General features: G+C 32.5%; 4 protein-coding genes, 1 non-coding gene and 1 pseudogene across 9 annotated transcripts in view; 3 read left to right on the forward strand and 3 right to left on the reverse strand.

Moving 5' to 3' along the window:
* The window catches only part of LOC129303427 (probable CCR4-associated factor 1 homolog 7), a 1,623-nt gene extending 548 nt beyond the window's left edge, over positions 1–1,075 (reverse strand). Inside the window, exons 1-3 of one of the 3 annotated variants that reach the window (XM_054942724.1) lie at positions 883–1,075; positions 706–766; positions 1–544 (exon numbers count right to left, since the gene is read on the reverse strand). The exon at positions 1–544 is cut by the window's left edge and continues 548 nt beyond it. In XM_054942724.1, coding sequence (XP_054798699.1) covers positions 1–492 — 492 coding nt within the window. In that variant the 5' untranslated portion in view covers positions 493–544; positions 706–766; positions 883–1,075. Of the gene's footprint in view, positions 545–705 lie in introns of all 3 variants that reach the window. The other 2 variants (XM_054942725.1, XM_054942723.1) reach the window with 2 other exon arrangements.
* An 11,776-nt stretch (positions 1,076–12,851) lies between these two features.
* Positions 12,852–12,954, reverse strand: LOC129304280 (U6 spliceosomal RNA). Its single transcript, XR_008591650.1, has one exon. It is a non-coding gene; the product is annotated as a U6 spliceosomal RNA (small nuclear RNA).
* Positions 12,955–21,380: 8,426 nt separating this feature from the next.
* On the forward strand, positions 21,381–24,680 carry LOC129301763 (U-box domain-containing protein 7-like). Its single transcript, XM_054940356.1, has 3 exons — positions 21,381–22,107; positions 22,590–23,573; positions 24,390–24,680. Exons 1-2 carry the CDS (start codon positions 21,512–21,514, stop codon positions 23,518–23,520), a joined length of 1,527 nt encoding a protein of 508 aa, XP_054796331.1. The 5' UTR covers positions 21,381–21,511; the 3' UTR covers positions 23,521–23,573; positions 24,390–24,680.
* Positions 24,681–30,429: 5,749 nt separating this feature from the next.
* Positions 30,430–34,920, reverse strand: LOC129303880 (stromal cell-derived factor 2-like protein). 3 transcript variants are annotated; one of them, XM_054943437.1, is made up of 7 exons: positions 34,737–34,920; positions 34,394–34,571; positions 33,867–34,013; positions 33,144–33,284; positions 31,476–31,525; positions 31,266–31,395; positions 30,430–30,758 (listed from the first exon to the last, which is right to left on the reverse strand). In XM_054943437.1, the coding sequence occupies exons 2-7, from the start codon at positions 34,496–34,498 to the stop codon at positions 30,675–30,677; spliced, it is 657 nt and encodes a 218-aa protein (XP_054799412.1). In that variant the 5' UTR covers positions 34,499–34,571; positions 34,737–34,920; the 3' UTR covers positions 30,430–30,674. The 3 variants fall into 3 exon arrangements, with proteins under 3 accessions (XP_054799412.1, XP_054799410.1, XP_054799409.1); XM_054943435.1 differs by having other exon boundaries at positions 34,394–34,668; positions 34,737–34,919; XM_054943434.1 differs by having other exon boundaries at positions 34,394–34,668; positions 34,763–34,913.
* A 1,962-nt stretch (positions 34,921–36,882) lies between these two features.
* LOC129303868 (NADP-dependent glyceraldehyde-3-phosphate dehydrogenase-like) lies at positions 36,883–39,792 on the forward strand (annotated as a pseudogene).
* Positions 39,793–61,281: 21,489 nt separating this feature from the next.
* LOC129302953 (sister chromatid cohesion protein PDS5 homolog C-like) lies at positions 61,282–69,703 on the forward strand. The gene is made up of 14 exons (XM_054941897.1): positions 61,282–61,669; positions 63,527–63,730; positions 63,824–64,005; positions 64,759–64,882; positions 64,972–65,145; positions 65,269–65,316; positions 65,398–66,309; positions 66,511–66,618; positions 66,986–67,059; positions 67,443–67,494; positions 67,752–67,838; positions 67,920–67,963; positions 68,665–68,739; positions 68,811–69,703. The coding sequence occupies exons 1-14, from the start codon at positions 61,568–61,570 to the stop codon at positions 69,370–69,372; spliced, it is 2,748 nt and encodes a 915-aa protein (XP_054797872.1). The 5' UTR covers positions 61,282–61,567; the 3' UTR covers positions 69,373–69,703.
* The last annotated feature ends 2,386 nt before the right edge of the window (positions 69,704–72,089 follow it).

Genomic DNA, 72,089 nt, shown 5'->3' on the forward strand with positions numbered 1-72,089 from the left:
CCCGCTGTGGAAAGTGACCCAATGAACAGAATCGTTCAACACTATCCCCGACGACATCAAAAGCTCGCCGAAACGGTTCACATCAATGCCCTTCTCGCTGTTCTTCTTAAAATCAATGCCACACTGACGCAATAACTCGATTGAGTCACTTGCGTAAATGTCCTCGCTGATGTTGAACTCGCGAAAGTTGAATTGCCAGATGCAAAATTTGTCAGTGCCGCAAGTGGGAAGATTGCCGTGCTCATCCGAGAAAGTAAGACCCAATTGGATCAACTTCAACATGTCAACGTTGTCCTTCAAGGTCTGGTAGTTATATTCATTGATGTTTTTAAAGTTACCCACAGGGCGAAGAACCACTCCTGGGAACTCCGTGTCCATGGCGACGTAATTATATTCGTCCACGATTTCACGGATTAACGCAAACTCCCCCTCGAGATTGTCATTCCAAACATCCCTGATTTGAATCGAATCGCTTTTCGATAAAATCGACATTTCCGATGCACAAATCCGAGCAACAGAATGAAAATTGCAATCAAACCCAGATCTGGAAGATAAAGATTAAGCGGTCAGACACCGAAACTCAACCACGTTCAAAACTCAAAAGTGATAGCTTGATTGCACTTCAAATAGTTTCAAGACAAATTTCCATCAAAAATAGAAAAAACTGAACAAAAAGAAAACTACAAGCATGGAAAAACTAAAAACCTGAAGTAGATTTGAGTAAGTAAAGCTCCAAATCAAAAGGGTTGTCAAGATTGGACTAGATCTGAAAGCCACCACAGTATAAGAGACAATCGATCAACGAGGACTAACAGTTTGGAGTGAACCAAGATTCAAGTAGGAACCCTAAAACGAGGAGTAGTGAAGAGTGAGAATTCTAACCCTTGAGGAGGGAAAGCGAGGCTTGCGATTTGCCGATCTCAAACCTAGAATCAGAAGTTTTGATTTTGGTGAAGAGCGATTTGAAGGTCAACGAATGGATAGAGGTGAATGTAAAAGGATGAGAACGCTGGTTTGAGTGGGCTTGATAAACAAGGGCGGCCTCTTAGACAATTCTACTTCTCAGTGCTCACAACGTTGCTCATGCGAATGCCAGACCCGAGTCCGACAACAAAATAAAACGAGTCGTTCCACCGACCTTCACTGTTCTGTTTCGGTCTTTACAAAAATAATAATTTTTTATTTTATCAACAAATATTATAAAGAAATAGAAACATCATCACCTCCCATCTAAATTAATACTAATTTTTTAGTTAAAAAAAACTAATACTAATTCAAACTCTCACTTTCTTGTATTATTATTGTCAGTAATGATCTCATAAGTGTTTCAAATATGTCTTTGATACATTTTTTAAAAAAAATATAAATATTTTTAAACAAGTCTCGTTTTAATAAAATGATTAATTATTTTTAAATTAATAATATTTTTATATTTATTTTTATTTAATAGAGTATTTTACTTTAAAATAAATATAAAATTATTTATTTATTATTAAAAATTTTGTAAAAAAATATAATAATTATATTTTAAAACACTAAAAAAATTTTATCTTTTTAATATCCATTCCCTTTAAAAAATATTTTTTTTAGTTAAAAAAAATTAAGCAAATTCAACTCTGACAATCCCATAAAGGCGTAAACCAATTGTCCCTGGATAATAATTTTAATAATTAATAATGTAGAGAACCTTAACTAAATTTCTAGTCGTGGGGAACTAAAATAATCTGAAAAAAGTTATTTATTTATTTTCTATAATTTTGGCTGAAATTTGTCTCATTGTAACTCATTTATTATAGTTTTAATTCAATTATAATTCAGTTTTTAATTTTTTATTTTACAATTTAATTCTTATAATTTCAACCACTTAAATATTAGTTCATATATTTTAAAAAATAAAATTATAAACATTAAAATTATTTTAAACCTTTAATATTTATAATATTTATAAAGATTGAAAGGGTTTAATAATTTAAAAGATTAGTAATAAATTTTAACATAATTTTAATCTTTATAATTTTATTACTAACATTATGAATATTAAAAATTTAAAACATTATAATTTTAATATTTAAATATTGTAAATATTAAATGTTTAAAATATTTTTAATCTGTGTAATTTTATTTTTAAATATAAGGTTTAATATTTAAATAGTTAAAATTATAAAGATTAAATTGCAAGAAGCAAAGTTTAAGAACTAAGTTACTGTCGAGTTAAAATTATAAAAATTGAGTTATAATAAGTTAAAATTTAAAAATTAAGTTATAATTAAATTAAAACTACAGGGATTAAATAATTAATTTTTATAATAATTTAATAACTAGTAAAGGTCTCCGCTCCAATTTTCGCATGGATATTCAAGTTTGCTTGTTTGTTCTTTAGCTCCAGAAACACACACACACACACACAATAACACATGCCTGCTTACTGGAAAATTAAATGAGGTCTCTGGATGAAAATAATCAATTATAAACAATTAAGCATTGAGCATCAATCAACATTAAGGCACAAGCAATAATGTAAACCATGTCGCGGTATAAAGTTCCGAGTCATTGTCACCAAACTATACATATGAGTATAATAATTGGAAATTCTTAATAATGGCTCTTGAATTAGGTTAGATAAATAAAAAGACCAAGTCACCATCCCTGGCTCAAAGCGAAGAGAATGTAACAATAATGTGAGGCGATAATGCAGTTGATCTTATCAATGAGATATAAAATTAAAATGAGAAACGTTGTTCTTTTACCATTCATTCATTCATGTGGGGCTACTAATAACTTATTTGATTTTTTAAATTAATCTTTTGTTTCTGAACATTTTTTATAAAATTCTGAATTTCTATTTAATTTGTTATGCAAGTGTGTGGAATCAACATTGTTTTTTGTCATGAATGATACTCCCTTCATTCAAAAATATAAGACATTTTTAACTAAATCTCATCCCAATAAAGTAGTTACCTACTTTTAAACTAATCTTATTTTTTTATATTTATCCCTATTAAATATCTCATAATAAATATAAAATTATTCATCAATAAGGGCATTTTTGAAAATAAAAGGGCAATGATTACATTTTAAAAGATTAAAAATGCCTTACATTTTTAATATTTAACTTTTTAAAAAATATTTTATATTTTTAATTGGAGGAAGTATACATTGCACATGTGATACGGAATAAATTATAGTTGTATTTGCGACATTTGAATAAAATTGCTTACTGAATTTTTATATTATATACTGATTGATGCTTTTAAAGGCACCCTCCTTACAAGAAATCATGAGAAAATTACTAATTTATCAGGATTCTAAAAAAAGAAACACTCAATAAGCTCGCAAGAGCTTTAAAAAGATACTCCCTCCATTAAAAAATATAAGGTATTTTTTAAAAAATTAGATATTTAAAAATGTAAGATATTTTTAGTCTTTTGAGATATAATTATTGCCTTTTTTTTCAAAAGTGTCCCTATTAATGGTGACTTTATAGTCATTATAGGGTGTTTAGTAGGGGTAAATATAAAAAGATATGGTTAGTTTGAAAGTAGGTAACTACTTTATTAGGTGGTAAGATTCGATTAAAAATGTCTTATATTTTTTAACGGATGGAGTAATTGATTAGAATTGACTGGTCTTTCTTGCAACTATCATCTCTCTTAAATTCCTTCTAGATTTTCATTTTCTTATAGCTTGGTTTGGTTTACTGTAATTTTAAAACTTGTGCCCTGTTTGATATAGTAGAAGAGTTCTTGAAAAAAAAAATGAAAGTAGAGCTAAAAGTGTGTTTAGAAGCATGTTTGTTACGTACACAAAATTGAAATTGGAATTTTAACTAATATTATGTTTATTTATATTATAGAGAGATGTAAATGCCCTTGCTTGGAAAATTCATACCCTACCACCCCATTATCTTTAACCACTGTAAGTTGATCCAATGTTTGAATAAAAAAAAAATCAAAACCATCAAATTCATGTCAAAAACAAAAGGGATAAAAAATAATAAAGGAAAAGAGGAGCAAATTGTTCATCCATGGCTAAATTTCAATCAATTATAGCAAAACAAATTAGCAATCATTATAAAGATTTGGAGATGTAATAGAGAAAGAAATCAAAGAAAATATGGATTTAATGTCTGGTCTGAAGACTAAAGAGGAAATCAAAGACAAAAATCATCATACAAGTTAAAGATTGAAGCCTTATCGTTGCCGTATCTCCCTAGATCAAGGCTATCATTGTTGTGTCTCCCTAAACTGCAGCCATCACCAGTGTGTTGCATCTTTCTAGTTGTCATTGCAAGAACTTACTGTCGTTATCTCCCTTAGTTGTCACTGTAGGTGATAGCAATCAAGAAAGGATGTACATTATCACATAAAAGGTAGGTCATAGAGGCTTGAAGGGCACTACCATTGTCTATCGTTGCCCTTACTATAGTCGCTACCAATGCTACCCTCACCATCCTCAATCGATGATAGGGAGATGTTAATGAGGCAAAATTGTCAAGCTTAAAGGTGGAATTGTGTTCCATTACTCCATAGGGTTGGGCTAGAAAGTGGATTCCATTGATTTTGATGGAAGTAAAGCGACTTCCACAAGGAAGCTGATTCAAGCATATCGGACATGATAAATTTGGATGTTCAATTTCACTTCCATTTTTCTAGCTTCATCTCAATTCTACTAAATAGGGCATTGATGTTTTACTACTTCGTTGAAGTCTGCTCTTGTTTTCAATTCTCTCAAATGTAGGTCTAATTGTAAAATTATATATTATAATCAGGTTATCTAACTTGTACCTATTTTGATTAACCCATTTTTTGTTCTGGTCATATTAAGACAGGTCTCACCTTGACCTGAAAACAATTGAGAAGGAATTTTATGAGATGAGACAAGAAATGGATTCGGGATGGGATGCAAGATTGTCTATTAGATGTCCCGTTCTGGATACTATATGTATATATTTTATTTTATTTCTTAAATATACATTAAACATATTAATTAGATTAATATAATTTATACTTATATTAATTATATCAATTATAATTTCAATATATGCAATTTTTATTTAAAATTAAAAGTTTTTTATATTAATAATGTTAATGATACAGACTTATAGAGAGAGAGTATATGGTAATATCTTTCTTTATAATATATTAATTATATTAGTATAATTTATTCTCATATCTATCTATTTAATAACTTTTATTTATATCATATTTGTTGCTTTATTTTCATATCTCAATTAAAAAAGAAGAACAATGATTTGATATTACACCTAGCTTGTCTGTTGTTGTTACTCTTATAACTTAAAGATCACTTATAATTGCTATCATAATGTGTCATGCACTTATAGTTGTGATTGATGTAATTCAATAATTGACTTTAAATTGTTATAATTTATGTACTCATGTTGTTTTAATTTTAAACTTAATAAATGATGTTATTTAAAATTTTAATGAATGTTATTGTCTAGACTTGTATTCCACATTGATAAATGATAATTTTATATATTTTTATCCTTTTAACTTAGACTTTTAAATATTTAATTGAGGCTAATTAATTTTAATTATATATTGTTTAATTTTATTAACTAATCTTTAACTTTTAAATTTTAACTATCTAAATCTTTGATTTTAAAATATAAATGATATCTTTGACATTTTTGCACAATTGTTATTTAATTTTATTTTATTTATGTAAATCTTCTCAATTCAATTTGAAATATATTAATAGAGATTATTTTGAATAAGAAGAATATGAACATACTTAAAGATCAAATCAAGAATCAAATTACAAAAATTTTGTTTAAGTTTATTTTGAATTTTTTAGTGTAGTTTTCAATTAAAATTATTTAGGATAATTTTGTCAATTTTGTTAAATTAGTATGTTTATTCAACAAAGTGGGTAGCACATGTGACATACAGTTTTTTAATTAAAAAAGAGTTGGTGGTGGAAGCTGACAAGCTGTGAAAGGAAGGAACAGAGCACAGAGGCATCACTTTTAGAATTGAGAGAAGGGTAGAAACAAAGTTGGCACAGGAATTAGAAAGGAGGGGCGATCACTATTCTTCATCTACTTTTTCTGCTCTCCAAATTTTTAGGGCGATGTGTCACAACCTTAGAACTCCCCAGTCGTTGAACCGTGTTGGCCTTAGTGTGATTAACCTTTTGATCATGACTAAGTCAGTTGAACCCACAAAGTAGGAAAAGAGACTTAGAAGAAAATTTACACAAGTAGAGAGAGTAGAGCTTGAATGAATGAATTTGAGAGCTTTATTACTTAATTTTCATTGTTACAAATAAGGGGTGAGGGGGTATTTATAGGCCTCTCCTTCTTTCTAAAAAATTCCCACCTCTTTAATGGATAGTTGGGATTGATTTGATCCAATGGTATACATTCTATCTCTAGAATATTCTATAAAAATATCTACAATAAATATCTAAATATTTACAAAAAAGTTTTTCGAGACTATCCCTCAAGATATGTGTGGAATATTATAGAACATCCTATAATATTTTAGACATCTTCACATTCCTCCATAAGTTTCTAGAATCTTCTAGAAACTTTTAGATTTCTCCAGATTATTATAGATTGTTCTAGATGCTTCTAGAACATTTTAGAACATACTAGATTCTTCTTGAAATCTTTGGAATTCTCTTCATTATCTTGGAGGTCTTTAAAAATTCCACAACCTTGCAGGTTCTCTTATATTTGAATATAGGTTGTGACATTCTCCCCCACCTAATCTAGTAACGCCCTTGTCACTGACTTAATTCTTGCACTTGGGATTCCTTTTGCAAGGATCCTTCTTCTTCTTAGCTTTCTTATGATTCATCTCCCCATAAGATGAGATCATCCTGGGCCTTCTTGGCATGCTATCCTCCTTTAATATTCGCATAGTTAATAATCGTGTAAATCTATCCACCCTTTGAAGTGGGTATTGTGTGAGCAACTCCTCCCTTAAAGATGTAAAATATATTATGATATGGCATGATAAAGGCTTTTACCTTTCACATGAACTCCAAACCAAGTACCACCTTGTTGTCGTCCATACGTGCGACTGATAAATCTACCTTTCCATGTCAATCCCCGAGACATAGCTCGACTCCTCAAGCAATGCTAACTAAGGGTTGAGAAGGAGAATTGGAGACTTTCAATAGACCTCCTTTTTTTTTAACTTTGAGACCTACCCTCTTGGCCTCTTGTGGAGAAATAAAGTTATGGTCGACCCCGATATCCACCATGATGTTGATAGGCTTCCTATTTAGCTTAACCTCTACATGCATTAATCCATTGCCTTGTGAAGGTTGGGCTTTAAAAGTGTTGAGGAGTTGAGTTGATCCTATCCTAGGATTTTCTTCTTCCTCTTGCGCTTCCTGTCTTTGCACTAAAGCAAATTATGAACCCAACTTCGGACAATCCTTCATCCTATGAGGGCCTTGACATACAAAGTAGCGAAGTTCCCTCTTCTCCTTCTACTTTATCTGGGATCCCTTCCCAGTGTCTCCCTTATTCATCACCTTCCCTTCAAGGTTTGTCCCTTTTTCGTTTCCTCTCCCGCCATTCTTAAGATTAGGGTTAGGATATCTATTCTTAGGAGACTCATCTCTTTCCCTCTAAAGCTCCGAGAGACTCTCGACGACCACAATGGCTTCATTGATGGTCTTGACACATCGCCGCTGCAACTCATGTTTGGCCCAATTTTAAAGACCATCAATGAAGTAGAAGACACCCTCTTCAATGCTTAGATTTGGAATCTAAAGAGTTAAAGAGGCGAATTCTTGTACATAGTCCGAGATAGTGGTCTTATGTTTGAGCTCCCTTAACTTCTTGTAGGCTACATAGACCACGTTTTCTGGATAAAATTACCTCTTCAATTCTTTCTTAAAGTCTTCCCAAGTGTTGATAGTGTAAAACCCCTTCTTTATGTCTGCATCGTTCCTACGCCACCATAACATTGCATTATCGGTAAGGAAGTAAGCAGTGGTACGTACCTTGGTTTGATCATCTGTTATCCCCAAGGTATCAGCATAGCGATCCATCTGCCATAAGAAGTTCTCAACTTCTTGGGCATCCCATACACCTTTAAATTTCTTGGGTTTGGGAAGGTCAAACTTGACTTTCCTTATTCCACTATTTCCATCCAATAATGGGTTTCTTCCTCTTTCTTCTAAGGAAGTCTTGAGAGTATTGAGTTGTTGTTGCATCATGGTGATGGCATCCATCACCTTTGTCTCTAAGGATTTCACGTCATCCTCACTTTGTCTCTTTAACTCATCAAGTTCTTTGAGAGTATGGTTCTCCAACATGCCCATATTACTCTCAACCTTCTTTATTCTACCTACCATTTCTTCCATAGTCTTCTCTAAAGCATCGATTTTTATGGAGAGTATAGTAAGGTCTTGTGAACGTACCTTACTAGTGCCTTGTGCTTTCTTGCCACCTTGGTGTGGAGGTTGGGACTCCTTTCCCCTCTCTTTCACGTGAGCAAGAGTCTCCTCAGTCACACCCAACATCCTTGCCTACGATTATCTATCGAAACCACGGCCCGCTTGAATCTTGGCTCTGATACCACGTTATCACGACCTTGGAACTCCCCAGTCCTTGAACCGTGCCAGCCTTAGCGTGATCAAATTCTTGATCGTGACTAAGTCAGCCGAGCCCATAAAGTAGGCAAAGAGACTTAGAAGACAATTTGCACAAGTAGAAAGAGTATAGCTTAAGTGAATGAACTTGAGAGCTTTATTACTTAGCTTCTGTTGTTGCAAATGAGGGGTGAGGGGGTATTTATAGGCCTCTCTCTTTCTCTAGAAAATTCCCACCTTCTTAATGGACAATTGGGATTGATTTGATCTAATGGTGTACATTCTATCTCTAGAATATTGTATAAAAATATCTACAATAAATATCTAAATATTTATAAAAAAGTTTCTAGAGACTGTCCCTCAAGATATGTGTGGAATATTCTAGATCATCCTATATCTCCACATTCCTCTATAAGTTTTTAGAACCTTCTAGAAACTTTTAAATTTCTCCAAATTATTCGAGATGCTTCTAGAATATTTTAGAACATACTAGATTCTTCTTGAAATCTCTAGAATTCTCTTCGTTATCTTGGAGGTCTCCAAAAATTCCACAACCTTGCAGGTTCTCTTATATTTGAATATAGGTTGTGACAAATGGATACTCTTTTTCTCATCTTATATTATTTAATTTTTAATTCTACAAAAACTTAATTTTTTAATGTGATCAATCACAAATTATAATTCTAAATTTTAATTAGAACCTTTGATATTAATTTAAAATTTTATTTTAACTATATTCTTATTTATTCTTCTCCTCTCTACCTCTAAATTTTATACTTTAATTGCTATTGCTAGTTAGAGTAATTTTATTATATGATTTTTAGGTTATATATTTTATTTGAGGTTTTTTTTGCTGTAATCTATTGATATAGTATCATAAGAGTAATTTGCCTTGGCTTGAGTGATTACTCACTCTTTGATTCTGGTGTGGTTAACATAGAACAGTTGTTAAGTCGTGAGTTAAGAGAGATTTTAATTAATCTATAACTTAATTTCTTGTTTAATTATTGAATGATAATTTGGAAACCATAATAATAAAGTTAAATAAAATTAATTTATTTTGTAGATAAGAAATATTAAGTTTAAGTAATTGTGTTGTGATTAATTGACTATTTGTGCTTAGTAATTTTCTCGATTGAACTTATTTTAATTATTTAATTTTAGATTTTTTAATATTAATTTCTTCATAAAAAATTATCCCATTATTTAACCTTTCATAAACATAATTTAAATAGTTAATCTATTGACTTTTAGAGGTACAACCTAGGTTGTATTATATTGTAAAATTTAATTTTTATTAATTTTGGTGCCATTCAACAGTAGTGTTACACATTGTTCAACTTATTGTGACGACAGGGCTTCTCGATCTCATTTCGATTATGACTTTTAGAACGAGAACAGGCTGCGAGATTAAAATTTAATCTCCATCTTTTTTTGAAACGAGACATGAGATAAAGGTGTCTAAATCCTGCCCGTCCTATGAACGCCCCTAATTATAACATTACATATTGAATATTGATGATATTGAATATAAAATAGGGAGAATGATTGATAAGTCCCAAAAGGACTAATTAATTCAACATAGTTTTAAAATGCTAGATTTTAAAAATTTATAAGCATGGTTTTTAATTTTGTAACTTTATTGTGACTAATCTATAACTTGTACTCTAAATTTTAATATAGAATATAGATTTATTTATTATATAATCATTTTATTATACAATCATATTAAGATTTTTAAAAAAATTATAAATTAATTATAATAAAATTATAAAATTGAGAGTTAAATTTTATAAATTTATAAAATTTAATACTTAAAACTTAAATTAAATTAATCGCCATTTTTGAGTCCTCTTCATCATTCTTCCTGTAAAATATAAGATAAGATGACAGTGGGAAAAACATGCGCGAAGGGGTGACTCTGATCCACATCATATAGGTCCACGCGGTCAAAAGTGGTTTGCTACGATGTATCCAAGTTTGAACGTTGACGCCAGTTCAAATAATTGTTGTCCCTTGCCAATCCACCCACCATTTGTACAAACCTCATGTCCTGACTTCAAATACGACCTAGCTTTAGGATATTTGTACGGTGTATTAAAAAATATTGTCGTCACTGTATCTCTTTCGTTCGGAAATCACAAGGGAAGGATAACAATAATCAGGTTCCCCTAAAATACTTTTTTAAATGTTATTTTCTTTCTAATTTATAAAATATTTTTTAAGGGTTTGATATCTTAAAATATAAAATATTTTAACAAGAATAAAATTTTATTAATGATATTTTTTTAATATCATCATTTCTGTTACATTCTTTTTTTTTAATATGTTTTCACAAATAAAGTAGAAAATGAACAGTATTTTTTGAAAATTGTATTTTTCCTTAAAAAATTATAAAATATATTTAATAAAATTTATTAATAGGAGATTTTATCTGAAAATGTCATATAAAGTGAGAAGAAAGAGTGGTTTATAAATATCAATTTAAACAGTGATAATTTAAAGAATCTGAATATAATTTAACAGTGGCACTTGAAGCTTGAATATATTATTTATATTGAGACTTCTGAATTTTGTTAATATTTACAACTTATTTTTTAAAAAATATATCTAGAACATAAATGTTATTAATTCAAAATTTTTGAATGTTCTCTCTTTGATCTAAAATATAAGCATTTTTTCAATTAATTTTGGTCTCAGTAAAAGGTAAAGCAGGAATTTTTTTATAAATACTGAATTGCTTATACTTTATATTAAGACTGATCCAAAAAAATATTTATATTTTGAACTAGATGAAATATTTATTAGACTATATTATTATATATGTAACTTTATGACTTCCTCACTTATCATAAATTAGAATTATGAATTAAAAGAAAAAATAATATATTTTTTCATAAAAATAAATATTTTTTTGACAAGCAGAGTATTATAAAAGTATTTATGTTTTGAACTAGATGAAATATTTATTAGACTATATTATTGTATATGTAACTTTATGACTTCCTCACTTATCATAAATTAGAATTATGAATTAAAAGAAAAAATAATATATTTTTTCATAAAAATAAATATTTTTTTTGACAAGCAGGGTATTATAAAAGTATTTATGTTTTGGACTAGGTTGAATAGCGTACTATCATTCTCCCAAAGATATATACTTTTCATCACTTTATCGAGATGTCTTTGCCAGCCATGCTGCGCTGGATACTGCTCTGTTTACGAAAATAAGACAATTATGTTTCTTTTTGTTTTTATTTACAAGTAAAATTATAAATTCCAAGAAATATTTATTATATTTTTCTTTAATTGTTCCCTCACTAAATTAATGTTTATTTTTATTGGATAAATTTGTTGCACTAATTACAAAGATAATTTAATCCATTTTTTATTTTTAGGCATAATTATTGTACTTAATTAATTTTCTTAAATTACATGAATTAATTATTTTTTCTTATATATTTTTTTAAAATTTCTTTCATTTTCTTTTACATTTAGAAGCAAAGGAAGTAGGACTAGAGTCTAGACCTGATTTTTTTATTCATAACAATCAACTTTAAGGCTATGCTTGGTTGGGAGGAGGGGAGGGAAAATTTTTAAGGAGGGGAAGGGAAATTTTTCCCCTCCTAAATCTCCCCCTTCCCCTCCCCTCCTCCCTCTCTCCTCCAACCAAACAAAACCTTAATTAATTGTAGAAATTTGCAACCCAATGAACTGCACCAATGTAACTTCAGAAATCAGGGTGGAGAGGACAATAGAGTTATCAATTTAGCGCCCCCGCCAGCACACAACATTGATTAATTAGTTTTTCATAATACTTTTATAAGTTATAATATTTAATTTAAATGTCATCAGCACGGGTAATCGACATATTATCCAAATTGGAACCAATCACAAACAGCCAGACAATGTATCCAGTAGCGAGCCAGGACCCATAATCAGGAATGCAAAATAATTTGATAAAAAATTAATATTTTTAAAAAATAATAATTATGTAAGGGCTAAAATTGCAATAATATAAATAGACTGCTCATCAGTTTTAATTTTAAAAAATTACATTGAACAAATTGATATAGTTTTTTTATTATAAATATATTCTTCATATCTTATCTAAATTATTAAAAATTATATATCTAATAAGTTTTAAACCTTAAATATTTTTATTTGGTTTAAAGGGTGTAAAGTGTCAAAAAATAGGGGGAGTAAAGTTACAAAGTTTGCATGCTGTATTTGTATTTTTTTTAAGTGAGGGGGCATGTTCTAATTTATTCCAAGGAAACGTTTTAGACCATCTCTCAATTTATGCATGCCATCCTTACGCAAGTGTCGTGCTAATTTTTTCTACATCGTTCCAATTTTATTAGATGTCGCTGAAGGGACATTCTAAGGTAATGTTTTAACTTCAATTGATAGTCTATACGTGCTCTTGAGACGTGGAAATTAATAATGTAAGAAACTTGTCATATCTATCCATCCGCGTGTTTTTTTTTTCCTGGGGCGTGTTTACAGTCATGTGGACGAAAAATGGATGGTTTGTGAAGAAATGTGAGGGAAAAACAAAGAATTCTATCAAGATCATGTTGTCTGATTTTGTCAGGAAACTGTTATATTTATAACAAGCCTGATGATGAATAATGCCTTTGCGTAATTTAATTTTATGCAACGAGTTATGAATCGTTGCAATGTTTTATATCCATGCAATTTAAAATGTGGTAATGGTACGAAGGGAATAGAACTGGAATAATGAAAGACTTACCCTTTTTCGACACGCGGGTGCTTTATCTTTTGTCCCCTGTTTCCTGATCGCAGTGGGCAAGGAATAATATTTATGGCACCCTTTTGTCTTTATCAAAGTAAGTGCTCAAATCCTGCTCCACGTAATAGTGTCTTCTTGTATCAGTATCATGTAAGTGGCTTGAATCATTCACTTCATTGGTACCCCGATAATATAATTTTCAGACATTGATAAAATTTAATAATTATAATTAAAATACTTATTCTTTTAATTTAGTATATAAGTCATTTTTTTAAAATATAATCTGAATCACTTTATAAATCATTTGTTAATGAAATTGTTTTGTTTTAAATTAAAAACCTTAAATTATATTTAAAAAGACATAAAAAATAATATTATATAATTAACTTATTTTTTACTTTTTACTTGAGGATTATATTTAAAATTTTACTTATTTTTATTTCTTATACTTTTATTGTATTGATATTGATAATGTTAATAAAAAATGACTAATAAATAGAACCGAAAAGAATATTGAATAATTAAATTTAAGCTACTCACTTGTCCAAATTCATGCCTTGTTAACTTGTTTTATTATTGTGGAGAAGACCAAATTCACGAGTCTTCTATTTCCAAGAGAACCCTAAAAACGTGGAATTATTATGAAGGATGGGTCGTCTTTGTAGAAAGAAATAATATACATGAAGGCTAGATTATTCTTGTGTCGGGTAAAAGGATTACTAGTAAAAGGAAATCCAATTTGGATACAAAGTTATGAACACACCTTGCATATATATTTTTTACGTGCTTGGTCTGCGCAAACATGTCTATATAATGTTCCTTTCGTTGGTTGGAAGGTTATTCTCCCAGCTTCCCTCATGGCATCATTCCACTCTTCCTTCGACTCGAGTTTTCCTTTGCTTCCATTAAACTCATTTATAAATTTGGCAAGTCCAGTGTTCTCCTTCTCTGCTAGACCCTTTGCCATGATCTCTTTATATATATATATATATATATATATAAAGATAATTATAGAAAGATTTAAATAATTTGCAGCTTCCAAATCTAATTTTTGATACTTAAACTACTAAAATTTACAAGTGCTAGTTCTCATATTTAGCACCGATTAAGACGAGTAACCTATATATTTAGCAGTTAAACGAGAAGGATTTACACTTGGATTGTAAAAAGTAATGTCAATTCAGTATTTTAACAATGACACAGTGAAATTTGAAGAGTGGGGACTGGGTAGTGAAGAAACGAGTGAGAAGCAAGGGATTTTAGCTTTAGCTCGTGCGGTGGCATTGTGCGATTCTAAAATCTTGACTGATAATAGAATACAATAGCATACAAATTGCATCAAGTAATTCATGTAACCTGCTTTACCCTGTAAAATAAGACCTATTGTTGTTATTTTTTAGTGACATAATTTTACATATCTAGGATACTTAAAAATGAAATATTAGTGAATTTAATTATTAGGCATAATTTTCCGTGTTATATGTGTGTAGCTGTTTGTTTTTGCTTTTATTTGAGAAAATTAATCTGCCGGTGCTTGTAGTTTTCTTTAATTTTGAATTAATAGTTTGATCAATTAAATATATTAGTTTTTGAAAGTTAAAATTATTAATGAAGCATAGAGTTTTTCTAAATAAAAAAACTGTTAAATTTTATTAAAAAATTTGGTTGAATACTTTTAGCCAAAAAAATTTTATTTAGTACAATATTAATATTTTTAATATTTTTATAAAAAATATATGTATACAAATTATTTATGTAACAAACCTAATTATTTAAATTTTTAGTTATAAAAATTATGTAATTAATTCTAAAATTATGTCAAAATTTTAATAAACATATAAAAGCCCTTAGTTTAACTTTTAAAAGGAAAAATCGAAGGATTTTAATAATCAAAGACTATCATATTTAATCGATTAAAATATAAAAATTTAATTAAAATAAAATAAATTATAAATACTTAAATTAAAATTGAGTAAAATTATAAGGATTTGGAGAGTAATTTTGTGCCTTTAAAGAAGAAGAAATAGAAGAATTATGTGAAATTAAGTCATTCACTGCTTTCATAGCTTAGCTGGTTAAAACACTCATTTAGTCAAGTTTTGAGTTCAACTCTCAATGAAAGCAACTGAGCCTTTTTCCTCTTATTTTTTATTGCCAGTATTTCTGTTCTTAAGAAAGGGTTATTTTTCACTCAAATCAATTAATTAATTTGGTTGCATCATTCAAAGCAATTTGACAATAAAATTGAACCAAACCATTCTCCGCTTCTTGGTTAGAGAGTACAGAGATGTCCTGAAGCATGACCAATTCTTGTTTGGTGAGTTCTCGCTACTGGCTTGCCAACAAGGGATATTTAAGTGGTGGGATATGCTTCTCAGACCTCATTAAAGTCAATGTTTTGAGCTAAACGGAACGAAGGGACTTGGAAAAGAAAGGACTTCCAATTTTCCACTGTGCATAGATAGTATCTTGGCTTAGAAAAGAGGTCAGCGATGTAGACGTTGGCATCGCTGAGATTGCAAGCAAGTGAACCGTTATCAGAACTTCAACGAACCAGAGAGCGCCGCAGAAACATGTTTCTGATTCTTTACAACAAGTGGTAGGTTTACTGGCCAGCGAACCGCACCATGGAATGAAATCTCTTTCATTGAGTGAGATGAGTAAAAGGAGAAAGGGGGATGAAAGAAAACGCAGGTTTACGTTTGGGTGGGGCCCACGTGGGTGAAGTTGAGTGGAAGATGTGGTCCGTAAAACTAATTGGACGCTACTTTTTCTGTAAAAAAGGAGTCACTTGAAAATGTCTTCCAAATCTTTCGTTAAAGTTGAAACTCCAGTACATGTACGTTCGATGCGATCTTCCTGGCTTAGCGTGTCAAAGATGTCGTTTTTTAAAATTATGATCTAAGAAAAGACAAGCTTGGTTGAGGTAATCGACTTTGCAAGTTGCAAATGACTCATTTTACCTTGTTTCTACCTCACACGAGAATCATTCAATTCTATTTTAAGCCCTGAAGGTGAAGAGCTGTCAAATTTGAAGTCTTCAGGACTCGACTGTTTAGCTTGAAGAAGCAGCTTGGCTTGGATTCGTAAACTGATATCACAGTTTTCCTGCGATTGAAGCTGATGGTTTTTTAAATTCTAAAATAAAAACGAGTGATCGAAATAAGCAGATCTGAAACGGAAATTTGTTTGTTTACGGTGGTAAGCCAACAACACACACACACTAATAATAATAAAAATGTTGGCATCACTTGCCCCAAGAATGAGAATCATCTCAAATTTTGTACGAACGACGAAGGAGGGGTCTCCCCACTTACTTTCTCTTCTTCTCCTACTTCCTTTGTTTTTTTAAAAAAAATTCCAATCATGACTATTCATTCTTTTTTCCCCTCCTTCTCCCTCCATTTCTCCAATTTTCCACCATTCGTTAATTTTATAATTAAAAAAATTATTTAATAAAATGATATGAATGATGAAGAATGGGGAAATGGAGGAAAAAAATGAAAAAAAACCCTCTCCGAATAATGACATCATAGAGATTGGGTTTTTTCATGAAGATTCAAGTCCAACTTGGCTTGTCAATTATTTTCTTAAAAAAATTTGTCCGTAAAATTAAAATTGCAAATTCTCTCATTGAATTGTATAAGCATCTTTGTAAATTTTAATGAAGAATACTTTACCTTTGAAAAAAATAAATTTTTATAAATTTTATAAACCGTTAACCGTATCATATTTAGGTCACCAAACAAGGCATTTAACATAAGACAAATTTGATGGATCTTGAAAAGAAAATGTATCAAATAAGTTCAAAAACACACGCAGGCTTGAAATTTCAAAGCACTTGGTGTAAAATTATGGAGTAAAGCATACTTGTTAGTGCACAAGATAATATCTCTATGTGGATGACTGAGTTACTCGAACTCTGCCTCTAATTCATAGCAAACACACCACTGAGAGGAAGAGGAGAGGAGAATAAAGTATTCACTAGGAGTGTTCATTTTGTACTCATCCCGAGTGGCCTAATATTATCCCGACTCAAAGACAATTAAAACTGGACTTTGTGGGACAGGAAATGAAAAGGGTTTGAAATGGAATGGAACACAGGATTACCATCAAAATGTTTTGTCTCGTCCCGAATATTATATGTACATATATTATTTTTATTTTAAAAATATAAATCAAATATATTAATTGTATCAATATAATTTATTCTTATATTTATCTATTTAATAACTTTTATTTATATTGTATTTCTTACTTTATTATTGGAAGAGTAATTAACATAGCATATCTCAACTAAAGTAGAATAACAATGATTTGATGTTATATTTGACTTGTTATTGCTGCTCTTATAACTTAGAGATTACTTATAATTGCTATCATAATGTAGCTGTGATTAGTGTAATCTAATAACTGACTTTAAATTATTGTGATTTATGTACTTATATTGTTTTAATGTTAAACTTAATAAATTAATATCTAGATTTTTCTTTGATATTATTTGATTTATCGAGATAGCAGGACGTCCCAATCCTATCCTAATTCCTAACGGGATGGAACGAGATATGAGATAAAAGTTCAGTCATGATCTTTTATTTTTTTATTTTTTGAATGGGACACAGGACAAGGGTGTCCCTATCTTGCCTTGTCCCATGAATACTCTTAGTATTCACTGAGTGTTTTTCTTTTAGAGTCAACCATTCAGTTTTAACAATAATCTTTAATACTATATATAACTTTCACCTACATACATGAGTAGTTTCTAAACGTACGTCTCTTAAAAATATTCTTACACACAAAAATGATAATATTACACGTAAAGATCTATAAATACTGTATTTTATCCGGATATTTTTTTAAATTTAATAAAAATAATAATAAATTCAACCAAAAATATAGATAAAATGAAAATAATTTATAATTTTGAACTATGTAGACTTTGATCCTCATCACAAGGTACGTAAGCCTCAAAGTCTAATTTTAAATCAAGTTCTCCATTATAAATAAATAAATATTTCTTACTTAACTATCATCATTTTTATATCAAACACATGAATACGAAAAGAATAATTAAAATAACTTTAAAATTATATTAATTTAACATAACAAACTTTAGATAATCATTCTTATGAACGAGTGTTGTGGGGTGCTTAATACTTTTCCCACACTTAACCGACTTTTAAACCTATTTTCGATTTCGCATATTATCCTTATCTCTTTTAAATAGTTTTTCAAGTTTTTCCTCAAAATTTTGGTGGTGACTCCCATTCCATCAATTATTGCTCCAAAGGTTGAAATCTCCTCTCTCCCGCGCTATTTGCGTTATATTTTCGGGTGCGACAAAACCTAAACATTTTATTAATATCCAAATGAGCCCCATTCAATAATGTGGGCTTGAGTTTGCGCTAAAACTTGATCCACCAAAAGTGAGCTTTCTAAACCCAACACTTAGGATGATGAATTTTTTCACTGAGTTCATCGTTTAATTCTATATTCAATATATATATATATATATATATATATATATTATAGACCATTGACATCTACCCATGCCTCCTCACCTTGCCTCCTCCTCATCGCTTGAGTTGGTTTGAAAAACTTATATTAAACTTATTTTTACTTGTGGGTCACATTTACATTTGACAGAAGACATGATAAAGTTCAAGACTAGTTCAATCGATCAAAGGGGTCCGGCCCAACACTTTTTCCGAACTTATTCTTTCTTGATTCTCTGCTTCTTTTTCTCCTCCTCCTCATCTTTCATCGTAAATCGATCACACATGCATTGTTACTTCTCTCAATAAATGATATATATCACAATGTCAACAAAATACTGACCACATTTTCTCTCTTCTTCTATTGACTCCATCATTGGAAACAATTCCCGTAGTACTACTCCTCTTGCCTTCCACCAATTAATCAAGTTTTAAGAGAAAGTTGCCCAAGTATTTATACCGACTCTGAGCTTGTAGAACACAAGATTTTGTTTTCCTTGCGGTTGGATCCATCAACAGAATGTCCTGTCTGCCTCTCGTACGTTCACGGGATAACCTTTGTTAGTCGACAAAAGTTGATCAATTATAACACAAAATGTTGCTCGCCACGCATTGATATGTATATATATATACATATACATATACATACATATATATATATATATATATATTTTGTATCAAGACGCGACAGTTCGAGATGTTGCTTTAATTTAATTTGAAGTTTACATATGTTGATTGTGTTGTAATTATATGAAACAATGCAAGCTTTTAAGTTGTGTGAGTGATAACAATCACGCAAAGAAGACAAGGAGATGGAACGAAAAAGCATGGCCACATTTTCCATAGTGTCGTGTATGTTTACCGATTTAAATGTGTGATGCTTGTGAAACTTCCCTTCCTTTAATTATTATGTACGGGGCATGATATGGTTGATAAAGATATCCATAAAAAGTGTAGAGCCCATGATTATATGGGAGTCACAGGGGAAAATGAGCCAGTTAATATCCGTTCAGTTATGATTAGCAGATGACAATTAGAACAATGCGACCTGGTAAAGCTAGCCAAAAAAGGGGACCAAATTGTCGTGATTATCATGTTAATCATGCTTTGGGAATATGATAATCCTTAACTAGTACGTAGTCCTTATTCAGGAAATAAAAAACCATTTAGTGCGTGTACAATTACCTTCTTGTTGTTAAAGACCATAATTCTTATGCTGTTTTGCAATTAACAACTTTAACGTCCTTACAATTTGTAAATAAAAAAAAATCAAGGTAAATTATCATTCCCACGAGGGATGAACATGTTAAGTCATGTGAAGTGAAAATTCAGCGACAAAGAGGAAATTGGAGTAGGAGAATTAGGATTTTCATAATAAAAAGAAACCCAGAGGTTCAAAATTTTCCCATTGCCCGGCCTGCTGGTCACTATATCATTCTAATTTGATGGAACAAAAAGTGAAAAAAAAAAAACATTTGCCTTGGATCAAACCGCATAAAAAAGTTTACCAAGTTGATTGACTAATGCAATTTGATTCTATACATTACTAAATAAAATTAGTAGATTTTAAAAATTAAAATGAAAAATTATAGAAACTTGGATACAATAACCAAAAGACATAAAAATTTGGCAGGAAGGACTGAAATTTTAGTCAAATATTTAACAGGACCAAGGTTCTATAGGGGGCATGACCACTCCGCCTTTTTTGCCTTCATTTTTTTTCCCTCTCTTTCATATTAACCGAGTATTAATGGAAGGGTAACATAGTTCTTTTATGTTAAAACATAATTTTTAAAAATCATGATCCCCTAAAATGTTTAATTTAAGATCTGGTCCATGTACCCAAATATTGTAATTTTTTGATCCTTTTTCCCAAAAAAAAAAACATTGGAGTCGGGGGGGCATGCTGCATGCACATATTTTGACACATTCTCTTTCACTTGGGAGTTCGCCCAACCACGAACCATCGGCTGTGTGCTGTGCTGTGTCCTCGCACCACTATGATCGCAATACAACCTCCAATCAAGTTCACTAGATTCCATAACATTCCGGGCCCCACACCGCACTCCTGTGGCCCCGAAACTTCCTCCTTCAGCGCTTCCGTTGGGGCGCACCGTCATCGTTTATGGTATCATACACACCGGAATTCTCTCCTCACACAAAAATCAAAGGCGTGCAACAGTGCAACGACGTGGCTTTCTTTCTAAGCTACACACTTCTCTCCCCCTCTCCAATTTACAGACTCCTGCACTTCTGCCTTGTTTGTTTGGCTATTTATTATTTCGAGGGAATATTCAATTAAAAAAACCACTGCAAACCTTAAAAAAGAAAACATATTGCTTTTTGACCAAGAAAGGCCTTTCCTTTTTTTCAAAAAAAAGAATTTAATAGTATTTCATAATAAAATTATATTCTACGCATGAAAATGAAATGTTTATTTTCTTTTAGAAGATGGCCATGCTGCATTAAAACATGTAACCAAACAGGGCTGTATACGGATTAGAGAGCAGTCAAGTTCTATCACGTTGAGTTTCAGATTTGTGTGCGACTATATAAAAGGCCAAAGTAGCCAAGGAACACAGAAACGTGGACTCAGCTGCCCTCTCCGTACTGAGCTCTATGGAAAGAAGTGATAATACTCATTAGAATAATAGGATGGCAATGTAGGTCACCGGTCCGCCGGAAAATGGCAAAGTATCACCGGAACAACGTCGGATCTCTAGTTCTCGACCATCACGATCCTGCCAGGAATACAACAGTCAGCGCTAACCACCGCATATGGAACGCCTTGTCCGCTTCAACAATACGTCGTATCATTTTTGACGCTGTCAGCTGCGGTGGTGGCTCTCGGCATCACCGCCACCACCGTAATGACTTTGCCTCCACTCCCTCGCCGATTTCATCAGACTCCGGGAACTTTAAGGACAAGTCGCAAGAACAGGGTGCTTCCAAGTCTCAGCGGAAACCAAATGCAAAGTCGGAGAAACTATCGGATCTTCTGAATATAGCGGAGCCTGAAATTGACGCCGAAACGGGGAAGAAAGAAGAGGCATTGCAGGAGCTGAAGAGAATTGTGAAGGAGTTACAGGTCGAGGATTTGACAAAGCGGCAAATGGCTGCGGCTAGTGTGAGATTGCTCGCAAAGGAAGACTTGGAAGTCAGAGGGACACTTGCAATGCTTGGAGCGATTCCTCCTCTGGTTAGAATGCTTGATTTGGAAGACGTCAATTCTCAGATCTCTTCGCTCTATGCGTTACTCAATCTTGGAATCGGCAACGACGCGTGAGTTTCCGCTTCTCCTTCTTTTTTCCCTTGTATTTGCATTTGGTTGTTTGGTTAGTGCCATTTTGTCGACTTTGTTTATTTCGGAATCATACTAGCATGTGCATTCTTTTTCATGACACATTCCTTTGATGATGGCTTTACTTCTTCTCGAATGAACTCAGTTTTCACATTTCAGCGTTGATAAAATTCTTCTGTTATGTCCGTTTCGCTCATTAGTTTTTCTCCCCATTCCTCCCTCATGACTTCATTGGTCACTCAGGTTTCCATCTTTGCATTTTATTTTTGTTCTGCTGCATTAGTTTTATACGAATGGCAAGTGTTTTTTTTTTTTTTTTTAAGTATGTCTTTATTTAACACTTTAATTTTCTGCTGTGTCTCCCTCACTGGCATGTTTGCATCAAATTTTGCCGTTTAATTTCAGGTTTTTTCTTTTGATAACAAACATATTTAAATTTGATCCCTTCTCTATCCTTTCGCAGAAATAAAGCAGCCATTGTAAAAGTCGGTGCTATTCATAAAATGCTAAAGCTCATTGAATCACCAGCTGATCCAGATTCATTCGTTTCTGAAGCGGTTGTTGCAAATTTCCTTGGCTTGAGTGCTTTGGATTCGAATAAACCAATAATTGGATCGTCGGGTGCGATTCCTTTCCTGCTTAGAACCCTGGAAAATTCACACAAAAAAAGTAGCCCCCAGGCTAAGCAAGATGCTCTCCGAGCACTTTACAATCTGTCAATCTTCCCTGCCAACATCTCATTCATATTGGAAACAGACTCGGTTCCGTTTCTGATAAACGCAATAGGAGACATGGAAGTAAGTGAAAGAATTCTCTCAATCCTAAGCAATTTGGTATCGACCCCTGAGGGTAGAAAAGCTATAAGTGCTGTGCGCGGTGCATTCCCCATTCTGGTTGATGTATTGAATTGGACAGATTCGCCTGGATGCCAGGAAAAAGCATCTTATATTTTGATGATTATGGCACACAAAGCCTATAGTGACAGGCAGGCCATGATTGAGGCTGGGGTTGTCTCATCATTGCTTGAGTTGATGCTTCTGGGCACTGCGTTGGCACAGAAAAGGGCCTCGAGAATACTGGAACGCTTGAGAATAGACAAAGGGAAGCAGGTATCTGGGAGTTCCGGCGGAAACTTTAGTTCAACTGTATCTGCTCCCATTTGTGGCTCTTCGTCGTCTTGTACTAAGCCAGGTGAAAGTGGAAAGGAGTGTTTGGAAGAGGAGGAAGATATGATGAGTGACGAGAAGAAGGCAGTGAAGCAATTAGTCCAGCAGAGTTTGCAAAACAACATGAGGAAAATTGTGAAGAGGGCCAATTTGCCCCAAGATTTTGTTCCATCGGAGCATTTTAAGGCCCTCACTTCAGGATCGACTTCAAAAAGCCTGCCATTTTGAAGAAATTGCTGCTGCTGAAGGCGAAGTTGAGATTGAAGAGAATGAATCACGAAGTTAGTCTTCCCATTATAATCTTATTGAGCTTTTGGTTTGTTGCTATTTGGTAGCGCTGATAATATAGCCATCGCTTGTCAAAATATTTCTATAGGTTTTATAATAGTATATATTTTTAGTATTAGGTTTCTTTGCTGGGTGCATCATCTCTGGTTGCTTGCTTTTTTGGCATGTTCCATTGGCAGATTTTTTATCTTAGGCCTGAGAAATCCTTCGAATCCACCTCCCAAACCATTGGCAGATTCTTTTTAGTATTAGTGGAATGACTTTGAAGGAGTGGTATGACATACAATATTAGAAATTCCGGGGGTTGCTTCGGTCATACTATCAACCCTACCTTCAAGGAGTCACTTTCAAACCAATAGTACACTTTTGTCTATTTGTTGGCTGTATTATGTGTTTAATATTCCTAACTAGACAGCAGGTCCGTGCATGTAATACATAGAGGCAAGGCGAGCCGCATCATGGCTTATGATAAAGCGCCTGATCATAAATTTAATTATATACATTGATGTTGATAATAATGTTGGAAAGGGTGCTAGTCTTTTTCATCTTCCATGATAAACATTGACTATTCACTGCATTTCTTGCATTTGAGAATCTATTCCTGGTGCTCTTGGTCAATTCCATGTGTTTATTTTTCAGACGGAATCTTTGCAGTAGCAAAGATAAATGTATTTTATTAAGCATTAGCCGCTAAGAGGGGGGTTGTAAGCTGTTAATTTTATTTGTTCAGCAACTTCTTAGTTTACCCTCTGTATTTGTTTATGTCATCACATGGTGTTTACTGAACTGAGCAATTTTCTTATAATCAGACACAGATCTGAATGAAGTGGTTGGATGAGAATCGATCTGGCTGTATGGAGAGATGAGCTGTTCCTCGCAAATAAAATTCAATGGCATTTTGTCCCCACTATGTAGATATTTACATATATCATGCTTGTTGTGGGGTACAGTCAGTTGTAATGTTATCTTCTTTGTGGTGCTTTTAATTTTGCCGACCTTTTTTAATGTATATATTCCCATGTTAATGTCATGTTAGATTCTTAAAGCTCTTGTTGCTCTTGGATCATATGCCATTCGTACTATTTACTTTCTCTGAAGAAGATGCATCTGCGGTGTACAGGACAAAGCTCCAAAAGCGGTCTCTTAATGGGGCATGATCATCAATTATTGGAGTTACAGTGTTTTTCCTGGTTGGATGAGGGGACGAAAGTTGAAAATTTTATGACAGACAATGATGCAACGATTATACTACGTTGCCTTTTGGTCAGAAAAATAATATAATGGTCCATGTTTAGATAAATTTGTCGCCTTAAATCTTCATAGAATAAAGAGAATACGACTTATACTTGGATTTATTTCAATCACGTCATCAGGACAAACTTCAAGTAGTTCATTTTGAAAGATTTTATTTTCAACAATTTTATTACAAGGTAAATCACTTTTCCTTACTCGAGAGGAGCCCCCCCTCCTTAAAATTATATCATTCTAATGTTCAAATTTGAAATTTGATCACCTTGAAATAAAACTATCATTTAGAATTATTTAATTCTAAAATAATTTTTAGAGTATGTTCTTTATCTAATCAAACATGTTTTTTGTCCGGCACAACGTTTATTGAAGCTAAGACAGCTTCTTTATGAACCCCAATTCCTCCTTGTGGTCCATTTCCAAAATTTCTTAGGGCGAGCAGAGCTCTAAAACACTTGAATAACTTCTATTCTATTTATGGTCCACAATGAAGTAAGTGTGAAATTTCTTTCACCAATGCGGAAACAGAAACAATGGTGGTTGATGCTATAACTTGACGATAATAAATACAAGAAAGTAGAGGTGCAAAGTTTAAAATGCACTTCTACAACCTCTTCATTCAGTTGAATCATTGAAGCTTGGCCTGCCTCTTGTCCTTCAAATTAAGCTCAGCCAACTCCTTGAGCTTCCTATACTGTCCAAACCTACTTGCCCACTCTGCTCACAACATGTGTTTATTCTCACAGACACAGTGCTTTCTGTCCTTCATATTTATGTTAGATGGTTCTTAGTTGTCGTCGTAGCAAACTGGGTAATCCGGAGCCGCTGGTACGTTTCAATTTCTCTGTCTGGGTTTGTTAAGTGGGGACTATACAATGTGAATATTAAGGCCTCAATTTCATCATGTAGTTATCTTATTTATGAGGAAAAATTTTGTTCAACCAACTCATTATTAATTTTTAAAGAAATTTGAGTCTTCCAACAACCACACTTGCCAAAATTAAAATTGACATGGACCCTTCACCACTAGCATAGCCATAGCTCCTTTTAGTTTTAGTTTAAGCGCACTCATTTCAGTGTTGGTTGCCTCAGTTACCACAATTATTTTAACTCAATGGTTAGCTCACTATGGCTCTGCAGATAATTCTGAATAGTGGAAAGCAATTAAAAAAAAAATGCAGACAATCTATGATTTTTTGTTCCTTCTCTTTTTATTGTCTGTCTTTATAAAACATGATTCTGAATTCCGAGTATCTTACGTTAGATTAGGCTAATAATGAAGATAATGCTCCTTTAAAAAAAATTCTGGAAAGGGGTAAAAGAAAAGGACGAGGAGCCCATACATCAATATTTTATGATCTAAGGTACAGACAGAGTAGAGACCCCACATCAGATGTTTACCAATACCATGTGTTGTCAATTCATCAACACTATCCGCGGAATTAGACAAGGACTGACCTACCCTTGAACTTTTTACGTAATTGCACAACCACACGATGCATCACGGTCATGGAATACGAGTTTCCTCTAGCCAGTCCAAGGCCGTGTTTGCAAAATAATGAGCGGGAGGTACAATAATTCTAGTTTGTTCTTCAAGGAGGGGTTTAGTTACTTGAATTATGGAGTCTTTGGTCCTATACTTACCCTTATTGCCAGATTCAGAGACAAGTTTTCAATTAGGACACCAACCATGAACCAAGGTGGCTGCATCAATGGGTGAAAGACTGACCCATTTGTACATTAATTAACAAGTTTCTTTTTTTCCCCCCTAAAAAAAATAACAAAGAAATGCATTCATTCCCGTTTGTTGATGAAAATAGTTAAAGCACCAGTCGCTGCCTATCCTTATAGGGGCAGTTTGATGTGTCTGTCATGAAAAAACAAAACACGTGTGGCGTGTGTGAATTCCTGAACTGAGAAGTTGTATTTGATCTTTGCGTTGATGATGGTGTGGACCACAGCACCAGAAGGGTGTGCTTTAATTATTTTCCCCTCTCTAAAGAGGGATTAGTAAGTTGAAGACATGTTCTGAATGTTAGGACTTAGGAGGATAACCATTCATGGATAAATTTATGCTAGACTGACATTCAATTGCTTTAAAACATTGAATAATCCGAGCTTGTTTGGTGAATGCAATAAATAAATAGGACCAGTTTTCTGTTTGCCCCACCAACATGGTCTAGAAACTGATGGTCCTCTGATTCATTCATAAAGCGTCTCGGAGGAAGACAGTCTAAACGTGGCAGGCTGTAAAAAGATATACAATTCAGAATTAAAAGTGAGGTTGAGAATTCACCAAAAAGAAGAAGAAAAAGAGAGTGAGAGTGAGGAAATCACCAGACTATAATAACACGAGTGTTATTTATTTACCTCTCTCGTGACAATGAAAATAAAGGGTGATAAAAAAGATGCTCCGTCAAACTCCAAGGCTGTGACAGTGTGCCACAAAAAGTCCAAAGGCTCTCTCTTTCGTGTTGTAAGAGAAGATTCATTGGTTCACTATGATTTTTCTTTTGGTCAAATATTGGTTCGCTATGATAATTGATAAATAACACGATTGGTAATCTCACAGTTTTGCACGTAACTCCAAAAAAAAAAAAAGTTGGTTATGCATGTTGACGAAAAAGTATGTTCCTTACCATTCCACCAGCACTCATACTTGCTTGGCCTTTTATAGGGAAGACTGGATCCAGTTAGTAAACTACCAAATCCAAAAAACGGAGGACTTGGCAATTGGCTCCGCTTTTGGCTAGAGCGGCTAATTTAAACCAAAACTGGCAAGTCAATCTAAACCTGTTTTAAAAAAATTAGAATTGAATTTAAAAAAATAATATTTTTTTCATATTTAGACTAGTTCGAATAGATTTAAAAAAATTCAGGTCAAGCCCTATTAAGTTCGAACTTCACCCAAATATCCAAATAAAAAATAATTTTTTAAAAAATATAAAATATAATAAATATTAATTAATTACTTAGGTTTTAGGTTATTTTATACTGCCATATATTTAAGTGTATTATTATAGATATTTTTAAAAAAACAAAAAAATTTATATTATCATATTTTTATTATTTTTAATCTATAAGATATCTCAAAATAATATTTTAAATTTTAAGATCCACATATTTTTTTTAAAAAAATTTTGGAGTCCTAAAAATCATTTAAGCATCTAAAAAATATATTTTTTATACTTTTACAAAATAAAATAATTAATTTTAAAGTGAAAATTTTAATAAAACTAAAAATAAAAATAATATATTTTATTCAAGTTTTTCAGAGAGTCAGATCTATTTGGGTTTGAGTTCAGCTCTATTGAGGCCAAGCCTGAATAAGCTTGCCCTACCCAAATTCTTGGTTTCACTTTTGGCAATCTTTTTTTTTTTTTGAATAAAAAGTAATTTATCCATGTCAAAAAGTCAAGATATCAAAATACATCAATAAGATCATTTCTTCCTACTTCCTCTCCTTCTCTAATGAAAGATGGAGGATGGTTGAAAAAGTGCCTACTTTCAGACAAAGTGTGAGCTCTCCTAACAAGCACATCAACGTTTCTAACATGGTCCTTGGGAACAAAATTTAAATTAACAAACCAATTTCTGTCTAAAATTAGTCTAACTTCCTGAATAGTATATTAAAAAGGATGATTCTATGAGGAATCTCTCATGATCATGTTGATAGCATTGACGCAATCAGAAATCACATTCACTTTCTCAATCCCAAGATTCCAACAGTAGTATAAACCAATGGTAATAGCTTTTACCCCAGTAATGGTAGGCAGAAGTGACTCAATTTTCAAACAATATTCCAGTATCCATCTTCCATTATGCTACCTGATAATATCTCTAGTAGCACTACCTCTCTCATGTACAACTAAATTGAGGCACTTTTGGCATTTGTTTGAAGCACCTTATAGAGTGCAGGACAATTAATCATACTTGAAAAGACTAGAGGAAGTAACACCAAGTCTTAAACCCAAAACTCATGGAACATCCGTAAAGAACATGCCACCAGGGATGAAAATAGGTTAGGTTGAGTTAGACTTTAGCTAAATAGATTTGAGCTTGTATGATAAATCAGAGACCTGAGCCTAACCTAAAGCCTGTATAAGACTTTTTTGACGGCTCAAACTACAAACTACCTAAAGTATGGTCTGGCCTAAAAGCTTATTTAAAAGTCTATTCAAAAGTAAGCCTTTTCAAATACGTTCGCATTTTAGTTTTAAATATTTCAAATATACTTTAAGACTATTACAATATATAATATATAATATATAACTTGATTTATCAAATATAATATATAATAATTGAAAAGACTTACCAACTATAATATAATATAATAATAAAGTAATAATATTAAGATTAATATATAAGTCTAATATAATTGAAAACATAACTAGAAATAAAAAAAGTATAATTGATTAAATATCAAATAGTAAAATTGATGTGTTTGTAATATATTACATAATATATATATACATATATATATAGGCTAGCCTCTTAGACTTGTAGGTTAGATCTTAAAAAAATAGACCTAACCTATTTAATTAAATAGACTTAATTAAAAGCATAAATTTGGCTTGAGCCTATATAGTAAGTAAGTTAAGTTAGTCCTAAAATAGGCTAAATTGTATGCTCCTATTAAGGATCTAACCTACTCCCACCCCTACGTGCTAGAAAGCCATGGGGAAGACTGGTCCTTCGGAAGGTCACTCTTGGTATATAAGTAAATATACTTTCAAAAGGGTGTCTTAATAATAACAAAACCAAGTTTAATGTAAGGAAGCAAAAGCAAACAAGCATAACAGATGTAGAACCATCTAAATTAGAATATATAAATTAATTAGGGATATAGGATATGATTAATGATTAATTTTCTATCATCAAACTTGGAAGCCTCGAGAGAGAGAGAGTATCCAACAAAACAGAGTCAAAACTAATTAAGAGAATGATAGAGAGATTCTAAAAAAATCAATTAATTTAAATTAAGTCTTCAGTGTCAAATTTTAAAAAAAAATTCATATCAATTTTTCAATTTTACAATTTCATTGTGATGAATTTATCACTTGTATTCTAAATTTTAATTAAAAAATAATTTTTTTATTTTTCAACTATATTGAAATTTAAAAAATAATTTACAAATTCATTACAATACAATTATAAAATTGAAAAATTAAATTATAAATTTATAAAATTTAATACTTAAAACCTAACTTAAATTAATTGATCATTTTTGAACCTCTTTGTAATTCTTCCTAAAACTAGTTTAGTACTTAAGCAATGCATTGAGCATACTTAAGCAGCACAAATCTAGAAAAGTTTTAATGGGTTACATATTTAAAGACCATTCTTATGAAAAGGGCAAGTGAACTCATTTAATAGTTACTTTTTTTTTTTTTTTACCCACATGTATTTTTTCATTAGAGACAATCATGCTTGAGACAATATCTGACACTAAATGTGAACAGTCAACATAAATTTGAATCTTAATTCATCACTAAGTATCAACCTTTTTTTGGTTAAACCCAACACCTTTTTTTGGTTAAACCCAACCCCCATTGTTATTAATATTAATGAGCACAACTTTATAACAAAACTGATGCAAAATCAGAGCTAATGAGGAGTTTTTAACCCCATTTCACAAGGCAAGGCCCAATTTATAAAATTGTAAAACTGATGATGGTAATTGTATTCTTCACTCAAAAGGCAAAAGCCCATCTACATCTGTCGTCGGCCAGAGACTACACTAGACCCCTAAAACCATAAAAATGTCATACTCATTTCTACAAGCTACAAAGTATTGAAACTAACGCATAACTGCAAGAATATGGTGGCGGGGATGGAGATCAACTTCATTTGGTTTCAGCAACTGGAAGGTACACGCCTTCTGCCGCCAACCACACATTATCAGCACGCTTTTCCCGGACACCACAGACCTGTATGATTCAGTAACAGTTAATGCACAAAATTATTGACCCACCTCAACAATTTAAAAGTTAAAACAAAGTATCACCCAAAAAATGAGTAGAAATAAAACTGAAGCTCAGTACAAAGCCTACGAGATTGCTTTACCTAAATCTGCAGATTAAAAATAAAAGTAGGATCGCTACAAAAATACATCAAGCCAGTACTATACACGTCTAAATCAAAAATTTATCTAACTCGTGTGGAGACCATCTTAACTACTTTTTATGAATTGTTAATACGTTTTATTCCCAAGCAACTAACATTTATGTCCCAAATCCTTGCGAAGTCTGGGTAGGAATGGCCATGAGATTCAGTGGTATAAAAATAGGAAGCATCCAAAGTTTTCCAGAGAATACAAAAATGATTTGCCTAACCGTGTTTAATTCTACAATCTATTACTCAATAAAAGAGATTTCCAGTTCTTGACCAAAAAAAAAAAAAAAAAAGTGCTTCCCAGTTTATAATTCCTTTCCTACCTCCTGCTGTCCCCCAGCAGTCCGAGAGTATTTCTTATCGTGACTGTGCAAATAACCTCCGGTGTCCACATGCTGAAGCCGAATCCTCTGGTCTTGCTTCCAAGTCTTTCCACTTCCTTCTATTAACAGCCTGATGAAAAATGAAAATGAAATGAAGCCCCTTAAAGAATTTGAAAACAAATAACTTCAGAATATTTTCCCGTGGCTTACCTCCAGAAGTCCCCTGTGTCAGAGTCAGAATCTCCTCCAAAGCAACTCACCTATTTTCCATTTAAATGAATAAATTCCGGTGTCTAAAATTGCCATTGTGAATGTAAAAACTCATTATCTTAGAATGAGACCTTCAATAGCAACCTTGTATGTATGAAAATAACGGAGAAAAAACAAAAAGAAAATTAAGATTTACAACTCTTCCGCTTTAGGTTCTCCAGTTCAAGAACGTAAGTGGTGTCAATATTTTCTTGCTAATCCTTAGGAAGGCTATTGAAAAATACCTAACACCTGGTGGCAAGTAACAATAGTATTGATTTCCCCCCGGGGGGATGCAACACATCAAAGTTGCATGAATAAATACATCTAAAAGTTTTCTTGACCACATTTTAGGCCTGTCATCTAGCATGTCTAGCAATACAGATGTTGGACGGTTATGGAAACTGTCTATGAAATGAATGTAGAGCATATGTGATGTAATATGAGATAAAAATATAATTATGATTTAATTTAAGAAATTAAGGTTATCCAGTAGAGATATTTAAATAAGGATATTTATCTGTTAGAATTAGCTTTGATTATTTATCTTATTGTTAAATCATATATCAGTATCTTTAAGATTTGATTTAGATTTAGAATTTAACATTTGAATTTAAATTATTATTATTTCGAGACTCTATAAATAAAGCTAGGAGTTTTCATATATATCTAATTGAGTGTTGAATGATAAGAATTCTTGTTCCCAACCTCATCTCTTTCTCTCTCCCTCCTCCTTTCTCTTTCCCTTTCTCGTTTTACATCAACATGATAATGATTGACAGTGACATGTAACACGATCATTGGGAGAACTGGAAAATGCAATACACAATGCTTAAAAATAGAGAATAGTACCATTAAATGAAAATGAGAAGGATTCCTCGTGGATAAATTGGTTTGCTTGCAACAATTCCAAGCATTAAAAATGCAGATACATTAGAAAGCCAATTCAAAGATTTCAGTCATTAAAGTCAACCGCACAAATCGTCAAATGCTATGGATGTTTACTTGTTTTGAAACCTCTTTTAAAATAGAGTTTCCATTAGAAACACTGCATGAAAGAAGATTGTGTTTCATAAAATCATGTGATATGATTAGAAAACCTTCCAAATAGAGTTTCCATAAAGAAGTGCTTTTATTGTCAAATTACTAAAAGAAGCACATGTTCAAAAGGGTATGTGAATGAGCTCATTTGCTAGCCAGGCAATCTCATGAGGGTGTTGAAAGTTTTTTGCACTTTTGATCATCCCCACAAAAGGCAGTGGATAATGAAAAAGAGGTACACCGAACATAACTCCAGAAAGGAATCTTGTTGATTGATGAACTGTTATTTTACACCCCAAAAAAAAAGGGAAAAAACAGAGAGAGAGAGAGAGGCCACATGAAAAAAGGTATAAGAGACAGTTAATAGTCATCTGAATGGAGGTAAATATTTAAGAAAGGAAATGGCACATTTAGCTCTGTACCAGCCAGAACAGATAATGAAATCAGTGTCCTCATCTCATGATCATATACAAAGCAAGTCTCTCGTATAACTTCTCTAGCCCATGAAAGTCCACCGGTAAGCATTAAAATAAATCATCATCAAATCCTAAAGCTCATGATACTGAATAATAAAGAACCTCGACCTACCTCAAGATTGCCACTTATTGGGGATGCATGCAGATGGCTGTGCAACCATTTCCTTGTCCTCATATGCTGCAATCTAATGATTGCTCCACTTCTAATTGTGTCACCTTGTTTGGCAGAAGTTCCAGGCTGAGGTCTAACAATCTGCAAAAGTATGCACGTTCCATATCGTCAAAAGTCATAACTAGAACAATAAACATAATTCTGTCAACATCAAGTACTTCAACACAGAAAGATAGCTGCTTGCCCATATGTTATGATTGAACACATCAAAAATTAAAATTTCAGTACAAACGTGTTTAAGCCTTTAAGGAAAAAACGAATCTGCATACATAAAGGTGAAAGTTTGAAGAAGCGATGATAGTGGAAATAACATTTTTGAAAGTTTCATTACTTATTCAAAACCCACGCACAGGGCCCAGACCAAAAGGTTGTAGCATCGTATTTGGAGCTTCCTAAAACGATGCTGCTACACTTTTGGTACGAAGAATGCTTTTTCTTTCACATCATACAAAAATAAAGACACGACAGAGATAAGCTCAGAACTCAAAATCGATGACAATAACAACCACAAATATTGTATAATTCAGGTATCGGATAATGAGTATTTCCATTTTAAAATCTTCATAGAAGATAATACTAAGAAGACAGGAAGGATGGAACACCCCCCCCCCAGACCCACACACAAAACACGGAAGTAATGGAAATTTGAGAAAAACAGCTTACCCAGTAACTATTAGCATCGTCAACACCGGGAAAACCAGTAACTGATTGTTGTCCACTGCCAGAACCATATGGCACATCATGAGAATGCAACCGAAATTTGGTCCTCTCATGCATCAGCTTCAGAACTGACCCATAAGTAATTTGAACCTAAATGTGACCCAGCAGCAAAAGTATTGTGAATTAAACTGAAGTTAGGTAGATGGACTCGACAACAATGAAAACTATGATTCACATGTGCTCAGAATTCGCATTTTAAAATGAAAGACAATAAACTAGAAAAGCCATATCAATGCAGAAATGTAAAACAGTTCTTCCTGCTGCGTTAAAATTCAAAATTTCACATCGCATTTCAGTCAGCAGATGCACAAGCTGAATAATATATACTCGCACTAGGATGCATGCCACCATTCTCAAACTCTATTTTCAATTTGTTAGCAAACAAATGCTTGAAGTAGTTCGACTCAAACAATAAGAGAAAGAACAGTTTGAAGGCAAAAGATGGAAAACAAAGTTCGAAGATTATATACCTCAACGCCTTCAGAGGAAGCCGCCGATGCCGTCGAAGAAGGGCCATTATCTGAATCAAGGCTGAGGAAAAGGAAGAGGGCCAGGGCAAAAAATCCGAGAGCCATGACGAAGAGCAATACGATGAACCAATTCTGCTGCCAGAAGGGAAATTCAGATTCAGAAGGCCTCCTCGTTTCCCTGTAAACAATCCGGGTTGGACCAGTGCTTGGCGTGGCAGATGAAGAAGAAGAAGAAGAAGAAGAAGAAGGCTTTCTTCGAGATAGATTCTGTGCCCCTGTGGAAGCCACGGTTCGACCCGACTTACTATCCAGATCGGAACCAAGAGAGAGAAAGAAAGCTTACCACTCAAAAGAAGAAGAACGCTCAACTCATAATAAAATGGATGCAAGGGATTGTGAGGTTTGGCCTCCGATGAATTTCAGGGCAGAAAAAATCCGTAGTTGCAAAGGCTTCCAATTCCAACTTCAACTTCAATTCGCAGGAGAAAATACGGAGTGAAGGAGACGCTGGAAAACGGGAGACACGTTCGGTGACATGTTTTTAGCCAATAGGAGAGGAACACCTGGCCATACTAAAGACGTGGAAGTTTTTAACTGGAAAGGCCGCATTGAAGTAAACGTGTCCTTCGGAGTCAATTCCCATTTTTATTCACAAACAGATGCCTGAGATGGGCCAAATTTGAAGGCCTGGACCAAAATTGTCTGGCCTTCGCAGCCTTTTTTTTTCCTTTTTTTTTCTGGGCCACATTTTCTTTTTGGTAGAAGGGCCACAATTTTTTCTGGAATGGAGATGATGGATATGTAAAGAATATTAAGTATATCTGATTGACGTGCATGTGAATAAAAACAGAGTATTTTCGGTGAAAAAATAATAAAAACAAAATATTTTACCTAATCTATATTTGTGAAAATAGAAAGAGAAAATAATTGATAATAAATTAAAAAAAATAAAGTGTCCCTCTTTCTGAAAGCAAAAAATAACTGGACTGGGGTCATGTTATGTTTTTTAATATGCACAGTACTTTCCTTCTTGAAATCAATTATGCACAGAAAATTATGCGAGTCTTACGTGCTTTGTTTAAAGGGCAGGTACTCCCTCCTAATCATGATATAGATCTTCTATAATCTTCATTTAGTTTAAAATATAAAACATTATATAATTTTTATAATTATATCTTTATTTTATTTATTAAAATATTTTTAAAAAATAATATATTCCCTTCATTTAAAAATGTAAGGCATTTTTGAAAAGTTATATGTTTGAAAATGTAAGTCATTTTTAATCTTGTAAGATGTAATCATTACTTTTTTTAAAAATGCCCCTATTAATAATGATTTTATATTTATTATAGGGTATTTAATAAGAATAAATATGAAAAGATAGGGTTAGTTTAAAAATTGATGACTTCTTTATTGAAAGGATGAGATTTAATTTAAAATACATTATATTTTTAAATAGAGTATTACAATTTTAATTATCATTATGAAGATATTTTTATAAGGTATTTAAAGATCGTATAATAGAAAAGATGTAAAAAAATTTAAAAAAAAAATTAAGGCTTTTAACATCTTTTGAGAAACATGAATTAATTACAATACCATACATTTTAGTCTAAAACGAGTATATCGCTAACGGGTTAAGTTTAACTGAATGCATTAATTTCTCATAAATTAAAGTTTACATTTTTTCCATCTTATATTCAAATTTTTTATTTATTTAAAAATTTTAAATTTTTATTGGGAGTGGTGCCTATATATGTTGATTCTCGCTTAAACAGGATAAAACTCAGCGCACAATTAAAAATACAGAGGCAAGTAGGTCGTATTCCTGCTTTATGTGGATGCTAAATCATGGAACCCTCGCATGCACCAGTCTACGATGAACCAGTGTGCCGAACGAGGGCCTTGGTCAGAGGGAGGGTCAAGAGACGCCTCCTGTTTTGCAATTTCTACTGGCGGATGCGTGTCATGCATCTGAAAATTTTCCTTCTTTTTTTAAGATTTTCTTAGACATATTTTAACATCACTGTATCAAACTGTCAAACGAATGAGAAACTTTTCCAGAGAAGTTCAAGTGACAATGTAAGAATGTAGCCTCCCAAGTCCCATCCAATATTTATAATGTCATTCGCAGAATCACAGTAGAATTGTCACCGAAAATATTAATAAGGATATTGATATTCACAATTCATTTCAAATATGTCAGTGTCAACTTATTGTGGAAGGATATTATAAACTAATTGTGGGTCAAAAAAATAAAAACTTACTGTGGAAGGACAACATGTATAGCGGGAGTTTTATAGCATCTCCTCCAAAACTCATTACGATAGGACAAAAAACACTGGTAACAATAATTTCATGTAATATCTATTTATTTGATTTTTAATTATATATTTTAATTTAATTTTAAGTATGGATAGAAAACGCATTGTTTATAATTTATCTATAAATATTTCCTTCATGGCCTTTCTATCAAGGGGGGAAAAAAAGAATTCTGCCTTTTGGGAATCTTGGCCAATGCTGTGTCGCTCTCAAGTTTCAACTCTACACAAGGATTCCATTCCAACTCCATTTCTAAGCTTCTAGGCCTTTACTTTCTGATCAACCCCATACTGAAGCACAGTTAGTTTGCCCCATCATGGCAGGAACAGCAACTTTTGTCGAGATCAAAGACGATGATGTTTTCAAGTACTATGCTGATGGCGAATGGAAGAAATCCTCCTCGGGAAAATTTGCGCCCATCATCAACCCCACCACTAGGAAGACACACTTCAAAGTTCAAGGAGCTATTTGCTAATCTAACTCATTCTTTTTAGTTTTTACAATCTGAAATTTGTAAAGATCAGGCCATCATTTCCTTGATCATGGAAGTGTCGATTTGCTTAATTTAATTTTATTAAAATTTCTAAAATATTTTAGCATCCCAAATGTCTGGCTGTAGTTCGATCCTGTACATTTTCTCGGAGAACAGTGGCTGTTGAAGAGTCAGCTTCTTTTCTATTTTTTTTATTTTCTTTTTTTTTAGCCTTTTTTTCCCTCACATCTAACGATTATAACTGTATTCTGCTCTAATCGAGATTCAAACAGCTTGCACATAGGAAGAGGTTGACAAGATAATGGAATCCGCGAAGACAGCACAAAAATTGTGGGCTAAGACACCACTGTGGAAAAGAGCAGAGTTGCTTCATAAGGCGGCTGCAATAATGAAGGGGCATAAAGCCCCCATTGCCGAGTGCCTCGTCAAAGAGATTGCAAAGCCAGCTAAAGATGCCGTCACTGAAGTATGTATATTTAAAAGCTTTCATTAAACGCATCATTATTTGAACGCTTGTTTTGGATATTTTCTCTGTAGCGTTGTAAGTGTCAAGCATAGTGGCATTTTGGAAAGTATTAATCAGGTTTTAAAGAGCGAAGGTTACTAGTTGATTTTGTTCATAACATGCTTTTAAGATTTTGGCGTTAATTACATATACTCTATGAACTATGCTTTGTCAGATCAGGTGATCTGGTGTCATATTGTACTGAAGAAGGGGTGCAAATTCTTGGAGAAGGGAAATTTTCTGGTTTCTGATAGTTTTCCAGGCAACGAAAGGACAAATACTGTCTCACTTCTAAGGTAATGGACCTAAACCATTCAAGGTGATTCACACCTTCTCTTTAGACACGAGACTGATAGTGTTCCGTATTATAAGTTGTGTTTGTCTATCTCCAACCTTTTGTTGTCGACTTAAAAAGCTTGCTCACTCTTGGTTTGATTATTGCCATCCTAAAATTTTACATCGCAGTTAGAGTTTAACATAAGTAAGAAAGAAACATTTGTATGGTATTAAGATTATGGCTATAATCAGGAGATATTCTACCACTTCATCAAACTCATTACAACGTCCTTTTACCATATATGTCTAGAGCACATATGCTTGTGATCATAAATAATTTGCTATTTTGGATTATTGATTTGCTGTATGTAGATTCCACTAGGGGTAGTTTTGGCTATTTTGCCATTTAACTACCCTGTCAATCTTGCTGTTTCAAAAATTGGTCCTGCACTTGTTGCTGGAAACTCCCTTGTGCTTAAACCACCAACCCAGGTGTGTACTGTTCATAGAGCCCAAACCCTTTCACATTTGTTATTTCACTAGTCGTTGTGCATTTGTCTTTTCAAGTGGATTGCCTTATGTAAGTGGCTTTGTAAGTTAGATGAGTTGCGTAACCCTATATCTCTGATTTTGCAGGGTGCTATCGCCGCTCTTCATATGGTGCATTGCTTTCATTTGGCTGGTTTTCCCAAAGGTGTTATTAGCTGTGTGACAGGAAAGGGTTCTGAGATCGGTGACTTTCTTACTATACATCCTGGGGTGAACTGTATAAGGTAATTCTTGAGTCATCTTATGATTAATGGACTTATCTATTACAAATGGTTGTATCTTTTTACTCTGGTGGTTCATATGATATCTTATTTGCAAATGTAGTTTCAAGTTCCAACAGAGGTTTAGGCATCTTAAACTGTCATGAGCATATTCACATCCAGCTAATATGTTTTGAATCTCATTGCAAGATGTATATTCTACTGCCTCATTCACATTAATCTACAATTTTACCGGTGGAGATACTAGAATCGCAATCTCAAAAAAGGCAGGAATGATTCCTCTTCAAATATAGCTGGGGGGAAAAGATGCATGCATTGTTCTTGAAGATGCTGATTTAGATTTGGCAGCTGCTAACATTGTAAAAGGAGGCTTCTCCTACAAGTGAGCAATATAGATTTTAAGAAATTTCCAAAGGCAAAGCATTAGTGATCTCTCTTGATGTTTGTGTTAAGATTTCACATTTGATGATGGGATAAGTTCTATGTAATGCTTACGGCTGCATTGGTTTCCATGACATTAATGTTCCTAACTCATGCTCTGAAGCAAAAATGAAATGTTTTCAGTGGCCAGAGATGCACAGCTGTAAAGGTTGTTTTGATCATGGAATTTGTTACAGATACTCTGGTCGAGAAAGTCAATGCTAAAGTTGCAAAATTAACTGTTGGGCCTCTGAGGATAACTGTGATATCACTCCAATTGTCACAAAGTCCTCTACTAACTTTATTGAAGGATTGGTAACGGACGCTAAGCAGAAAGGAGCAACATTCTGTCAGGAGTACAGAAGAGAGGGGAATCTCATGTGGCCGTTGCTGCTGGATAATGTTCGTCCAGATATGAGAATAGCATGGGAGGAACCATTTGGTCCAGTTGTGTCGGTTGTCAGAATAAGTTCTGTTGATGAAGGAATCAACCATTGTAATGCTAGCAATTTTGGCCTTCAGGTATAGCATGTTAAAGTATATGCACACATTTACTGCTTGGTCATTGATTTTCAACTCAAGAACAAAGGATAGACTGGGGCACTTTCTCAAAGGCATTATCTTATTTTATTAAACCTGAAATTAGGAAGCCTCCCATGCAATCACACTGCTATTCAGTGGATGAGTTCTTGACAATGACGATCTCGAAATAGATGCCCTTGTGAGCTGCTGATTGAATCGAAATTATTCCTTTTCTCACGGAAAAAGAAAAATTTATCGGATTCATTCTTGATTGAGACCATAACTAGTTCTTCAGTTCATTAACCATTAAAATGATATTAATATATTAGAATGCATTTTCTTTCCCTCGTCACTTCAATTGTCTGTGTAAGGCAGGGCTATGTCTTCACAAGAGACATAAACAAAGCAATATTGATAAGTGATGCAGTGGAGACAGGAACGGTTTAAATTAATTCAGCACCAGCTCGAGGACCCAATCATTTTCCTTTTCAGGTTCAGTGTTGTGTTCATTCATCTTGCAAAAATCGTGATCAAATCTATTGTTTGCGATTGAAATTATAAAGATGTGTCTTAATCTAAAATAAATTCAGAGGTTACCAAATAAGCACCATTTTTGGATACTGTCCCCGGTCATTCATTAAATTATCAATATATTACACGAGCATCATAGGACAAAACTAGGCCTTACAGAGTCATCAACATGTGTTGTTGCCATAATATTGGATCACTTCTACTCACCATCTAAACATGCAAATAATGATTTGTGGCAAGGTCTGAAGGATAGTGGAATTAGTTCGCAAGGAATCACTAATGGCATTAACGCGATGACGAAGATTAAGAGTACCGTAATCAACTTGCCTACCTCTTCTTATACAATGGGATGACATGCTTATCCAGCATGCTATTATCAACTGATCGATAGGAGATGTGGTACTTTGCTGAGCCTTATGACTGTGTTTGATGAGTTTGCTTGCATTCGTAGCTACTTGAGACTTGGGTCTTGTGACAGTAGTTTTCAGCTTCGTGTTATACATTTAACGGAAGATGAAGCATCAAGAAATTAAGGTCCTTTGTGTGCAGTTGACTGATGATTCATCTTATACAATAATCCAGACAATGGTTTTGATCTGTTTCGTCATATAGAAATATGATGCTGTCGCGAAACGCTCTCAACGACACGGCTTGTAATTTAAGGACCAGGTAAAGTTAGCATGGAGAGTTTCGCATAAACTACTTAAAACTTTTCTCTTCATTGATTTCTCTATACTTTGTTTATGTATTGTTCGTGCTTACTGAAGAGGCACTATCTTCCTCACCTTGATTTTCGTGCGGTGTATAGTATAGTATTTCTAGGCAAGGCTGTATTCAGGAATTTTTGAACTCTAGGCGAAGTCACTAAAAAAGCGTAAGATGACATTACTCATCAATTCTAATATTATTTTTCTAATTTTTGAGCTGCAAAATCACTTGTTAAAGTTTTATATAATTAAATTAAAAAATTTCAATTTTAATTGATGCTGCTAATCCCTTCAATTTATTTTATAATATGGTTTATCTTAAACATGATTTTGTCGATTTTAATTTTGAAAATTTTCATTCAGCTGTAAAGACTGTTGGAGGCATTGCTAATAATATTTTATAAGTAATGCACAAATTTGGGGAAAAAATATATAGTATCTTTTTTATTGGTGAATGAAAAAAAATATAGTCTTTTGATAGGATAGGTTAATCCTTTGATAGGAGTGTTAATTTCTTTTGTTTAAATTTCTCTCAATATGGTCAATTTGAAAAAAAATTCAAGACTAGTAATGTCAAAATGTTGACTAAAACTTGAAAACTTTTTAAGATTCATACCAGTATTTTTAATAAAACTATGGATACCAATATAATAAATTAAACACAATTTAAAATCTTATTTTGTTTAGAAAAATATAATCTTTCAAAAATATCATTTGTTTAATAAGAAAAGAGTCTTAAAAAAAGGATAAAAAATTTTATGTAAAGCAAAAATCCGTATCAATGAGCAGTAATAGATCGCTAGTAAGTAATAAGTAATAACAACAAAATGATACATCATATTTTGTTTCTATAGTGTATATAAACATATTAATTAACGAACAATCCCGATCGGTAATAAAATATTGCGCAAGACTATTTTTAGGAGCAGTGAATATTTAGGATGAATGATCGCACGGATAAAAACTAATTTTATGGGCTAAGGTATCTTGCTTGTGGATTATAATGATAAAGGCGCATTCATTCATTTTAAAATTTGAGTTGTTAATTCCTGATCGACCATACTCTCATATAGCACCAAATCTTGACCGTCAATCCATCATCCATGACGATGACAATTTCAGCCTCGAGCTAATCGGTTATCACTTGTCAGATTGATCATGGTATTTTAACATCCATTGGACCTCATCATCATCAATTCATCGTTGTATCGTCTATAAGAGGGAAGTTGCCCGCATAATTTAATGGCCATTTTGTTACAACAATCAACACGTGTTCTCCACAAAATGATTCACCATGAAATTCAAAATAGTACATTTGGCCCTTACAGTGGAACCCGTGGGATTGAGGGCTGGAGTGATATACAATGAGGAAGGGGGTGGAAAAAAAAGAACATAGAAAAGAGAAAAAGGGAGTAGGGATAATATAGAGAAAAAAGAGATAATTAAGTACAGAGGAGAGAGAAATTTAAAGAAAAGGCAATATAATAATAATAATAATTCTCATTCAATAATGAGCATATATAAATTAAATGAGTTGATATACTATTTATAAACTTTAATTTAATTCTAAAAATCATAAAATTAAATAAATAATAATAAATGCTAAAAGATAATAATAATTCAAGTTAAAACAAAAAATTTTTAATTAATACAAGAGTAAAATATTTTTGACCTTCAAATTTTCAATATCTTTATAATATCTTTATTTATTTTCTTTTATTTTTCTTTTTATTATTTTCCCTCACCTCAAAAAAAACTCTCCTCTGGATATATATAGAGTTGATAAGTGTTGAGTAAGGTATGGTTAATCTGGCAAGACTTCTATTTAGCTGACCAAGTAGCATCTAGGTATAACAAGTCCTTCCTTATTCAAGCGACAACAAGGCTATTGGAGGTCAACATAAGCTAAACTCAATCGCCACCAAAGTAATCCAATTCATGGCGACGTTACTTTGTTTTCATCATGGTTGTCGCTCTAAAGTTAAGTTAGATAGTAGCAATGAAACTGAACGCAATGAATTGCATTACACTTTCTTTTTTCTATTTAACAAAAAATTCCATTTTTTAATTAAAAAACTGGTTTTATAAGCTGGCACATCCAGTCTCTCTATTTCTTTTAGGGAAAATTGCTAGAAAATGCCTTTTCAGGAGAAAAATTGGTCCCGACGATCAAGGCAAATTGAAGGACTAAACTAAATATACATTCATAAAACAATCTGTACAATTGTAACATACTGAGTTTTAAACTTTTAAATTTAAGTGTTTAAAAATGATATATTGGTAAAATTAAGTGATTTATAAGTCAGTGATATTTTTGAATGATTAATGAAATTATTGGACTTTTGGACAAATTTTGAAATGGACTAGAATGACATATGGGTCAATTAGGCCTAAGTGCAAGGCCCAAATCTCTTTAGGCCTTGCTGTACGGGCGGACAAGCCTGAATTTGGTTAAATTGGGAGTGCATAGACAAAAAAACAAAAAAGAGAAAGGAGGAAGAACCAAAGAGGGATCATTTTGTCTCTACTAGGGCTTTGTCTTCTGAGCATTTTTGGCGAGAATCATCCTTAGATAAGCTTCCTATACTTCTCCCTTCCCCTTTATGAAAATTTTCTACAGATTTAGGTAGTGTTAAGGCTTGATTTCATTTTCTCTTGGGTTTTAACTGAACCCATTAGCTTAGTTAAGGTCTTGAAAAATTAAATCAAGCTTTTAGACCTAGGTTTGAGAGTTTTATAATGATTTAAGATTTTTTGTTAGAGTTTGGATGAAGCCTAAATGAAATTTAGGAGTTTGAGAGCAATGGGTGAAAATTTGTATTTACCTGAGTGTTTGAGTGCTAAATGAAATTAATAGAGTATATTGAAAGTGTTAATAAAGTTAAAGTAGGAGCTTGAGGTATAATAGGTACCCAAAATTAGGTGAAAAAGGTTTTTAATGAAAGTTATAATTGATGATTAGTATTTAATCTTATAAATTAAATATTGATCATGTGTTGTTGTGCAAGTAGACATTTGTGAAGTTAGAAAACTTGCCACAGTAACCTTTTTTGTAATAAAAGAGTTGAGGTAACTGGATAATCAAATTATTTTACTTGTATATTTAAGTGGTCATGGGTTTACGAAATTATAATTATGTAATACTATGAAAAAATTGAATTATGTATGATTTATTGGTTTTGAAAAACTTGTGAGAAGTAGTGTTGAATTAAAGTTTTACTTTATGCATAAAACCTTTTTTTATATGTTTTTGTGTAAATTGTGAATCAAATACGAACATGAACTATTAAATCAACGTTGTATGATCATTTCTTGTGTGATACGTGATGCTGGCATTATATGAGTATGATCATTGTGAGAGGGTGAGAGTTCACCCTGAAGTTATCAAGAGATATTTATGTGAAATTCATATGGTACACTGATACCGTGAAGGCATTGGTGCATAGTATTTTTATTGTTTGGAAGTCTCAGTACTATTTGAGATAAATTAAGTATACAATACCCCAAATATTTAAGAAAAGGGAGAATCTATGATCCAAAATAGGAGAAGGCTCTAGGGCCAATTTAGTCACATGAATAAGGTCCTGATATGTTGTTAGCCTATAGATTCAATCGAAAGTAAAGCAGAGGGTATAAGGTGGAAAGTGTTGATCATGTATTGTATGGAATGCTATATAACATCAAGTGTTTGAAATGTATCCAATAACTTATTTTACTTTTCACTTCCCATACTCATATACTATTCTAGTATGTTAGTGAATATATTAGATTATTTGGTTATTGAGTCTTCAACTCACCCCTATGGTTATGTTTTATAGGTGAAAACTCCAATAGGGGTAAAGGAAAGAAAAGTGCTACTAAGATTTGAGAGGCTTGAGTGTCTAATCATCTCTTTCTCCTTTTTTGTAGTTGTAATGAATGATAAGTATTAACTATACCAATTTAAGATCATAATTGATTTTTCGGTTCACTTACATGAGAATGTGTAATTGTAGATATCTCAATCTGAAATGATGTATTTGTAATGAAAATGTCATTAAGGATCAAGATACTAATGTAAGTAAGGTTATTATGGTGTTAGATATATGTGTGGATAGCCACGAGATGTTTATTTTGAACTTTGCGCATACCCCTTAATATATGTCAAGTTGGGGTTTTAATGGCCAAAATATGTTTGGGAAGTAATTATTAATATATGATTGTTTAATCAGGCTGTTTGTGGTCCATTTGAGTTGGTTCAAGTGGTTGCAATGTGAATGGTACTAGGTTGGCGAGTTTGGACACCCTTGTGGTTGTTTTAAATCGAAAATGGTCATTTTTGTGTTCAGATATCCAATTTTGAAAATGGTATAGTGTATGATTGTAAAATGAGTGCCAATAGTTAGACAGCTCTAAGAGCTACGTATGAACACTTGAATCGCTCAAATTAAACGTCAAATGATGAAATGTCATGCTTCAAAAGTTAGTCCCAAAGTACTATCATGACAGTAGTTTACTATCATCACAGTAAGGGTTAGTCATGGTGTACTGCAAAATGTGAGGATTTCCTTATTGTGCCATTCGCTTGGTGGATGATGCATGCATCACAGTAGATGGAGGCCTAAACTGCCCAATTTTAATTCTTGTCTGTTGTGATTTTGGTTCCTATGCTTCCATTTCTTCTTTACATTTGTTTTAAATCCTTGTTTAAGCTTAAACATCATTTTAAAAGGGGTTTCTTAGGATCCCAATCTTTGAAATTATTCTTTTAAACCCTTATGTTATGATAATCTTAATTGTGTTATGTGTGTTTTGTATCATGGTAATGTCAAGGTGGACATTACAACAATTGACTAAAATGTTCATATGTGTTAACTAAAAATTATTTTAAAAAAGGCACAAAATCTTGTCAATAGAGATCTAGTCCCCTCCAGCAAGTGACAAGTGTGCTTGCTAAAGCCCCAGCTGGTCAGTGAAGGGCATTTGAAAAAAAGCTAGTGCCCCTTAATTACATATAATTATAATTGTAAAAAATTACATTAAAGCTCAACAACCAGAAGTAACGTAATGTCAATGTTTATACCTTTACATCCATATGCCTATAACCTTACATCTTGTACTCCAAACCTATCACCTTGCACCTTAAATCTATACCTTTACACCTTAAAATGATAACCTTGTATCTCAAGCTTGTAAGTTGCACACAAAGACTATAACCCCAAGCTTATATCCTCGGACCCCAAGTCTATAAATTTGCATGCAAAGCCTACAACTTTTCATCTAAAGCCTGTCACTTTATACTTTACACCCAAAGCCTATATCCTTATAGCTAAAGCCTGTGCCTTGGCACCTTAAACCTATACCCTTACATTGCAAGCTTGTCCTCTTGCACCTAACACCTATGCCTTTACATGTAAAGCCTATTCCCTTACACCACAAGCTAAGAACCCTGTGCCCAAAGCCTATATGTGAGAGTCAAATGTTTTTCAATATAATGTATAATGTTTACATGTAAATATATGTTTTTCATATAAAAGTCATATGTTAATTCATTAGAATCATAGCATCATTCTGATCTCTTCTAAGAAATTGATCCTTTTTTCATGAAAACTTGTTGTGTGCCATGTAATGATTGACAATTAAGGATTATATACCCTTTACTTTCATGAAAACATGAAGTATATCATAAAAATGATAACGATGATGCTTAGAAGCTAGTAATAAACGCGCCTAAAAGGACAAAACAAGTAACATAAGTTAGTAATAACCATTTACTACACATATTGAAAACAAACACCTATTTCTAAGTTAGTAATGTCTTCCTTTGAATCCAAATCACTAGTACTTTCAACCAGATATCGTTAAAGTCAAATACAAAATTTGAGGAAAAAAATGAATCAAATAATTAAAATGATAATTGAATTCTTTTCCACTTGTCAGCATTCTTGACAGGAACTGAACATTTCCCTATGTTCATTATGCCTTGCTTTGTATTCAAAAACAAATGTTGATCAAAAGGGTTCAAGCATAGCAATTAACATATCCTCAGTACACTGTAGGTTTCATTTATTGTTATTCATCGACTTGCTTCTGAAAGCAAAACTCCCTAGGGTAGTATAGACAAAAATCTTATAGTTTTCATCTCTATCTTCACATAACAAGTCTTGTGCTTAGATCAAATTAACTCTAAGACACCAAATGAAGGCGAAAATAGAGAAAGGAGCAATAAATGAACTTGAATATCATGCAAAGGAGCATAAAGATGCCCCATAAAATTACACAAGATGATGTATTAATTTTGCTAATGATAACTCGAGTTACATAAATTGAAGATTCAAGTCTGTATACTGTTTTTTAAAGCTCTTCATGCATAGGACTTCAATATAACAATCTGAATGAGAAATAATTGCATTTATATTTAAGCAATATACTTTCTCCTAGAACTGGTAATTTGGGGCCAAGCCTGACGAGCCAACCCGAACTCGCCCGAAAAATTTAGGCCCGAGCCCGAATAAAATAATAATTTTTTATTGTTTGGGCCTATTCGGGCCGCCCGAATAGGCTCGAGAAAATTCAGGCCAAGCTCAAACCCGATCAGGCTTGGCCCGAATACCTGAATAGAAAAAAATTTTTTAAAAAAAATATATAATATAATAAATATTAATTATTTTTTAAGTTTTATATCATTTTATTTTAAAATATCATATATTTGAATGTATTACTATAGTTATTTTGAAAAAATAAAAATATTATACTTTCTTATTTTTATGATTTTTAATCAAATAAAATATCTCAAAATAATAATTAAAATATATTTTAATATTAATTTTTATACTTTAAGACTTAATCTTTTTTTTAAAAATTGAGTCACGTACACCATTTTCTTATCCAAAAAATTATATTTTATATTTTTTACAAAATAAGATAATTAATTTTAAATTAAAAATAATTTTAAAAATAAAATTTAGGCATGTACAAATTCCGGCTCTACTACTAAATAAACTAATATTTTTAGATAATTATTTAATTATCATTCATGTCAGACTTAGTTAAAAATTAAGGATGAACTAAAGTAAATACCCTTTGTATATAGGACTTAAACAATATAAAAGGTTAAAGAAAAAATTTAAAAAAATAGTATTTTATCCATAATTAAATGATTTTATTTTATATAATATAATGATGGCTATTTTTTCATATTCTTAAAAATAAAAAGTACAGTTTATCTAATAGTTGTTAAAATTTTTGAATTAATTAGGACAATAATTTTAAATTAGTGATCTAACCATAGTTGAATTGAGATTAACTTGATCATAATTAAAATAATATGATTTAATTAAAATATATAAATATTTTTATATAACCATGATAAGGAAAATATTTAAATAAATAAGACATCAATTTACAAGTAAAGGAAACATTCATGAATAAATTACACATAATATAATAAAATAGTAACAGTACTACTTAAGTACTTAGCTACAAAGTTAATAAGCTATTATTTTTTATTCTTTTTAAGTTAAAAAAAATCTTATGCTTAATAAAATTGTTTAAAAATTAAAATTGATTAAAAAATAAAAAATATTTTTAAAAAAATTTTGGGTATTTGGGCCGGCCCGAATAAGTTTGAAACCCGAAGGTGTTAGGGCTGGGCTTGGCTATATGAACTTTTTAAAAAGAGTAGGATTCTTTAAGTCCGATCCGAATAAGCTCGGCCCAAATTGAGCCTGACCCAAATAAGCCTAGCTTGCCCGAATTATCGACTCTACTTTCTCCATAGGTTCAAGTGATAGAATTTAATAGAGGGAAAAATAACCATATAACATATTTATACTATCATTGTTTCCTCTGAGTCTTTTTAAGATGCAAACAACTAAACTGTGTACTCCAAACAAAACTACAAATGCTTAGTATAAAGAGGGAAAAAAATTATGGGCTATTTAAAAAAGAAAGAAAGAAAGAAATTTATCTAAATGTGAACTAACTTGACAAAGTTTAAGTAGTTATAAGTAAAAAGAAGAGGACTGAGGTCCCCAATGCAACTTAGCACGACAAAAGACCCTTTAAATCCTTTCTTCTTAAACAATCCAGCACTTGAGATGTGCCCAACAAAGGTATCCTTGAATAATATTATGAGGATTGAATGCAAGACTATAATCAAAACTCATATTTTCTCAAAATGGTCTTATAGTCATTACCCCAGAAATTATTGAGTTCTTAGGTCACTAGTCAAGAATTGATTATGTATATTTAAAATTAAAATACTTGTCAAAAAATCATCACACGACTAGCAAATTATGTACCAATATCCATTTTCAACAAAATTACAGCATAGCTAATGCCGAGTAAGCTATTTAAAAATCATTTTCATTTAATTATAAAGAAACTAAGAGAAATGAAAATAAAACTCTTTCAACTAGATGAAGTATTAGGTAGTCATTTTACCTGTCCTCCAATTCCTCAACAGTGAAGCAAGCTGTTACAAGAAAGATCAAGTGAAATGTAGTGGGACAAGAGAAAAGGAGACAGCAGTGGATAAATTCAAAATTGAAAAGTAGGTGAGAAGTATAAAGACAATGAAGGAAGATGGGGAAAATTTACAAGTGGAGAGAATTAAACGCCATTTCAATTGAAGGATAGCCTAAGCATCAACTAAAATGATAGATCAAAGACACAAGAGATGACTTCGGTAACTCTCACGCCAGAAGAGAAGAAATCAAGATGGGTCATATCAAATCCTTTATGGATCCATCATGGATCATTTTTTAGTTCCATCGTGACTAATTCTTCTTTCATTTCATCTCAGATACAAGAAACTTAAATGAAGATGACATAAACTGTACCAGAAAGATGAGTCTAGTCAGATTAATTCAAGTTTAATGTGGGTTCTATTGGATATTATAAATATTTTTGAGTATTTCAAAAGGAATTATTATAAATTAATAATATTAATATTATTTAAGTTTATTTATTGTTTTATAACATATAATTTAAACAACATTATTATTTGAAATCATTTTTTAATTGTGATTAAGGTGGTTTTATTACCTAACATTATAAGATCTTCCTACAAAAGGCAATGTTTGCCACAGGTTCAGTCAAAGCCTTGGTATTCTCGGCCTTTTTCTACTCTCCTATTATACTAATTCATTGTGCAGTTGCTTGAGTATATTCTATAAATTTTTATTATTTAATGTCCCTACTTTTAGTAGGAAGAGTCTGTTTAATCTTAGGGAGCAGTTGCACGATCAACCCGGTGTGATAGAATAGCTCTTAAAAATAGTATTATTAGGCATGACTCAGGCTATGATTTTACTAGCCATTGCCAACAATCTTAAGAGGTACTTTCCAACACATTTTGATTTACTAAATTTGGTGGTTTTAGACTTGGTGGAGGCATGTGAGTATCAAGTGTATGCTGAAACGAGCAATGGTGAGTATGAACACCAAGAATGCTAAATTTACCCCAAAATCTTGACTCACACAAGATCTTAGAGGCACGTCTTTTTGGGTAGTAAGTCCCAACATGAACACTATGGTGTTGGGATCAATGAATCATCCATGCATCTTGACCTTCTTTCACAGGCTTTTAAAATATGATCTAACGAGTTTGAAATCCTTGGATTTTGAGTCCACTGTTAGGTTCCTCCTTGCTTCTTTGATTATCAAATTGAATCTTATGTTATCTTTCCATTGAGTAGAATACATTATACAGTGGGAACTTAAAATACTAATAACTTTCTAACCAATGTTGATATTGTCTTTGATAAGTTGATATATAAGCATGTAGCTAATGCTTGGAATCCAATCTTAGGAAGTTGGCGTAGCATCAAAGAAGTACACACAATATCTACTACCACCCTAATTGTATGGTTCGGTCTTTTTATTATTTAGTTCGGCCATGAGGGAAAACCATAAAACTTGTAGCTTTACATATCACAAATAAGGCATTAATCGATAATAATTAGTCTTTAAAAATGGGCAAGAAACACTAAGATTTAAACCTAAGTAATTGAGGTAGGAAATGAAGTAAAACGTGGAGTCTTCATGAAGAAAATTGTTTGTTATAAATTGATTGATGTGAGTATGATTTTTTATAACAAAAAATGTTATAGGTGAAGGGCCGGTTACATGCCACTGGGGATATGTGGCTTTGGCTATCATTCATCCAGTTGATTAAGTTTTGATACTAATAAATAAATAAATGCCTTTGCAACCATAGCTTTTATTACGTGAGTTGGAAATTTATTGGTTGCACTAGGCTTAATTACCTGTAATGTAAGGAACATTATAAGTGAGAAATTGACGAATATTCAGTTATTTGTTTAATTTATCATTATATACCCTTGTCAAATACATTGCAGCGAAATGATACCAGTCTATTAGTGGTTGTGGGAATACTGTATTTTATCCGAATATTTTTAAATTTATTAAAAATAATAAAAAATAACTAAAAAATACGGGCAACTGTAAATACTGTATTTTGTCCAGGTATTTTTAAATTTAATAAAAATAATAATAAATAACTAAAAAATATAAAAAAAATACAAAAATGAAATTTAATCATTTTTAACATTATATTTTCAAAAAAATACAATTAATAGGGTTTAATTTTGTTTTAATTTAGATAATATTTTGCTGATTAGGATTTTATTTCTTTTAGTTTATCAAAAAATTATAAAAATGAAATTTAATCCTTTTTTAGGATTATATTTTTTTAAAAAATAATAATTTAATAAAATTTTAAAAAATCTTGCTTAAATTTTTTAAAATCTCTATCAAATTATCCCAATCATTCAAAAAATATTGGAAGTTAATTTTTGAGAGTTAACTTTTCTCTCCTTAAATCTTATTTTTCACTTCAAAAAAAATATATGTATATGTGTTAACAAAAAAATAATAAAAAAATTTAAAAAAATAATAATAAAAATAAAATATTACAGGGCTGGATGAAATGTTAAGTATCAGCATTTCATCACAGCCCTTAAAGGGCCTTCCTTTAACACATACAGAGATGAGAGAAAAGAGAAAAGAAAGGAAAGTGAAACACGCAGCTACAACCAACTGAGATAAGCGTCAAAAAAGGGAGAACGAAGCCCAGACGTGTGCGAAGGAGAAGAGCAAAGCTTGCCAGACACACGAGTGAGAGAAAAAAGAGAGGAGCATGGAAGAAAAGACGCACACATATGCAGAAGAGGCCTTCCTCTAAAGAGGCATGGATGATGAGAAGGAAAAAAGAGAAAAAGAAGAGAGAGACTGAGAGGGAGAAATAGGGAAGGAAAAATAGAGCATAAAAACACAGCACGCATGCACAGAGAGGGAGAGAGGCTTATTGCATAAAAAATAGAGCATGGGACAGATGAAAGTAAAGAAACAGTAGCATGCATGGGACGTGGGTCTTTATGGTGGAATGAGAGAGCACGAAAATGGGAGGAAAGCTAAGAATGAGAGAGCACAGATGCACGTAAGGAGAACAAAAAAAAAAGGGTTAGAGTAACAGTGAGGAGAGGGCACAAAATAGGGCAGAAAATCGAGGAGAGAAAAAGAGCGTCATAGCAGAAGGAGAGAAGGAAAGAGGATGGTATCAAAAATCATGAACTTGTTGTAGCAGAGAGTGCTTATCAAACTTTTTGTACTCTAAGTAACACCAAGAGAGAGAGAGAGAGCAGTGATCAAGTGTAGGAGATAGAGATAGAGAAATAAGAAACAGAGTAGAAAAAGAAGGGACGGAGAGACTAAAAAATGAATGAGAAATAGAGCAGAAAAAGAGAAGGGGGAGAGACCAAAAACTGGACAAAAAAACAAAGCACCAAGGAGCACACGACATAGACAAAGGACAGAGAGAGCAAAGAGCAAAAAGAAAAGAAAAAAAGGGCCTAGACATGCACAAAAAAGAGAGAGGAAGGTGGCTTTAGTGATGAAGGGAGCTAACCAAAAGAGAAAAAGAGAGGACCTGTGATTTTAGCTTCAGATTTTTGAGGTGGAAATGAACTGAGAGAAGAAGACAAAAATGGTGAAGAAGGAAGAGGAGAGAGAAGCTAATGGGACAAATAGAAAGTGAAGATGAAAGGTGATAAAGTGGAGAGTAATAGCTCAATATCAAATGGGTAATAATTTTGCTTGTTCATTCTTCAAAGCTTAATCTACAGGATTAATGGAGTAACTAGAGAATTTCAAAATTTGTATGGATTACATGATTTATTTTATATGGCATCGTACCAAGTTATGCGTTTTGGGATTCTCCTTATCCTTTTACATGTTTTAGGCTATCATTGAAATTATTTCTAACTGTGAGCTTTACAATTATTTGTTGGTTGTAAAATTTTTAATAATGTATAATATTTAAATCTATTTACAGTGTGAGATTTCAAGAATCCTTGCAAACGTTTAAATTTAAAATGATCATATATTGTGAAAATTAATAAAATTTCGCAGGTATGAGGATCAATTTTGTATAATAATATGGGTTTCAAAGACTCATCATCAAAATTAATTCTTTTTTATAATTAATAAAATATTTAAGTCTTATGAGAAATTTCAAGAATCTTCATAGAGAATTAAATTAATTGCATTATTGTGTGGGATAATAAATTCTTGCAGGTTTTGTGATTCTCAATTTATATGATAAATAAATCAATAAATTTTGTAAATAAAATTATAAATTTTTTATATAATAAAATTAATTAATGAAATTAATGTATTAAATCCTTTAGACATATGAGATTTTTGAACATCTATAGACCTCTAGAATAATTATTTTATCGTGAAAGTCAATAAGGCTTCGCAGGTATAGCAATTAATATTTCTATATTTAAAAATGTAAATTGTATAATTACGTATTAAAATATATATATTATTTAATTCTTTATTGTGTGTGAGGATTTTGAATCTTCGCAGATATTTAGGATAATTGTATTACCGTAAAGGTCAATAAGGCTTTACAAGTATGATAATTAAGAGTCTTAAAAAAAAGTATATATGTACATACATGTTTAAAAAATTATTATTAATATTTAAAAATATACATAAAAATATAAATAAATAAATAAAGTTGCTAAATTCTTTTATCGTGTGAGATTTTGAAATCTTCACATATATATAGAATAATTATATTACCGTATGAGCTAATAAGGCCCTACAGGTATCGCGATTAAATTCCCATCATACAATATAAAAATAAAAATAAAAATAATTTTTAAACTCTTTTATTTTCTTTATTCCAAAAATTTAAAAATTGAGAAAATAGTTAAAATTAAAACACCTTTTGCAATTTAAGACACACATATTAAAATTTCATGAATTATTTTATTTGCAAAATGGTGAATTATTTTTAATTAATTTCTCTCCAAAAAATATTTTCACCAACAATTTTCAAGCTCGAACTACGTGGACTTTGATCCTTATCACAGGGTACATAGGCCTCAGAGTTGGATTTTGAGTCAAGTCCCTCCTCGTAAATAAATAAATATTTTTCACTTAATTCTCATCATTTTTATATCAAACACATGAATATAAAAGGGATAATTAAAATAATTTTAAAATCATATTAATATAGCACAACAAACTTTAGGTAACCATTCTCACGAATGGGTGTTGTAGGGTGCCTAACACCTTTCTCACACTCAACCAACTCCTGAACCTATTCTCTGATTTCATAGACCATCCTTATCCACCTTCAAACGATTTCTTAAGATTTCCTTCAAAATCTTAGTAGAGACTCCTCATTACATCCAATTCTCACCGCAAAGGTCGGAACCTCCGCTTGCACACCGTTTGTGTCACATTTTTTGGGTACGACGGGTTGAATAATTTATTTTGGCTACAAAATAATTAGAATGGTATCATGAGATTAATTTTGAGAAGAAAACACTACTAATAGAAGATTTGAGAGAGTGCTCTATATTTGGTACTAATTATGTTGAGGGTATATATTTTAATTAATCTCATGTGATTTAATGTTGAGTTTCCCTTTAGAAGTTTTTAGGCATTTAACTTATTTCAACGATGTGGAAGCAATCATTTTTATATGATCATACATATATGTAGTGATTTTATATGATCTAGGTGATTTTGTCTGGCCTAATATAAGGAAATCTAGCTTACAAAGTACAAACTTTAGTTTCAAATTTTGTGAGCATGTATCCACATGTCTTGTATATGTACATGTTAGTGTTTGGTTTTAGGATCCCTTCTTAATTGCCCGTGTTGCCATTTTATGTCATGATGATATAGATTATGATTATCAAGTGTTGTAAAATATGCACCTTTATAAATATAATATATTTATGATGGGTTTTATAATTTTGGCAGCATTAAGACATAAAATTTGTTTCATGATAACGATCACATAAGAGTCAAAATAAATTATATCTTATGACTATGAGTGTCATAATTGTAATTAATCACAATTGAATTTATTTACATAGGATAAAAGGGTGAAGGACTTTATATGGTGTTAAAGTTTTATTGGGAATATGAGAAGGCTTTGCACACCTTGTTTTATACTTGGGCTGTTTGTGCATGTGTTGATATATTTCTAGTGAATTTAAAATAATGATAAATTCTAATTTAATTAGAATGAGAGGACATTATATGGTGAGATTCTAATTTAATTAGAATTTTTGTTGTTAAGGCATGAAAATTTTCTCATGTAATTGAAATATTTGAAAGTGTAGGGGTGCCTAATGTATCGAATTTGTTGGAAAAATGTGTTGTGCCAAAATATTAATCTGTTTTTATAATTGTCCAGTTGGAGTTTAAAGTAAAATTATATGAAGGCTTCACGACTTGCATAAATGCTAACAAAAATTTATGATTTATCAAGATGGTGGCATAAAAGTTAATCATTTGTCTAGCATAGATAAATGAATTTTGAAATAGGCACATGACCTATTTAATAATATATCTTGGTAGGAGTATTCATTATTGTAAATAATGATTTGTGTTATGATCCCATGAGATAATTGATTTCTTAAATTATGGAATTGAGAATAGTAGATTCCTACTATATAAAATATGTGGATGTTTACTGAGTTATAAATTTGTGTGAGAAAAACCACTAGTGATTATCCACTCTCAATAGTGATGAAATCAAAGTATAATGATAGGACTATAATGGAGTCCAAGCTAATTAATTTGATTGGAGGCTAAGTTGCTAGAAATCATCTAAGTAATTATTTTGTTGTGTAAAATTGACACTTAGTGTCGATGAATTCTTATGAGGCTGATATGTCATTTAAAAAATGATATATTTTTGTCGCTCAATTTGTGTATGCTTATGTGAGAGTTTATTGCATTAACAAGTGTTAACCCCATAACATACATTGCATGAAGATTAAGTCTCATAAGAGCATAAAACAAATGAGTATTTGAGGTATACCATAAATGCTGGTATAATATATAATAGACTTTTATTGTATTAAAACAATACAATGATGTTAATTGAATTTTATATTCAGATGAAGAAAAATCTATTAGTAGCCAAATAAAATTTTATTTGAGCCAAAATTTATTACTCTGAAGTTGGCTAATAATGAGGCTCGAGAGTTAATAAACTTCTCAATGAATATCCTATTATGAGTCAAACCGACATAAACCATGTCGATGATTTGTAATTGCCAAATGGCAATAGTTATTGTAAAGAAAATAATGACATAGGTAACTATCGATTGAGGTACAATTAAGTATGCTAAAAAAGGGATTTATCTCAATCGATTACATGACATTAAATGTAGATGTGATGGCAACCCCTAGGGAAGAGATTAATTATTTGAATGTCAAGGGAAATAAGACCTAAACCTGTTTGAAATTAACGGCAATAACAACCTAATCTTTGTGATTGGAGATCCTATGAAAAAAGTTTAATGGGTAAGAACAAGTTACTTGTTAATTCTATTAGTACTAAATTTTTGTCATTTCCTATGACTTGAAAAAGTACTAGCATGCATTGATCGGAGGCTAAACGAAAGCTCTTAATGTCTTTCATAGTCCTTATGGATGGTATATTTATTACAAATACACTTGATAAAAACACCTATATGAATGGGGAGTAGAGTTGTTTCTATGAAACCGTGGCAAAATCTCTAGAGTATTTGTTAAAATCAGGCGCGCGCATGGCCGATAACGTGCAAAACTAGGATAACAACAAAAATTGTGGGGGTATAATCCAACTAATAAGACCTTTAGTACACAATCAAGATCTGTTGGTTCAATAATAAAGTTACACCAACTATTCTGTGCGCTAAGTTTTATTGGTCTATATTTGATTCAAGTCGAAAGATATCAAATTCAAAATGATTATCTTCCGTGTGAATAATTCAGATGACAGTGGTCTTTTTGACACATATAGGGGATTGTTGCAATTGTGTCAAAAAGAAAAGTCTCATATTGCTCAAATGAATGGAGGTCTTAGTTTATAAATACTAAGTTGTAAACTTAGGCTAGTAAAGGCTTAGAGGAGAAATGGGCTCTTACATACATTCGCACACGAGTTAGACATGGTATTGGGCAATTTTTCAAAATTTTGGAAACTATTTTTTGAATATACAAAATTATTTGTATAAGATAGTTTTTCAAAAATTTTCCTTCTTTTTCAAAAATTTTCCTTCCTTTTGAAATATGTGAAGGATTGTTAGATATTATAAATATTTTTGAGTATTTCAAAAAGAATTATTATAAATTAATAATATTAATTATTATTTAAGTCTATTTATTATTTTATAACATATAATTTAAATAACATTATTATTTGAAATCATTTTTAAATTGTGATTAAGGTGGTTTTATTGCCTAGCATTATAAGATTTGCCTATAAAAGGCAATGCTTGTCACAGGTTCAGTCAGAGCCTTAGTACTCTCGGCCTTTCTCTCTTCTTTTATCATACTAATTCATTGTGTAGTTACCTGAGTATATTCTGTGAATTTCTATCCCTACTTTTAGCAGGAGTAGTCTGTTTAATTTTGAAAAGCTGCCACCTGGTCAACCCAGTGTGGCAGAATAGCTCTTAAGGACAATATTTTTGGGCACGACTCAAACTATAATTTCATCAGCTATTGCCAACAAGTTCAATAGGTCTCAATGCCGCCTTTTCATTCTCAATGAAGTACCTAAAGGTGTCAAAGGGGCTGGTTCTCTGTGATGGCAATGAAGGGTCTGGGACTGGTGAACCTGAAGATGACTCCACACGGACTCAATTTTCTACTTGCCTTTTAAAAGAGGGGCAATTTGGTTAATTAATTAGATTATTTTATGAATATTATATTCAGTTTAGTCCTTACATTTAACTTGGTCCTTCCAGCAATTTAGACTTCCTGACAATTTTCTTTTCTTTTTTCTTTTCTTTTTGTTTTTTGGTTGGAATCTGTTGGCACTAGTGGTCATGCCCAAGCTTTTCGGATACGTGGCAAGCTTTCATCCTGTACTCACTGTGCTGTCACAAAATTGCAGACCTGCCCTCCTTTTTCTAGCTCAACGTTGTATTATTACCATTTTTCTCGCACTTTTATGCATCAGCCATCAGCGTTAATTGGTGACGCCTGATGTATCTTTGTCAGTATCGTATATGCCTATGCTCCTTTTTTTTAAACAACAAAAGTTTTATTCACAGTAAAGTCAACTAAAAACACCAACAAAAGACACTAGTTATGTTAACGATCGCCAGTTCACCATTCTCTCTAATTAGGTGTATTATATTACATTATATATATAATTATATTTTTAACCCCGACAACATTAATCCACCCAATTCAAGAGATATGAAGAGGAGGAGAGGATCTTTGGCCAAAAAAAAAAAAGAGGAGGAGAGGATAAATTTTAATAAATTCATTTTCCTAAAAGAATATACAGTTTTTTGCCAAAAAAAGCAATTAATTTGTAATTTTATGTATGTTAAAACCATAGAGAATGATTTTTTATTTCAAAAATTGTAATCCCTACCTGAATAAAAAATTTAACATGTTCTGGTTTAGAATTTATTATTCTTGCAACTAAATAGCCACCTGTTTTGTTTTAATATTTATTACCCTATAAACCCTTTGCATTTATAAATCTAAAAAAAAAAAAAACTCATGGTTGTTATTTGTCAACAGTCTTGTGACTTAGTATCATGAAAAGCTTTTTACAAATTGGGAATGGATGGTTTAATTTTGATTGTAACATCAATTCATTAATGCCTACCATTTTAAATAAAAATAAGAATGTCAAGATAAAAATTGATAGTTAACTTTAAAACAATATAAATATGAAATATATTAATACAATATTATACGTTTTAAAAATATAGTCATACCCACTTAATAAAATAGTTAACTTAATATAAAATATAAAATTGATAGTTAACTTAATTATGACAACTTTTAATTAATTTCAAAGAAATAATAAAAAAATAATTGCATTACATGGCACTGTAGAACTACAGTGCCAACTGACGCGAATTATATAAACAATGTTGTCATAACATTAATAACATTAAATTGGTGAAGTGGGAAGAAAATAACAGCAAGAAAAACATTAGCATTTGTCGGTATCACTGAGTCAGGGAGACTGACCAAGTGACCATTGACCTTTTTTATATAACGTTAAAAATTCAAGTTCGATAGGTTTCGGAAGTCATGCTTTTTCAAAACTGCACAAAATGGATTTTTTTTTCACAGTGATTTAATACACGAAATTTTTTACACCAATGACAAAAAATTAACATTACGGCGTCAGACATTTTTCGTATATAACCAAGGGCATGTCTAAAATGGAAGCACGTGAAAGCAGGAAATGCCGGTCACAAAAATAACAGACCCCCCCCAGTTGTAATATACTTTTAAAAAGACTGTACATTTTAAAATATAAGATATTTTGAGAAAGGAAAGAGTATATTTTTATAATGTTTTCAAATAAGTTTATTTTAATATTATCCTTTATTTTTTATTTTATTATTGCTATATTCTTTTTTAATATATTAAATAAATAATAATTTTAAAAGTTTATATTTTTATTTTAACAAAATAAAATTGTGAAGTATATTTAATAAAATTTATTGATATATAAAATTTTATTTAGAAATGTTTTGTAATTTGAGAGAAAAGGAGCACGTTTTATCAAATATTGTCCAAACAATTTAACTAAGTAGACTTTAACTCATTGATCTTAATTAAAAAAAAAATTAAACTAGCTTGTTGAGCTTACAAAAGGCATACTTGTCATCACATATCTTGTCTACTAATGCTTGTAGTGATTTATAAATTTGGGTTAACTCATCTAGCTGAATCGATAAATTATTAAACCAATACATTGACTTGTCTAATAAAATATATTTTTTAAAGCTAGTTTGATCACAATTCAACTGCATGTGATTTTGACAATTAATTATTAATTGTTAAATTAATATCTTAATTGATTTAATGATTGATTTGATTTTCAATGTGAGTACACAGACATAAAATTAAGAGTTTTTTAGCTGATATTGCTAGTATATTAATGTTAATATTAACGACGACATCAAATTTATAAAAAGATTTGCTATCGCTAAATTAGACAACATGCTTGATGCCATATTGGAGCGAAGAGCGGGAAACTTGACGAGTGAAATCGCATGCCCCTGCCATGCACAATAAAGGGAACGAAAAGTATAATGTCAAACGCAGATAATTATAACAAGACTTTATTGCACTCATTATTATGTACTAATTAAAGGCTCTGATTATAAATACGCAAAGAATAATCCGTAAATTTCAAATCAAAATAGGTATTTTACGTGAAAGAAATGCATCGACCATACTTGGCATTAAGAAGTATCAATTCATAACATTTTCCAATATATTATGAGCTTCTCATGCAAATGAACCACACCATACAAAGTATCCATAGGTTCATGTTTCTATCAAAATCCAATTATATATCTTTCCAGAAATGACGGGCAAAAATAAATTCGTCCAAGTCCGAGCATTCTGAGCTCGTCTTTCCGCAAGACTCATGCACTAGATAATTTTAAACCACACCGTCACACATAAGCCAATCTATTTAATAATAATTATGATGGGTACAACAAAAATCTACAAATATTTATTACGCCGTTTACTATCATGCCAAAAATGTATGAATTACAATGGAAAATAAAAGAAAATATTTATTTCTTACCATCTCTGGGAGGAGAAAATATATAGAGCGAGAAATTAAAAGATGCACGGTGAAATGAAAGCCACGCGGGCCCGTGGAGCAAGAAGATCCAAAAAGCGGATTCGAAGCCCGAAATTAAACTCGAATTCACGAACCCGCGAAGTCCGAGCGGAGTTCCGCTGGATTCTCTTTTAAAGCGCTCAAAAGAAATTGCCTAGGAAAGAAGGACAGCAAAAGTAGAAAAAAAATTAATCCCTTTAGTATATATATTGCAGTAATTTCCACAGGAGACTTTCATCCTCAAAAAATTTCCGAAATTCTCACTTTTCTTTCTCTCTCCCTCTGTCTCCTCTCAGAGAAAGAAAATAAAAAACCCTAATCTTTTTTATTTTCCGCTGAGAAATTCACTCTTTCTGCACTGATCTCGAATCCACTGTCTCTGTCTTCGATTCGAGCGTTTCTAGGGCTTCAATGGAGTGAACCCGCGGAAATTACCGGAGGTTTGTCGAAGATCTGGAGAGAGAGATTCACACCCACCACCAATGACGTCCGCTGATAAGGAGCTCGAAGAGCAGCTTCTCGAAGCTGGAAACAAGCTGCTGGATCCTCCGTCGTCTGTTAATGAGCTCCTCCCTCTTCTTGATGTAAGCATGCTTTTTTCTTTATTATTTTTTTGTACCTTCAATTCCATCCCCCCAAATGTCCGTCCTCCCCGTTCAACTCCTCCTCGTGTTTTGTGGGGTTGTCCCAGTCGGCCACTTCTACGGCTCTTGGTTTATTGAGGCCTGGGGTCTATTGAAACTTGTTTTTCGACGCCGTTGGTTTTGTTGATCCATTTCCTCACTGCATGCGGCTACCATTCTTATTCTTGCTCCATCTTAGTTTTTCAGGGTAACTAAATCCTCCATCCTGGCTCATTACCTTCATGCTACTCTTTGTAAGATATGAAAAAGCCAAGCGGGGCCCTGCAATCGCAGGCTAGCTGCGGAATTTGTTTTGTTATGGCGTTCTAATGTGGCTTCGGTATTAAACACAAGTTATTGGAAGGAACATTACGAACTTATTCCACAACTTCATTTCGTTCAGCACCATACGATGCCATTCATAGCACATATTAAGTTAGCATAAATTTTCTTCGATGCAATCGTATTTAGGCCCTTCTTCCAAAAGATACACAGATGTTAATGTGGATTCGTGTTGGTAACTTTGTTTTTCAATAATCCTATGTTATATTCAGCATATCGGATGAGTTATAATTCGCATAACCTTTAATTACTCCCTGCTTAAGAAAATAAAAATGATTTCGATGCCAGACCTTTTACCAGTCCCTTTATTGCTGCAAATTCTAACTTGTAAGGATTTGAGAATTTGATATGGAGAAGGACTATTAAGACATTATGATGACCCATCTTTAAGATTGAATTCATTTGTTTGTAATTTGGATCCATTTCATATTTATGTTCAAAGAAGTGACAAAACCCTGGTCTATCCTGTCACAGCACATTAAATCTTAATTAGTTTTTTTTTTTGGGCCATCAAATGTTCAATAGTAAGCCAAAAGAAGAAAATATATCAACTATAAATTACATAAGGTCATAAAATCTTCTGAATCCTCTGTAAGTAAATGAATTTATTATGCGAAGTTTTATTAATATTTTAACATGTTGCTATATACTCGCATGACAGGCATTTAGGATAAACTATCACTCACTAGATTAAGCACATGATTGAATAAACGTGTCCCAATCTTTTTAATTGGGGCGTTTAATGCTGTTCTTTTGTACCAATGTATATTATGTATTGGGATGTGGAAGCTATCTGTGTTGTTGACACTTGTGAATATAAATCATGATTAGAAGCTGAATAAAACGGCATAGAAATATTGACAACTCTTGCCTGTGGTATACTAGGCATGTTTAGAAATGGTAGAACCTATGGGCGCTATAATTTTGTTGAAATGGCTACTGAACTCTATCTTCTCTGAGGAATGTTGAAACTTGACACGGTTTTCTCTTGGACATAAATGGTTGTGTCCCTCTCACTAAACTGTGCCTACATTTTGGTTTGGTTAGTTACCTTATACCGTAGTTAGTCACCAACAAGTCACAGGTGCTATATTTGAGGTATTTGTTACATTTCCTTCCATTATCTATAATCCTTGTTTGGTCAGGGACGTTTTTGTAGGTTATCCGGCAAATGATGCAAATTAGTCCTATGCATTAGTAACTTGTGTGAATTTGTTTCCTTTTTTTTTTTAAATAAATTTTCATACTAATTAGCAACTGTTCTTAGCTTAGCAGATTGTGAAATCTTTCAAGTCTCTGAAGTTGGGTTCTTAATCATTTTTATCTTGAAAATTTTAAGTAGAACCGTAGTTGTGAAGCTATTGTAATCTTTGATGGAGAATATGCAAACTTCAAAAATATACTTCAAATACGTGCTTACCTTAAAGATCAAGCATGTGTCAGTTCTGATGCGTTCCATTTTCTGTCAAATTATAGCAAGTTGAGAGTTGCCTATCAAGGGTTGAGCAGTCCCCTACCAAATCTATGCAAAATGCACTCTCTCCATCATTGAAAGCACTCGTTGCTGACAGACTACTAAGGCATGCAGATGTTGATGTGAAAGTTGCAGTTGCTTCTTGCATCAGTGAGATTACAAGAATCACAGCTCCAGAGGCGCCTTATGATGACGATCAGATGAAGGTATGTGCCTTTTCTGTTATAAATTTTATGGATTCAATCACTATTTTGTTACAATTTACAGTGTTAAAGTTTTCCCGTGCCTTTTGTTTGTAGGAGGTCTTTCAATTAATTGTATCTTCATTTGAAAATCTATATGATAAGTCAAGCCCATCATATACGAAGAGGGCCTCAATTGTTGAAACTGTTGCAAAGGTCAGGTCGTGTGTAGTAATGCTGGATCTTGAATGCGATGCCCTGATTGTGGAGATGTTTCAGCATTTCTTTAAGGCTGTAAGGTAAGAGCTATTCTGTCTTACTGTAACATGGTTCTTTTCCAGTGCATTTTTTCATGTTGTGCTTTGCCCGCTGTTTCAACTGAAAACCTTGGTTTTTGGAGGTCATTTAGAGCAAGATTCCTGTAAACAGCCAGTGTGTTGCTTTCAAATTGTGTTTTACGCATTCATGGGATAACTTGTAATGATATATGCATAAAATTCAGTGTATCCTCAAATTTTATCACCATGTTTGGTTCTATATGAAGGATAAAGATCCGTATGATGATTCATGATAACTTAATGTTATTCCCTTGGCTTACATTCCTTTTCTCTGAATGTATTTCTTAAATAGTGAGATGTTAGCATTTATTGCACGCTTGGTCATTATATTTTTTGGCATAAATAACATTGAAGCTTAAATAGTTAGTTGCAGTGGTGATCGTAAGGCACGCCTTAAGCATCCTAGCCAATAAGCCTTGCAACAAGGCAGATATTGCCTTATTCTTTATGGTTAAAATTTGTCAATGCTAGTAGCCCAGAGATGAGTGGGAACTTTTTCAGTTTACGATTAAGCTTTCTCAGTGTTAGTGGATGTCCTTGATGAATTAGTTAAGGGTTTTAGGCTAATAAGCCTTGTTAGCATTCTACATATCATGTAGTTTGCATTACTCCATATCTTATTTTTTTCCCATTGTGTAAAAGAATTGCTTAATTCAGCTGGAGATAACTCTAATGCATGAATGTGGTTATGATGGCTTTATTCGAAATTTCCAGGGAACAGCACCCAGAAAGTGTTTTTTCATCCATGGAGATTATTATGACCCTTGTTATAGAGGAAAGTGAAGATATATCTTTGGACTTATTTGCTCCAATCTTGGCCAGTGTGAAGAAGGATGAGGTTAGTATGTAGAAGTTTTGATCTCATTCTTATAGTAGTGGATTATTATTTTGCAGCCGAACTTTGTTTTGAATGTTTATGTGGTTCAGGGGGTTCTACCACTTGCTAAAAAACTGGGGGAGAGGGTCCTTGAAAGTTGTGCAACCAAGCTTAAACCATACTTAGTGCAAGCAGTGACCACCCTGGGTATCTCTTTGGATGATTATAGCAAGGTACTTGCTACAATATGCCAAGAGACAGCTGGTAGCTTGGAGCAAAATGATGTATGTACTCATGAACATGTTGTAGGCTTTCTCTTAGTTTCATGTAAACTATCATTTAATTGGGTTTAATACTTTTCATGATGTGAAAGATTCATTTTGGTTCAACTGTTTTTCCATCTCCAGGCAGATGAGAACAAATCAGCCAAAGAACCATTGGAGGAATCAACTCAGGTATTTGATTATTTTGGTTCTGGATTTTATCCCTTTGCACAACTTGCTCATTGAATGAAGGCATTCATTTCATTTGATCAGGTGGTTAAAGAGGATTCAGGAGAAGCACTTCCTCCTCAAGAAGTTAATCCTGTTGAAGACAAATCTCCTAAGTTAGTCATGAGCAATGGCACAGCACAGACTGGGGAAGATAACTCGTTGGCAGATTCCAAGTCTGTAAAGAAGCAAGATGGTGCTGAGCATTCTGATCAATTGAAGGGCATCAATGAATCAGGTAATGAGGAGTGCAATAATTTTGGCACTGATAAGGTTGACAATACTGAACAAAAGCCTGAAGAAGCGACTGAGAAGAAGGTAAGAACATCTAATTCAGCCAAGGCAGAACCTACTGAGGGTCAAATTGTAGCTATTGAGAAGGAAGCTGAGAAACTGCTGAACTCTAAACCTCAAAGCAAGGACATTCCAAGCTCACCTAAAAATGATCATTCTGTTGAGGCAGCTGGACATTCAGAAGAGAATGATAAAGAGACCGATGTTCATGTTTCATCACCAAAGGCAGTTGAGGATGAATCTGAAGTTGTTGCTTCTCCACCTGCTGAGAGCCTTCCAGATGAAAATCGTTCAAAGAAGTCTGGACGAGCAAAGAAGAAAGACAGTTCTGTCAAAGGAGGGGCAGAAACCACTGAGGATGATTCCAAAAAGGTGTCTGAAGAAACTAGTGATACTGAAGCAAAGCCTGCCACGCGTTCGGCAAAAAAGATGGTGGGTGGGAGATCCGACCGGAAGAAAACTGCTGCAGTAGATTTGGCCAAAAAAGGAAGTCAGACTGCAAGTGATCCTGATGTGAAAAAGCACTCAGCTAAGAAAGTAGATGAAAGCGACAAGAGTGGTGGTGGATCCTCTGCTAGGCAGTCAGAGGACAAGAAAAAGAGGACGCGGGGAAAAAGTACTTCTGATACTATTGTAGCAAAATCTGCTAAAGATGTGGATAAGGTATGTCCGGGCAGTGAGATAGAGCCTGTTTCTTTGCTAGGATTTATTATATAATCAGTCTATAGTCATTAGTCAATGTCTATAATAGTTGTTGGACCACGTTGTTCAGAAGCCATGATTAGCGCAACTTAGCTTGGATTCCTTGCAATTTGCACATCTTGTTTTATGAAATGATTAATGGAATTGTTCTAAATTCTGTAGGAAATGACTTCACCAAAGTCAGGGACAAGGTCTTCAAAAGATGAAGAACATCCTGAGGAGACTACCAAGGCAAATTTGAAGAGGAAACGAACCCCTGGAAAAGAGAATGTATGCGTCTCTTTCCCCTCAAGTTAAAAACTATATGTGCATTTATTATGGCACTTTAAGTTTTGGAAAAGTTTCCAGTCCTGGCAAGACCTTTATGTTGGCTGCTTGCAGCTGGGTCAAACTATCTTACGGAGCCTGTTTTCGATGTATATCTGATGCATAGTTTCATTAATAGATGTCATGTTTCCTTATGTCCTTTCTTTTTCTTCTATTTTTATTTTGTTCCTTTTTATTTGTTGCTCTAGTATTACTGCCAGTGATTATATAAAAGTATTTGTAATTGTTCCTCAGAATTTTGCTCTTTTTCATTGTTAGTTTAAAATATCCAGTTTCCTCTCATTTTGATTTCTGATCAACTGGTTTACAGGCATCTGATACCAAGGAACCTGGTGAAGATCTTGTTGGTTCACGGGTCCAAGTTTGGTGGCCAAAGGATCGTACGTAAGTTCCTTCTGTTTCAAATGCTATCACTGGAAACTTTGGTTAAGCATGGACTTTTATATGCTGGTTTGGATTAACTTATAATCTTTATTCTTCTGATTACACAGTTCTGTTTGCTAGGTTGCTTGTGTATCTATTATGCCATTTTTTTTTCATTACATCAATTGTGTATATTCCAAGTTCTATAGATAATGATGTCTCAAACTTTTTTATTAACCTATCTTCTGTGGCCCTTTGGTTATTTGAATTTAGTGTGTGCATTTTCCCCAGGCATTCTTGTTCAACCACATGCATATTTTGTTATTCTTGGGATGCGTATTTTGTTTACTGTGGAGCAGAAACATTTTTCCCTTGTCTTTTTAACATAATGTAATTTTTTGCAGGTTTTATAAAGGGGTTATTGATTCTTTTGATCCAGCCAAAAAGAGGCACAAGGTGATGTGGCATTTGTCTCTCAGCACTGTCGCCCAAAAAAATAAATAAATAAATAAATTAAAGGGGTAAAGAAAAAAGCTCTCCAAGCTTGAATCTCATGCATTTCTTTTTATCCACTTCAATTTACCAGTAGACTTCATCCATCGGCACCCAATGAAAAAAAAAATCTTGATGGCTTCATTCTTTTACCAAGAGAATTAGTTATCAATCTCACTAGTATACTTGTATGTGCTCGCTAAATTCTGACTTGATTGTAGGTTATGTATGATGATGGTGATGAAGAAATATTAAAACTTGAAAAGGAGAGATGGGAGCTTATTGAAGATGAACCTGGTTCTGATAAGGTGTGTATCTGCATTGTTTTTTTTTTTTTATAGTCTAAATCTTTTAATGTCTAAGTTGATGAGAATCACTTGCGTTAACAGGAAGAAGGGAGTGATCAACCGAGTCCTCTTGCTTCCCCTAATACGTACGTCATACTTCTTATTTTTGTTGTTTATTGTTAAATTTGTTTGTTACAGTTTTATAATTTGTTTCTATAATTTTATTTGTATTCTGTTTATTGATGTCATGCCCTCTCATGATCCGTGCACTGACCATTGTGGCATTGTCCTTTATTTGGTTGATTATTTTGCTTGGGTTTCTGGATGGAAAATATCAAATTTTACATTTTGACAATATAGCTTTAATTTACTCGTTTGAGTAAATTCTTAATGGGTGGGAAAACAGGTGGATGCAAGATACCAAGACCGAGGAAACAATTTAGTGTGCATGTATGTGGTCGTCAGCTGACTGCCTTTATTAGTGGAACAAATCATTGTTTGTAGGCGCTTATCTTGATGATAATGCGTTGCAGTATATGAAAAGATTACATTAATATTATCTCTCCTCCCTCGCCCAATTGATAGTACAATGTTGTTCTGCTATGTTTGTGATGTGATTCTGAAAAATGCAGAACATTTTCTTTAACTCTTGATCAATGTATTTTTAGTCCTTTTGGTTACTGTACACTGCTGCGGCATCTTGTTCCTCTAGGGTAATAATAGATCAATTAGATGTCTTATTAATGCATGGCTGTATTTTGTGACAGACATGGTGTGATACCTAGCTGCACACTTTCCCTCAATTTTTTGTTCTCATATGCTTTCTTATTCTTCGATCATATTTTAGGCCTCCGAAGAAGAAAGGGAAGGCAAATGCTGATGACTCAATTCAGCGAGCAAAGGTGGATTCTTCTTCAAAAAGGTTTGTGAACATCATAAATCAATTTCTTTCTAATCTGTTGATGATATCTGAATTTGAACCTTAATTTCTAGTGGTGGAGGAGCCAAATCTGGTAAATCAAAGGGTGCACCCGCAAAATCTGGCGGAAAGTCAAAGGATGGCAGCAAAGGTGATAGCAAATCCAAAATTTCCAAGACTCTTGGCAAACCTGACGAAGAAGTTGCTAAAAAATCCAAGGACAGCACTCCCAAGAGCGGTAGTAGTAAATCTGCGGAAGCTGCAACGAAGACATCTATCAAATCAAAGAACACAGATAATGCTAGCAAAAAGAGCAAATCAAAGGATGACGATGTTAGCTCCTCAAAACCCTCTGCTAAGCCTAGCAAGCAAGAAACTCCGAAGATAGGCAAGTCCAAGCAAGAAACATCTGGCACTGCTGCTGCCTCCAAGGGCAAAACTTCTAAAAGTGGTGGGAAGTCGAATATCAATGGCAGTGGAAAGGCGAAATCTGGTTCATTGAAGACTAAAGATTCCGAGAAAGAGAACTCGGGTGATTCAACTGAAGGAGTAGAAGATGTGAAAGGTAAGTCGGCAAGTTCTTCTAAGGCGCAAGCAAGCGAGGCCAAGATTGGAAAGAAGCGCCGAAGAGGCTAGAGGAGAGTTTCTAACTTACTGTGCATTCCTCATAGCCGCTTGCTTGTCTTCTGCCTAGCAATGTAACTTCTTTACAGCATTTTGGAGTTCTTGTCTGAGCCCTGTAGTGCAATATAGGCCGTGCGTTAGATCTCTGTCCATCGTTACGGTAATACCCACATTGCTGCTAGGATTGTCATCCATAATTAGTCTAGTATAGTTGTAGTAGGGGCTAGTATCTATTTATTTTTCCCCCCTTTTTTGGAGTTTTTTTTTAGATGGATGTTATTTTGGAGGCTACAGCAGAAAACAATTGAATAGGAATCATTAAAAGGATGCTTTCACAGCAAAATCTTTGGAGTGTCTGCTTTTATGATATGAAGTTCGAAACTTAGATATACAATAAATTGCAGAATAATAAAAGAAACTTGATATTCGCACGCCAGAGATGACAAGTAGGTTAATGATGATGGTTTGGCCCAAAAAAAAAGTAGGTTAATGATGATGGGAATCGTGATCTTGGGTGAGTGGTTACATCTAAAATGAATGTGACCAAAATAATAGTGGCATAAAAAGTGATGTTGGTGGTACTGATTTTAATCTCGTTGATCACGACCGATGCATGTAACAGCTGAGCTTTAGTTATCTTGCTTTTTGAAATGTTGATGTCGGGATCAACTCTGTGTGGAATCAACTCTGCTATGATTTGAACTTAAAACGAAAAGTGATGTTGGTTTAAATTACCACGAAAATTAAAACCTTAAACCCCCAAACACTAAGGGTTGTTTTTTTTTTTTTGGGGGGGGGGGGGGCGGGGGGGACATGGTAAGATTCAAGTAACGATACCCTTATGAGAAAAACTAAAGGTAAAAAAAAAAAAAAAAAGGCCCTCGCATTTTTTATTCTCCGGGGTCAGGTAGGCGACGGCCGAATGGTGCATGTTTTGTTTGGGCTTGAGAATATGTTTATGTAATCAACCCACTTCATTTCTATAGTGACTATAGAAGAGATTTACCTTCCTCACTCTCCGCCCAGTGCCTCTTCTACAAACTATGATTCTATAATCTAGAAGAAGCAAACATTATGCATTAGAGCGTTTATCAGTTTGCTTCTAATTATAATATATCATGTGATGCAAATCCACCTCTTTAGCTTCATTGACCTCTTTACTTGGGGACCCTCGAGTTTAGTCATCTCGCATCTTTGCTTGTCATAAATTGACTTTCATTTCGAGACCCTAATCCTTTCCTAGATAATTGCTTCTGGTTTGTTTATGAGGTTGTCATGTGCCTCGCTTGAAAATTAAATGGTTGGATATATGGTTCATGAAGCGAATCAAATTAAGGTGATCATACAAATTAATTAAAGGGTTTATTGCCCTAAAAGCAAAATGTCGCGGGACTTCGTACCTGCAAGCAGGTTAATTGATTTTGCGTCTGCTGGCCGTATGCATTAGGGCATAAAATCATCATGTTTAAATGAAGTGGTTTCTGTGGAATTGCAGTGTAAAGTACACTCTTATATATGCAGCGTTATTAAAGCAGCAATTAGAGTCACACATTTATTAAGCCGTGATGATATACTGTCCCTTCAAATTTTAGAAGTTGAGGTACGTATTAATTGAGTCGTTATTTTAAGAGTTAGTAAATCGGCAATTTTTATTACTAATTCCTTTATGGATCAACACTACTTCCTTCTTTAACTTTTGTATGGCATGTTTTACAAGATTTTGGTATTTTTCATTTTACATGTCATTTTGCAAATTGTTGTGAGTAATTAATGTTATTTTTCTGAGAATGCCCCTGATAACTCAGAAAACTTATCACTTCTGGAATAGTTTATAGTAGAGTTAATTAAAAAAAATAGGTTACCAAGTACCTATCCTCCATTAAAAATAGGTTCGAAGTGGCATTTATAATATACTACCTCCCTGCCAAATATAAAATATTTTGATAGAAATAAGATTTTGTTAATGATATTTTTTTAACATTATCTTTTTTATATATTCTCTCTCTTTAATATTATTTCATAAAATAAAATATTAAATTAAGAATGTTCTTTAAAAATTTATATTTTTATTTTAAAAAATAAAGTTACAAAATATATTTAATAAATTTTATTAATGTATATAATTTTATTTAAAAGTGTTTTATAATTTAAAGTAAAAGAATACTTTATTTAACTCTCGTTTATAGGATAGAATGAGGTGGAATTTTTTTGGTAATAATTAGGAGACATGTCAAAAGTTTTTTTTTTTTTCCTCCATTAAATGTGGGTGTGTATTAGTGAAAATTTTCTTTGACTTCTCGCCTATTTCTTCATGAACATAGAGAAAGTTAAAAGTTTATTAAATTATTAATATAATTGATAAATTTTAAAATTTCTTTGTTTTAATCAAACATGTTGAAGATAATGCTGAAAGAATTTCATTAAAGTTCTTTCAATTAGACGTAATTTCAATTAGATCCTAAAAAATTTTGAAATTTCACTATAGGCTCGAAGCACTGAAATAAAATAAATTATCTTGCTTGAATGATCAAAATTCCCTTTAATTATAATTAACATTATTAAAATAATAGGTCAAATTATGATTTTTAAAAATAATATTACGAGAACAACAGGTTAGATTACAGTCTTTACAGGTAATATTATTATAATAACAAGCTAAGTTATGATTTTGGTAAGTAATATAACTGAAATAACAAGTTAAATTATGATTTTTACAATATTAGTAAAAT

This window comes from Prosopis cineraria, unplaced genomic scaffold (genome assembly GCF_029017545.1).
Source record: "Prosopis cineraria cultivar Desert tree isolate PC_DT_omini unplaced genomic scaffold, ASM2901754v1 PC2, whole genome shotgun sequence".
NCBI lineage: Eukaryota > Viridiplantae > Streptophyta > Magnoliopsida > Fabales > Fabaceae > Prosopis > Prosopis cineraria.

Excerpts from the sequence above, each read along its gene's own strand:
- LOC129301763 (XM_054940356.1), top strand. The coding sequence starts at position 21,512 with ATGGCAAAGTATCACCGGAACAACGTCGGATCTCTAGTTCTCGACCAT. Across the intron at positions 22,108-22,589 it reads CTTGGAATCGGCAACGACGC|AAATAAAGCAGCCATTGTAA; the intron begins GTGAGTTTCCGC and ends ATCCTTTCGCAG.
- LOC129302953 (XM_054941897.1), top strand. The coding sequence starts at position 61,568 with ATGACGTCCGCTGATAAGGAGCTCGAAGAGCAGCTTCTCGAAGCTGGA. Across the intron at positions 67,495-67,751 it reads CAGCCAAAAAGAGGCACAAG|GTTATGTATGATGATGGTGA; the intron begins GTGATGTGGCAT and ends ACTTGATTGTAG. Across the intron at positions 67,964-68,664 it reads CCTCTTGCTTCCCCTAATAC|GCCTCCGAAGAAGAAAGGGA; the intron begins GTACGTCATACT and ends ATCATATTTTAG.
- LOC129303880 (XM_054943434.1), bottom strand. Across the intron at positions 31,526-33,143 it reads CAATAAGTGGCAATCTTGAG|GTGAGTTGCTTTGGAGGAGA; the intron begins GTAGGTCGAGGT and ends AATGGAAAATAG. Across the intron at positions 31,396-31,475 it reads GACACAGGGGACTTCTGGAG|GCTGTTAATAGAAGGAAGTG; the intron begins GTAAGCCACGGG and ends ATTTTTCATCAG.